This window comes from Pan troglodytes, chromosome 13, assembly GCF_028858775.2.
Source record: "Pan troglodytes isolate AG18354 chromosome 13, NHGRI_mPanTro3-v2.0_pri, whole genome shotgun sequence".
NCBI lineage: Eukaryota > Metazoa > Chordata > Mammalia > Primates > Hominidae > Pan > Pan troglodytes.
Genome location: NC_072411.2, coordinates 12,246,447 through 12,318,535, shown reverse-complemented (window position 1 = coordinate 12,318,535; position 72,089 = coordinate 12,246,447).

Below are 72,089 nucleotides of genomic sequence, written 5' to 3'. Positions count from 1 at the left end.
GCAGTGTAGATATTTCCATGTTTATACAGATTGCGGTGTAGATATTTCCATGTTTATAGAGATGGCGCTGTAGATATTTCCATGTTTATAGAATTAGCAGTGTAGATATTTCCATGTTTATAGAAATGGCGGTGTAGATATTTCCATTTTTATAGAGATAGCAGTGTAGATATTTCCTTGTTTATACAGATTGTGGTGTAGATATTTCCATGTTTATACAGATAGCGGTGTAGATATTTCCATCTTTAGAGAGGGAGCGGTGTAGATGTTTCAATCTCTACAGAGATGGCTTTGTAGATATTTCCATGTTTATAGAGATGGCGGTGTAGTTATCCCCATGTTTACAGAGATGGCGGTGTAGATATTTCCATGTTTGTAGAGATGGCGGTGAAGATATTTCCATGTTTGTAGAGATAGCGGTGTAGAGATTTCAATGTTTATACAGATGGCAGAGTAGATATTTCCATGTTTATACAGGTGGCGGTGTAGATATTTCCATGTTTATACAGATGGCGGTGTAGATATTTCCCTGTTTATGTAGATGGCGGTGCAGATATTTCCATGTTTATAGAGATGGCGGTGTATATATTTCCATGTTTATACAGATGGTGGTGTAGATATTCCCATGTTTATAGAGATAGCGGTGTACATATTTCTAAGTTTATACAGATAGCGGTGTAGATATTTCCATGTTTATGCAGGTAGAGGTGTGGATATTTTCGTGTTTATGCAGATGGTGATTTAGATATTTCCTGGTTTATGCAGATAGCGGTGTAGATATTCCCATTTTTATACAGATAGCGGTGTAGATATTTCTAAGTTTATACACATAGTGGTGTAGATATTTCCATGTTTATGGAGATAGCGGTGTAGATATTTCCATGTTTATAGAGATAGCGGTGTAGATATTTCCATGTTTGTACACATAGTGGTGTAGAATTTTCCATGTTTATAGAGATAGTGGTGTAGATATTACCATGTTTATACAGATTGCAGTGTAGATATTTCAATGTTTATACACATAGAGGTGTAGATATTTCCCTGTTTATACGGATAGCAGTGTAGATAATTCCATGTTTATAGAGATGGCGGTGTAGATATTTCCATGTTTATAGAGATAGCGGTGTAGATATTTTCATGTTCCTGCAGATGGTGGTGTAGATATTTCCATGTTTATAGAGATAGCGATGCAGATATTTCCATGTATATAGAAATAACGCTGTAGATATTTCCATGTTTATAGAGATAGCGGTGTTGATATTTCCTAGTTTACACAGATAGCGGTGTAGATATTTCCATGTTTACAGAGTTAGCGCTGTAGATATTTCCATGTATATAGGCATGGCGGTGTAGATACTTCCTTGTTTATACAGATAGCAGTGTAGATATTTCCATGTTAATAGAGATAGCGGTGTAGATATTTCCATGTTTATACAGATATCATTGTAGATATTCCCATGTTTATACAGATAGCGGTGTAGATATTTCCATGTTCATAGATATATCGGTGTAGATGTTTCCATCTTTATACAGATATCGGTGTTGATATTTCCATCTTTACAGACATAGCGTTGTAGATATTTCCATGTTTATACAGATAGTGATGTAGATATTTCCATGTTTATACAGATAGTGGTGTGGATACTTAAATGTTTATACAAATAGTTGTGTAGATACTTCTATGTTTGTACAGATAGCAGTGTAGACATTTCCATGTTCATAGAAATACCTGTGTAGGTATTTCCCTCTTTCACAGATAGCAGTGTAGATATTTCCTAGTTTATACAGAAAGTGGTGTACATATTTCCATGTTTATAGAGATAGCGGTGTAGATATTTCCCTGTTTATGCTGATAGCGGTGTAGATATTCCCATGTTTATACACATAGCCGTGTCGATATTTCCATGTTTATAGAGATATCGGTGTAGATATTTCAATGTTTATAGAGATAGGGTTTTAGATATTTCCATGTTTACAGATAGCTGTGTAGAGTCTTTCCATGTTTACAGAAATACCATTGTAGATATTTGCATGTTTAGTCAGATAGCAGAGCAGACATTTCCATGTTTATAGAGATAGCGGTGTAGATATTTCCCAGTTTTACAGATAGCAGTGCAGATATTTCCATGTGTATAAAGATAGAGGTGTAGATATTTCCAAGTTTATAGAGATAGTGCTGTAGTTATTTCCATGTTTATACAGATAACTGTGTAGATATTTCCATGTTTATGCAGATAATGTTGTAGATATTTCCATGTTTAAGCAGATAGTATTGTAGATATTTCCCTGTTTCTACGGATAGCGGAGTAGATATTTCAATGTAAATACAGATAGCGGTGAAGATATTTCCATGTTTATAGAGATGGCTGTGTAGATATTTCTATGTTTATAGAGATGGCGTTGTAGATATTACCTTGTTCATACTGATAGCGGTGAACATATTTCCATGTTTATATGGACAGCGGTGTAGATATTTCCATGTTTATAAAGATCACGGTGTGGATATTTCCATGTTTATAGAGATACCAGTGTAGATATTTCCATGTTTATACTGGTAGCGGTGTAGATATTTCCATGTTTATAGAGATGGTGGTGTAGACATTTCCATGTTTATACGGATACCGGTGTAGATATTTCCTTCTTTATAGAGATGGCGGTGTACATATTTCCTTGTTTATACTGATAGTGGTGTAGATATTTCCACATTTACAGATATAACGGTGTAGATATTTCCATGTTTATAGAGACAGCAGTGCAGTTATTTCCATGTTCATAGAGATAGCGGTGTAGATATTTCCATGTTTACAGAGATGGCTGTGTAGATATTTCCATATGTATACAGATAGCGGTGTAGATATTTCCATGTTCCTGCAGATGGTGGTGAAGATATTTCCATGTTTCTAAAGTTAGCCGCGTAGATATTTCCATATTTATACAGATTGTGGTGCAAATATTTCCATCTTTCCACAGATGGCAGTGTAGATATTTTCATGTTTATACACATAGCGGTGTAGATATTTCCATGTTTATGCAGTTCGTGGTGTAGATATTTCCATGTTTATACAGATAGCGGTGTAGATATTTCCATGTTTATACAGATTTCGGTGTAGATATCTCCATGTTTATAGAGATGGCGGAGTACATATTTCCATGTTTATAGAGATGGCGGTGGAGATATTTCCATGTTTATACAGATGGCCGTGTAGATATTTCCATGTTTATAGAGATGGAGGTGTAGATATTTCCATGTTTATACAGATGACTGTGTAGATATTTCCATGTTTACAGATGCCAGTGTAGATATTTTCATGTTTATAAAGATAGTGGTTTATATATTTCCTCATTTATACAGATAGCGGTGTAGATATTTCCATGATTATAGAGATGGCTGTGTAAATATTTCCATGTTTATAGAGATAGCAGTGTATATATTTCCATGTTCATACAGATATCGGTGTAGTCATTTCCATGTTTATACAGATAGCGGTGTTGGTATTTCCATGTTTATACAGATAGCGGTGTAGATATTTCCATGTTTATACAGCTCACGGTGTAGATATTTCCATCTTTATACAGATACCTGTGTAGATATTTCCATGTTTATACAGATAGTGGTGTAGATATTTCCATGTTGATAGACCTCGCGGTGTAGATATTTCCATCTTTACACAGATGGCAGTGTAGATATTTCCAGGTTTATACAGTTAGCGGTGTAGATATTTCCATGTTTATACAGATGGCGGTGTAGATAGTTCCATGTTTATGGAGATGGCGGTGTAGATATTTTCATGTTTATAGAGATGTCGGTATAAATATTTCCATGTTTATAGAGATAGCGGTGTAGATATTTCCATGTTTATACAGATGGCCGTGTAGATATTTCCTTGTTTATACAGATTGCAGTGTAGATATTTCCTTGTTTATACAGATATTGCTGTAGATATTTCCATGCTTATGCAGATGGAGGTGTAGATATTTCCATGTTTATGCAGGTTGCTGTGTAGATATTTCCCTGTTTATACAGATAGTAGTGTAGATATTTCCATGTTTATACAGATGACTTTCTGAATATTTCCATGTTTATACAGACGGCGGTGTAGATATTTCCATGTTTACAAAGATAGCCATGTAGATATATCCATGTTTATACAGATAGCTGTGTAGATATTTCCATGTTCACAGATATAGCGGTGTAGGTATTTCCATAACTGCACAGATTGTGATGTAGATATTTCCATCTTTACACACATAGCGTTGCACATATTTCCATGTTTACACAGATAGCTGTGTAGATATTGCTATGTTTACACAGATAGGGATGTAGATATTTCCATGTTTATACAGATAGCGGTGCAAATATTTCCATGTTTTTACAGAGAGCGGTGTAGATGTTTCCGTGTTTATACAGATATCCGTGTAGATATTTCCATGTTTATACAGATAGTGGTGGCGATATTTCCATGTTTATACAGACAGCGGTATAGATATTTCCAGGTTTATACAGACAGCGGTGTAGATATTTCCATGTTTATACAGATAGCAGAGTAGATATTTCCATGTTTATACAGAGAGTGGTGTAGATATTTCCATGTTTATACAGATGACCGTGAAAGTATTTCCATGTTTATAGAGATGGCGGTGTAGATATTTCCATGTTTATAGAGATAGCCGTGTAGATATTTTCATGTTTATACAGATAGCGGTGTGGACATTTCCATGTTTATAGAGATAGCAGTGTAGATATTTCCATATTTATACAGATAACGTTGTAGATATTTCCGTGGTTATACAGATCGTGGTGTAGATATTTCCATGTTTATAGAGATAGCAGTGTAGACATTTCCATGTTTATACAGATAGCGATGAAGATATTTCCATGTTTACAGAAATAGCGGTGTAGATATTTCCATATTTGCAGAGATTGCAGTGTAGTTATTTCCATCTTTACACATATAGCGGTGTACATATTTCCATGTTTACACAGATAGCTGTGTAGATATTTCCATATTTACACAGACAGTGTTGTAGATTTTTCCATGTTTATAAATATACCGGTGTAGATATTTCCATGTTTATATAGATAGCGGTGAAGATATTTTCATGTTTATACAGATAGCGGTGGAGATATTTCCATGTTTATACAGACAGCGGTCTAGATATTTCAATGTTTATACAGATAGTGGTTTAGATATTTCCATGTTTATACAGATAGTGGTGTAGATATTTCCATGTTTATACATATAGAGGTGTAGATATTTCCATGTTTATGCAGACAGTGGTGGAGGTATTTCCATGTTTATATAGATAGCGGTGTAGATATTTCCATGTATGTAAAGACCGTGGAGTAGTTATTTCCATGTTTATAGAGATAGCAATCTAGATATTTCCAGGTTTATACAGATTGCAGTGTAGATATTTCCATGTTTACAGAGATAGCAGTGTAGATATTTCCATATTTGCACAGATTGCGCTGTAGATATTTCCATATTTACACAGATAGCTGTGTAGATATTTCCATGTTTTCTCAGAGAGTGTTGTAGATATTTCCATGTTTACAGAGATAGCGATGTAGATATTTCCATGCTTATACAGATAGCGATGTGGACATTTGCATGTTTATAGAGATAGCGGCGTAGATATTTCCATATTTATACAGATAGCGGTGTAGATATTTCCATGTTTACACAGACAGCGCTGTAGATATTTCCATGTTTATACAGATAGCGGGGTAGTTATTTCCACGTTTATACAGATGGTGGTGTGTATATTTCCATGTTTATACAGTTGGCGGTGTAGATATTTCCATGTTTATACAGATGGCAGTGTAGATATTTCCATGTTTATACAGATAGTGGTGTTGATATTTCCATGTTTATACTGATGACTGTGTAGGTATTTCCATGTTTATACAGATGCCGGTGTCGATATTTCCATGTTTATAGAGATAACCATGTAGATATTTCCATGTTTATACAGATAGCGGTGTAGACATTTCCATGTTTATAGAGATTGCGGTGTACATATTTCCATATTTATACAGATAACGGTGTAGATATTTCCATATTTATACAGATAGCGGTGAAGATATTTCCATGTTTATACAGATAGCGGTGTAGTTATTTCCATGTTTATACAGATGGTGTTGTATATATTTCCATGTTTATACAGATGGCGGTGTACATGTTTCCATGTATATAGAGATAGTTGTGTAGATATTTCTATGTTTATAGAGATAGCGGTGTAGATATTTCCATGTTTATAGATAGCGGTGTAGATATTTCCATATTTATAGAGATAGCCATATAGATTCTGCCAAGTTTATTCAGATGTCGGTGTAGGTATTTCCATGTTTGTACAGATAGCGGTGTGGCTATTTCCATGTTTATACAGATGGCAGTGTAGATATTTCTATGTTTAGACCGATAACGATGTAGATATTTCAATGTTTATACAGATAGCGGTGTACATATTTCCATATTTATAGAGATAGCCGTGTAGATATTTCCATGTTTATACAGATAGCGTTGTAGATATTTCCATGTTTATACAGATAGTGGTGGAGATATTTCCATGTTTATACAGATAGCGGTGGAGATATTTCCATGTTTATACAGATGACGGTGTATATATTTCCAAGTTCATATAGATGGCGGTGTAGATATTTCCATGTTTATTCAGATAGCGGTGTAGATATTTCCATGTATAAACAGATGGCTGTGTAGATTTTTCCATGTTTATACAGATGATTTTGTAGATATTTCCATGTTTATACAGATAGCGGTGTAGATATTTCCAGGTTTATACATATAGCGGTGTAGTTATTTCCATGTTTATACAGATAGTGGTGTATATATTTCCATGTTTATACAGATGGCGGTGTAGATATTTCCATGTTTATAGAAATAGATGTGTAGATATTTCCATGTTTATAGAGATAGTGGTGTAGATATTTCCATGTTTATAGATAGCGGTGTAGATATTTCCATATTTATACAGCTAGCCGTGTAGGTATCTCCATGTTTATTCAGATGGCGGTGCGGATATTTCCATGTTTATACAGATAGCGGTGTGGCTATTTCCATGTTTATACTGATGGCAGTGTAGATATTTCCATGTTTATGCAGATAGCGATGTAGACATTTCGATGTTTATAGAGATGGCGGTGTAGATATTTCCAAGTTTACACAGATAGTGGTGTAGGTATTTCCATGTTTATAGAAAGCGGTGTAGATATTTCCATGTTTTCACAGATAGCGGTGGATATAATTCCATGCTTTTACAGATACCGGTGTAGACATTTCCATCTTTATAGAGATAGCGGTGTAGATATTTCCATATTTATACAGATAGCGGTGTAGATATTTCCATGTTTATACAGACAGCGCTGTAGATATTTCCATATTTATACTGATAGCGGTGAATTTATTTCCATGTTTATACAGATGTTGGTGTATATATTTCCATGTTTTAACAGATGGCGGTGTAGATATTTCCATGTTTATAGAGATAGCGGTGTAGATATTTCCATGTTTATACAGATAGCTGTGTTGGTATTTCCATGTTTTTAGAGATAACGGTGTAGATATTTCCATATTTATACAGATAGCGGTGTAGATATTTCCATGTTTATTCACATGGCGGTGTAGGTATTTCCATGTTTATACAGATAGCGGTGTGGCTATTTCCATGTTTATACAGATGGCAGTGTAGATATTTCGATGTTTATACAGACAGCGATGTAGATATTTCCATGATTATACAGATAACGGTGTACATATTTCCATGTTTAAAGAGATAGCGGTGTAGATATTTCCATGTTTATACAGATAGCGGTGTGGGTATTTCCATATTTATACAGATGGCGGTGTAAATATTTCCAAGTTCATATATATGGCAGTGTAGATATTTCCATGTTTATACAGATAGCGGTGAAGATATTTGCATGTGTATACAGGTAGCGATGTAGGTATTTCCATGTTTATAGAGATATCGGTGTCGATATTACCAACTTTATACAGATGGCTGTGTAGATATTTCCAAGCGTATACAGATGGCATTGTAGATATTTCCATGTTCAAACAGATGGAGGTGTAGATATTTCCGTGTTTATACAGATGTCTGTGTAGATATTTCCATGTTTTTACAGATGGCGCTGTAGATATTTCCATATTTATACAGATAGCGGTGTGGCTATTTCCATGTTTATACAGACGGCTGTGTAGATATTTCCATGTTTATACAGATAGCGATGGAGATATTTCCATGTTTATACAGATAGCGGTGAAGATATTTCCATGTTTATACAAATAGCGGTGTAGATATTTCCATTTTTGTACAGGTAGCGGTGTAGATATTTCCATGTTTATACAGATTTTGGTGTAGATATTTCCATGTTTATACAGATAGCGGTGTAGATATTTCCATGTCCATACAGATAGCTGTGGAGATGTTTCCATGTTTATACAGATAGCGTTGTAGATATTTCCATGTTTATACAGAAAGCTGTGTAGATATTTCCATGTTTATACAGATAGCAGAGTAGATATTTCCATGCTTATACAGGTAGTGGTGAAGTTGTTTCCACATTTATACAGATAGCGGTGGAGATATTTCCATGTTTAAGCAGATAGCGGTGGAGATATTTCCATGTTTATACAGATGGTGGTGTAGATATTTTCATTTTTATACAGATAGCGGTGTAGATATTTCCATGTTTATTCACATGGCGGTGTAGTTATTTCCATGTTTATACAGATAGCGGTGTAGATATTTCCAGGTTTGTACAGATAGCTGTTTAGATATTTCCACGTTTACAGAGATAGCGGTGAAGATATTTCCATGTTTATACTGATGGCTGTGTAGATATTTCCATGTGTATACAGATGGCAGTGTAGATATTTCCATGTTTATACTGATGGAGGTGTAGATATTTCCATGTTTATACAGATAGCTGTGTAGATATTTCCATATTTATAGATAGCGGTGTAGATATTTCCATATTTATACAGATAGCCGTGTAGATATTTCCATGTTTATTCAGATGGCGGTGTAGATATTTCCATGTTTATACAGATAGCGGTGTGTCTATTTCCATGTTTATGGAGATGGCAGTGTAGATATTTCCATGTTCATACAGATAGCGATGTAGATATATACATGTTTATACAGATAGCGGTGCAGGTATTTCTATGTTTGTACATATTGCGGTGTAGATATTTCCATGTTTATAGAGATAGCTGTGTAGAGGTTTCCATGTTTATACAGATATCGGTGGAGATATTTCCATGTTTATACAGATAGCGGTGGAGATATTTCCATGTTTATAAAGATGGTGGTGTAGGGATTTCCAAGTTCATACAGATGGCGGTGCAGATATTTCCATGTTTATACAGATAGTGGTGTACATATTTCCATGTTTATACAGATAGTGGTGTAGATATTTCCATGTTTATACCGACGACTGTGTAGGTATTTCCATGTTTATACAGATGGCAGTGTAAATATTTCCATGTATATAGAGATAGCCATGTAGATATTTCCATGTTTATACAGATAGCGGTGTAGACGTTTCCATGTTTATAGAGAGTGTGCTGTACATATTTCCATATGTATACAGATACCAGTGTAGATATTTCCAAGTTTATACACATAGCGGTGTAAATATTACCATGTTTATACAGATAGCTGTGTAGACATTTCCATGTTTATAGAGATGGCTCTGTAGATATTTCCATGTTTTTACAGATGGCGGTGTAGATATTTCCATGTTTATAGAGATACCCATGTAGATATTAACATGTTTATACAGATAGCAGTGTACACATTTCCATGTTTATAGGGATAGCGGTGTAGATATTTCCATATTTATAGAGATAGCTTTGTAGATATTTCCATGTTTATACAGGGCACGGTGTAGATATTTCCATGTTTATACAGATAGCGGTGTAGTTGTTTCCATGTTTACACAGATGCTGGTGTGTATATTTCCATGTTTATAGAGATGGCGGTGTAGATATTTCCATGTTTATACAGATGGCGGTGTAGATATTTCCATGCTTATAGAGATAGCTGTGTAGATATTTCCATTTTTACAGAGATAGCGGTGTAGATAATTCCATTTTTATACAGATAGCCGTGTAGATATTTCCATGTTTATTCAGATGGCGGTGTAGCTACTTCCATGTTTACACAGATAGCGATGTAGTTATTTCCATGTTTATTCAGATAGAGGAGTAGTTATTTCCATGTTTATACAGAAAGCAGTGGAGATATTTCCATGTTTATACAGGTAGCGGTGGAGATATTTCCATGTTTATACAGAAAGCGGTGTAGTTATTTCCATGTTAATAGAGATAGCTGTGTAGATATTTTCAGGTTTATACAGATGTCTGTGTAGATATTTCCATGTGTATTCACATGGTAGTGCAGATATTTCCATGTTTATACAGTTGGATGTGTAGATACTTCCATGTTTATACAGATTACTGTGTAGATATTTCCAGGTTTTTACAGATGGCTGTGTAGGTATTTCCATGTTTATACAGATAGCGGTGTGGGTATTTCCATGTTTATACAGATAGCGGTGTAGATATTCCATGTTTATGCAGATAGCGGTGTGGCTATTTCCATGTTTATACAGATAGCGATGTAGATATTTCCAGGTTTATAGACATGGTTGTGTAGATATTTCCATGTTCATACAGATGCCAGTGTTGATATTTCCATATTTATACAGATAGTGGTATAGATATTTCCATGTTTATAGAGATAGCTGTGTAGGCATTTCCATGTTTATAGAGAAAACCGTGCAGATATTTCCATATTTATACAGATACCCATGTAGATATTTCCATGTTTATTCAGATGGCGGTGTAGATATTTCCATGTTTATAGGGATGGTGGTGTAGATATTTCCATATATATGCAGATAGCGGTTTAGGTATTTCCAAGTTTATAGAGATAGCGATGTAGATATTTCCAAGTTTATAGAGATAGCGATGTAGATATTTCCATGTTTATACAGATAGCGGTGTAGGTATTTCTATGTTTGTACAGATAGCTGTGTAGATATTTCCATGTTTACACAGATAACGGTGGAGTTATTTCCATGTTCATAGAGATAGCGGTGTATGTATTTCCACATTTTTACAAATAGCAGTGTAGATATTTCCATGTTTATAGAGATAGCGGTGGAGATATTTCCATGTTTATAGAGATAGCGGTGGAGATATTTCCATGGTTATACAGAGAGCGGTGTAGGTATTTCCATGTTTATACAGATTGCGGTGGAGATATTTCCATATTTATACAGATAGACGTCAAGATAATTCCATGTTTATGGAAATTGCAGTGGAGATATTTCCATGTATGTACAGATAGCGGTGTAGGTATTTCGATGTTTATAGAAATGACTGTGTTGGTATTTCCATGTGTATACAGACGGCAGTGTAGATATTTCCATGTTTATACAGATGGAAGTGTAGATATTTCCATGTTTCTACAGATGACTGTGTAGATATTTCCACGTTTTTACAGATGGCGGAGTAGATATTTCCATGTTTACACAGATAGCGGTGTGGCTATTTCCATGTTTATACAGATAGAGATGTAGATATTTCCACGTTTATACAGATAGCGGTGTAGGTATTTCCAGGTTTATACTGATTGCAGTGGAGATATTTCCATGTTTGTACAGATAGCGGTGTAGATAATTCCATGTTTATAGAGATAACCATGTAGATATTTCCATGTTTATACAGATAGCGTTGTACAAATTTCTATGTTCATAGAGATAGCAGTGTAGGTATTTACATATTTATACAGATGGTGGTGTAGATATTTCCATGTTTATAGAGATACCCATGTATATATTTTCATGTTTATACAGATAGCGGTGTAGACATTTCCATGTTTATACCGACAGCACTGTGGCTATTTCCATGTTTATACGGATGGCAGTGTAGATATTTCCATGTTAATACAGATAGCGATGTAGATATTTCCATGTTAATACAGATAGCGGTGCAGATATTTCCATGTTTATACAGATAGCGTTGTAGTTATTTCCATGTTTATACAGATAATTGTGTAGATATTTGCATCTTTATACAGATAGTGGTGGAGATGTTTCCACATATATACAGATAGAGGTGAAGATATTTCTAGGTTTATAATGATAGCGTTGGAGATATTTCCTTGTTTATAAAGATGGCGGAGTAGATATTTCCAAGTTTATACAGATAGCGGTGTAGCTATTTCCATGTTTATACAGATAGTGGTGTAGATATTTCCATGTTTATACGGATGGCTGTGTAGATATTTCCCTGTGTATACAGATGGCAGTGTAGATATTTCCATGTTTATACAGATGGAGGTATAGATATTTCCATGTTTATACCGAAGGCTGTGTAGATACTTCCATGTGTATACAGATGGCAGTGTAGATATTTCCATGTTTATACAGATAGCGGTGTGGCTATTTCCATGTTTATACAGATAGCGATGTAGATTTTTCCATGTTTATACAGATAGCGGTGTAGATATATCCACGTTTGTACAGATAGCGGTGGAGATATTTCCGTGTTTATACAGATAGCGGTGGAGATATTTCCATGTTTATACAGGTGGTGGTGAAGATATTTCCAAGCTTATGCAGATAGCGGTGTAGATATTTCCATGATTATAGAGATAGCGGGGTAGTTTTTTCCATGTTTATACTGATAGCAGTGTATTTATTTTCATGTTTCTAGAGATAGTGGTGTAGATATTTCCATATTTATAGAGATAGTGGTGTAGATAATTCCATGTTTATTCAGATGGCGGTGTAGATATGTCCATGTTTATACACATAGCGGTATGGCTGTTTCCATGTTTATACAGATGGCAGGATAGATATTTCCATGTTTATAAAGATAGTGGTGTAGATATTTCCATGTTTATAAAGATAGCTGTGTAGGTATTTCCATGTTTATAAAGATTGTGGTGTAGATATGTCCATGTTTATAGCGATAGCGGTGGAGATATTTCCATGTTTATAGGGATAGCAGTCGAGATATTTCCATGTTTATACAGATAACGATGTAGATATTTCCATGTTTATTCAGATAGAGGTGTAGATATTTCCATGTTTATACAGATAGCGGCGTAGATATTTACATGTTTATACAGTTAGCGGTGTAGGTATTTCCATGTTTATACTGATTGCGGTGGAGATATTTCCATGTTTATACAGATAGCGTTGTAGATAATTCCAAGTTTATAGAGATAGCGCTGGAGATATTTCCATGTCTGTTCAGATAGCGATGTAGATATTTCCATGTTCATATTGATAGCGGTGGAGATATTTCCATGTTTATACAGATAGTGGTGGAGTTATTTCCATGTTTATACAGACAGCGTTGTAGATATTTCCATGTTTATAGAGATGGCGGTGAAGATATTTCCATATTTATACAGACAGCCGTGTAGATATTTCGATGTTTATTCAGATGTTGGTGTAGATATTTCCATGTTTATACAGATAGCGATGTGGCTACTTCCATGTTTATACAGATGGCAGTGTAGGTATTTCCATGTTTATACAGATGACTGTGTAGATATTTCCATGTTTTTACATATGGCGGTGTAGATATTTCCATGTTTATAAAGATAGCGGTGTGGCTGTTTCCATGTTTATACAGATAGCGATGTAGATATTTCCATGTTTATTGAAATGGCTGTGTATGTATTTCCATGTTTATGCAGATGGCAGTGTAGATATTTCCATGTTTAGACAGATAGTGGTGTAGGTATTTCCATGTTTATACAGATGACTGTGTAGGTATTTCCTTGTTTATAGAGATGAAGCTGTAGATATTTCCATGTTTATGAAGATAGCCATGTAGATATTTCCATGTTTATACAGATAGCAGTGTAGACATTTCCATGTTTATAGAGATAGCGTTGTAGGTATTTTCATATTTATACAGATAGTCGTGTAGGTATTTCCATGTTTATTTAGATTCCGGTGTAGAGATTTCCATGTTTGTAGAGATAGCGGTGTGGCTGTTTCCATGTTTATACAGATAGCAGTGTAGATATTTCCATGTGAATACAGATAGCGATGTAGATATTTCCATGTTTATACAGATAGCGTTGTAGATATTTCCATGATTATACAGATAGCCGTGTAGATATTTCCATGTTTATACAGATAGCGGTGTGGCTATTTCCATGCTTATACAGATAGCGATGTAGATATTTCCATGTTTATGGAGATGGCTGTGTAGATATTTCCATGTTTGTAAACATGGCGGTGTAGACATTTCCATATATATAGAGACAGCAGTGTAGATATTTCCATATATATACTGATAACGGTGTAGGTATTTCCATGATTATACAGATAGCGGTGTAGATACTTCCATGTTTATACAGATAGCGGTGTAGATATTTCCATGTTCATAGAGATAGCGGTGTTGATTTTTCCATGTTCATATAGATAGCGGTGTTGAGTTTTCCATGTTTATAGAGATAGCGGTGTGGATATTTCCATGTTTATACAGATAGAGGTGTAGATATTTCCATGTTTATAGAGATGGCGGTGTAGATATTTCCATGTTTATACAGATCACGGTGTAGATATTTCCATGTTTATACAGATCGCGGTGAAGATATTTCCATGTTTATACAGATCATGGTGTAGATATTTCCATGTTTGTACAGATCGCGGTGTTGATATTACCAAGTTTATAGGAATAGCGGTGCAAATATTTCCACATTTATGCAGATAGCAGTGTAATTATTAGAATGTTTATACAGATAGCGGTGTAGATATTTCCATGTATAAACAGATGTCTGTGTATATATTTCCATGTTTAAACAGATGGCGGTGAAGATATTTCCTTGTTTATACAAATAGCGGTGTAGTTATTTCCATGTTTATACAGATCACGGTGTAGATATTTCCTTGTTTATACAAATAGCGGTGTAGTTATTTCCATGTTTATACAGATAGAGGTGTAGATATTTCCTTGTTTCTACAAATAGCGGTGTAGATATTTCAATGTTTATACAGATCATGGTGTAGATATTTCCTTGTTTATACAAATAGCGATGTAGATATTTCCATGTATATACAGATAGCGGTGTAGATATTTCCATGTATATACAGTTGGTTGTGTAGATATTTCCATGTTTATACAGATGGCTGTGTAGAAATTTCCATGTTTATACAGATGACTTTGTAGGTATTTCCATGTTTATACAGATGGCGGTGTAGATATTTCCATATTTATAGAGATTGCTGTGTAGATATATCCATGTTTATACAGATAGCGGTGTAGATATTTCCATGTTTATACAGATCACGGTGTAGATATTTCCATGTTTACAGATCGCGGTGTAGATATTTCCATGTTTATACAGATAGCGTTGTAGATATTTCCATGTTTTTACAGATATTGGTGTAGATATTTCCATGTTTACACAGATTGCGGTGTAGATATTTCCATTTTCTACAGATGGCATTGTAGATATTTCCATGTTTATACAGATGGCGGTGTAGTTATTTCCCTGTTTATATAGATGGTTGTGTAGATATTACCATGTTTATACAGATAGCTGTGTAGATATTTCCATGTTTATACAGATCGTGGTGAAGATATTTCCATGTTTATACAGATCGCGGTGTAGATATTTCCATGTTTATACAGATCGCAGTGTAGATATTTCCATGTTTATACAGATAGCGGTGTAGATATTTCCATGTTTATACAGATAGCGCTGTAGATATTTCCATGTTTATACAGATGGCGGTCTAGATATTTCCATGTTTATAGAGATGGCGGTGTAGATATTTCCATGTTCATTGAGATAGCGGTGTAGATATATCCACGTTCATAGAGATAGCAGTGAGGATATTTCCATGTTTATACAGATAGCAGTGTAGATATTTCCATTTTTATAGAGATAGCGGTTTTGATATTTCATATTTATACAGATAGCTGTGTTGATATTTCCATGTTTATAGAGATTGCGGTGTAGATATTTCCATATTTATACAGATAGTGGTGTAGATATTTCCACGTTTATACAGATGGCGGTGTAGATATTTCCATCTTTCTACAAATGGCAGTGCATATATTTCCATGTTTATAGAGATGGCGGTGCAGATATTTCCATGTTTATATAGATGGCAATGTAGATATTTTCTTGTTTATGTAGATGACATTGTAGATATCTCCATGTCTAAAGAAATGGCGGTGTATATATTTCCATGTTGATGGAGATAGCGGTGTAGATATTTCCATGTTTATAGAGATAGCGGTGTAGTTATTTCCATGTTAATAGAGATAGCGGTGTAGATATTTCCATATTTCTACAGATGACTGTGTAGATATTTCCATGTTTGTACAGATGGCAGTGTAGATGTTTCCATGTTTATAGAGATAGCGGTGTAGATATTTTCATGTTTGTTCAGGTTGTGATGGAGATATGTCCATGTTAATACAGATAGGAATGGAGATATTTCCACATTAATACCCATAGTGGTGTAGATATTTCCATGTTTATACAGATAGCGGTGTAGATATTTCCATGTTTATACAGATGGCTGTGTCGATATTTCCATGTTTTTACAGAGTTCTCTGTAGATATTTTCATGTTTATATAGATGACAGTGTAGATATTTCCAGGTTTATACAGATGACTGTGTTGATATTTCCATGTTAATACAGATGGCGGTGTAGATATTTCCATGTTTATAGAGATAGCGATGTAGATATTTCCATGTTTATTGAGATAGCGGTGTAAATATTTCCATTTTTATACAGATAGTGGTGTAGATATTTCCATGTTTTTACAGATAGCGGTGTAGATATTTCCATCTTTATTCAGAGAGTGCTGTACATATTTTCATGTTTATACAGATCACTGTGTAGATATTTCCATGTTTATACAGATAACGTTGTAGATATTTCCATCTTTATACAAACGGTGTTGTAGATATTTCCATGTTCCTACACATGACTGTGTAGTTATTTCCATGTTTATACAGATGGCGGTGTAGATATTTCCATATTTATAGAGATAGCAGTGTAGATATTTCCAGGTTTATACAGATAGCAGTGTAAATATTTCCATGTTTATACAGATCGTGGTGAAGATATTTCCATCTTTATACAGATACCGGTGTAGATATTTCCATATTTATACAGACTGCAGTGTAGGTTTTCCTATGTTTATACAGATAGCGGTGTAGATATTTCCATGTTTGTACAGATGGCCGTATTGATATTTCCATCTGTACACAGATTGCCGTGTAGATATTTCCATCTTTATACAGATGGCGTTGTAGATATTTCCATGGATATGCAGTTGGCGGTGTGGATATTTCCATGTTTATAGAGGTAGCGGTGTAGGTATTTCCATGTTTATAGACATAGCGGTGAGATATTTCCATGTTTATATATATGGCGTTGTAGATATTTCCATGTTTATACCAATAGCGGTGTTGGTATTTCCACGTTTATACAGATAGCGATGTAGATATTTCCATGTTTATACAGCTCACGGTGCAGATATTTATATCTTTATACAGATGGCATTGTAGATATTTCCTTATTCTCACAGATGGTGGTGTAGATGTTTCCATGTTTATACAGATGGCGGAGTAGTTAGTTCCATGTTTATGGAGATGGCAGTGTAGATATTATCATGTTTATAGAGATGGCGGTGTAGATATTTCCATGTTTATAGAGATAGCAGTGTAGATATTTACATGTTTATACAGATGGATGATTAGATATTTCCATGTGTATACAGATGGCATTGTAGATATTTCCATGTTTATACAGATGACTGTAGAGGTATTTCCATGTTTTTACAGATGGCAGTGCAGATATTTCCATGTTAATAGAGATAGAGGTGTAGATATTTTCATGTTTATACAGATTGCGGTAGAGATATGTCCATGTTTATACAGATAGCAATGGAGGTATTTCCATGTTAATACACACAGCGGTGTAGATATTTCCATGTTTATATAGATAGCATTTTAGATATTTACATGTTTATACAGATGGCTGTGTAGATATTTCCATGTGTATACAGAGGTCATTGTAGATATTTCCATGTTTATACAGATTGCGGTGTAGATATTTCCATGTTTATACAGATAGCGGTGTAGATATTTCAATGTTTATACGGATAGCGGTGGAGATATCTCCCTGTTTATACAGATAGCGATGTAGATATTTCCATGTTTATAGGGATAGCGGTGTAGATATTTCCATGTTTATAGAGATAGCAGTGGAGATATTTCCATGTTTATACAGATGGCTGTGTAGATATTTCCATGTTTATAGAGATAGCGGTGTAGATATTTCCATCTTTATACAGATAGTGGTGTAGATATTTCCATGTTTATACAGATGGCGGTGTAGATAGTTCCATGTTTATGGAGATGGCGGTGTAGATATTTTCATTTTTATATAGATGGCAGTGTAGATATTTCCATGTTTGTAGAGATTGTGGTGTTGATATTTCCATGTTTATAGAGATAGCGCTGTAGGTATTTCCTTGTTTATACAGATAGTTGTGTAGATACATCCATGTTTATACAGCTTGCGGTGCAGATATTTATATCTTTATACAGATGGCATTGTAGATATTTTCTTATTCACACAGATGGCGGTGTAGTTGTTTCCATGTTTATACAGATGGCGGAGTAGATAGTTCCATGTTTATGGAGATGGCAGTGTAGATATTTTCATGTTTGTAGAGATGGCGGTGTAGATAAGTCCATGTTTATAGAGATAGCAGTGTAGATATTTACCTGTTTATACAGATGGCTGTGTAGATATTTCCATGTGTATACAGACGGCATTGTAGATATTTTCATGTTTATACAGATGACTGTAGAGGTATTTCCATGTTTATACAGATGGCAGTGCAGATATTTTCATGTTTATAGAGGTGGCGGTGCAGATATTTCCATGTTTATAGAGATAGCGGTGTAGATATTTCCATGTTTGTACATATGGCGGTGTTGATATTTCCATCTATACACAGATGGCCGTGTAGATATTTCCATGTTTATACAGATGGCGGCGTAGATATTTCCATGGATATGCAGATGGCGGTGTAGATATTTCCATGTTTATACAGATATCGGTGTAGATATTTCCATGTTTACACAGATGGTGGTGTAGATATTTCCGTGTTTATCCACATGGCGGAGAAGATACTTCCATCTTTATGGATATGGCAGTGTAGATATTTTCATGTTTATAGAGATGGCGGCGTAGATATTTCCATATTTATAGAGATAGCGGTGTAGATATTTCCATCTTTCTACAGATGGCAGTGTAGATATTTCCATGTTTATATAAATGGCGGTGTAGATATTTCCATGTTTATATAAATGGCGGTGTAGAAATTTCCGTATTTATACAGATGTCTGTGTAGATATTTCCATGTGTATACAGATGTTATTGTAGGTATTTCCATGTTTATACAGATGGTGGTGTGGATATTTCCATGTTTAATCAGATGACTGTGTAGATATTTCCATGTTTTTACAAATGGCATTGTAGATATTTCAATGTTTACAGAGATGGCGCTGTAGATATTTCCATGTTTATACAGATAACGGTGGAGACATTTCCATGTTTATACAGACGGCAGTGGAGATATTTCCATGTTTATACACATTGTGATGTACATATTTCCATGTTTATAGAGACAGCAGTGTAGGTATTTCCATGTTTATACAGATAGCGGTGCAGATATTTCCATGTTTATACACATGCCTAAGCCGATATTTCCATATTTATACAGAGGGCTGTGTAGATATTTCCAGGTTTACACAGATGGCAGTGTAGATTTTTCCATGTTCCTACACATGACTGTGTAGGTATTTCCATGTTTATACAGATGGCTTTGTAGATATTTCCATGTTTATAGAGATAGCGGTGTAGATATTTCCATGTTTATAATGATAACGGTGTAAATATTGCCGTGTTTTTACAGATCGTGGTGTAGATATTTCCATGTTTATACAGATACCGGTGTAGAAATTTCCATGTTTATACAGACCGCAGTGTAGGTATTTCCATGTTTATAAGATAGACTTTTAGATATTTCCATGTTTGTACAGATGGCGGTGTTGCTGTTTCCATGTATACACAGATTGCCGTGTAGGTATTTGCATGTGTATACAGATGGCATTGTAGATATTTCCATGTTTATACAGATGGTGGTGTAGATATTTCCATGTTTATACATATGACTGTATAGGTATATCCATGTTTTTACAGATGGCATTGTAGATATTTCCATGTTTATAGAGATAGCAGTGTAGATATTTCCATGTTTATACAGATGGCGGTGTAGATATTTCCATGTTTATAGAGATAGTGGTGCAGATATTTTCATATTTATACAGATAACGGTGTAGATATTTCTATGTTTATACAGATAGTGGTGTAAATATTTCCATGTTTATACAGATCACGGTGTAGTTATTTCCATGTTTATAGAGATAGCTGTGTAGATATTTCCATGTTTATACAGATAGCGGTTTAGATATTTCCATGTTTATACAGACCGCGGTGTAGATATTTCCATGTTTATATAGATAGCGGTGCAGATATTTCCAGGTTGGTACAGATGGCGGTGTTGATATTTCCATCTATATACAGATGACCGTGTGGATATTTCCATGTTTATACAGATGGCGGTGCAGATATTTCCATGGATATGTAGATGGCGGTGTAGATATTTCCATGTTTATACAGATAGCGGTGTAGTTATTTCCATGTTTATTTAGATAGCGGTGTAGATATTTCCATGTATATACACATGGCTGTGTAGATATTTCCAAGTTTATACAGATGGCGGTGTAGATATTTCCATGTTTATACAGATAACTTTGTAAGTTTTTCCATGTTTATACAGATGGCGATGTAGATATTTCGATGTTTATAGAGATAGCAGTGGAGATATTTCCATGTTTATACAGATAGCGGTGTAGATATTTCCATGTTTATACTGATCATGGTGTAGATATTTCCATGTTTATAGAGATGGCGGTGTAGGTATTTCCATGTTCATATAGATAGCGGTGTTAATTTTTCCATGTTTATAGCGATAGCGGTGTGGATATTTCCATGTTTATACAGATAGGGGTGTTGATATTTCAATTTTTATAGAGATGGCGGTGTAGATATTTCCATGTGTATACACATCACGGTGTAGATATTTCCTTCTTTATACAAATAGCGGTGTAGTTATTTCCATGTTTATAAAGATAGCGGTGTAGATATTTCCATGTATATACAGATGGCTGTGTAGATATTTCCATGTTTATACAGATGGCTGTGTAGATATTTCCATGTTTATACAGATGACTTTGTAGGTATTTCCATGTTTATACAGATGGCGGTGTAGCTATTTCCATGTTTATGGATATAGCTGTGTAGATATTTCCAGGTTTATACAGAAAGCGGTGTAGATATTTCCATGTTTATACAGATCGCGGTGTAGATATTTTCATGTTTATACAGATTGCGGTGTAGATATTTCCATGTTTATAGAGATAGCGGTGTAGATATTTCCATCTTTTTACAGATATCGGTGTAGATATTTCCATGTTTACACGGATTGCGGTGTAGTTATTTCCATCTTTCTACAGATGGCATTGTAGATATTTCCATGTTTATACAGTTGGCGGTGTAGATATTTTCATGTTTATATAGATGGTGGTGTAGATATTACCATGTTTTTATAGATAGCGGTGTAGATATTTCCATGTTTATACAGATCGTGGTGAAGGTACTTCCAGGTTTATACAGATCGCGGTGTAGATATTTCCATGTTTATACAGATCGCGGTGTAGATATTTCCATGTTTATACACATAGCGGTGTACATATTTCCAGGTTTATAGAGAGAGCGGTGTAGGTATTTCCATGTTTATACAGATAGCGGTGCAGATATTTCCATGTTTATACAGATGCCTATGCAGGTATTTCCATATTTATACAGAGGGCTATGTAGACATTTCTATGTTTATACACATGGCAGTGTAGATATTTAAATGTTCCTACACATGACTGTGTAGGGATTTCCATGTTTATACAGATGACTTTGTAGATATTTCCATGTTTATTGAGATGGCAGTGTAGATATTTTCATGTTTATAGAAATGGCGGTGTAGATATTTCCATGTTTATAGAGATAGCAGTGTGGATATTTACATGTTTATACAGATAGCTGTGTAGATATTTCCATGTAAATACAGATGGCATTGTAGATATTTCCATGTTTATACAGATGACTGTATAGGTATTTCCATGTTTTTACAGATGGCAGTGCAGATATTTCCATGTTTATAGAGATAAAGGTGTAGATATTTCCATGTTTGTACAGATGGCGGTGCTGATATTTCCATCTATAAACAGATGGCCGTGTAGATATTTCCATGTTTATACAGATGGTGGCGTAGATATTTCCATGGACATGCGGATATCGGTGTAGATATTTCCATGTTTATACAGATAGCGGTGTAGATATTTCCATGTATACACACTTGGTGGTGTAGATATTTCCGTGTTTATACACATGGCGGAGTAGATACTTCCATCTCAACGGAGATGGCAGTGAAGATATTTTCATGTTTATAGAGATGGCGTTGTAGATATTTCCATATTTATAGAGATAGCGGTGTAGATATTTCCATCTTTCTACAGATCGCAGTGTAGATATTTCCATGTTTATACAGATGGCGGTGTAGATATTTCCATATTTATACAGATGTCTGTGTAGATATTTCCATGTGTATACAGATGATATTGTAGGTATTTCCATGTTTATACAGATGGTGTAGTAGATGTTTCCATGTTTATTCAGATGACTGTGTAGATATTTCCATGCTTTTACAGATGGCAGTGTAGATATTTCAATGTTTGTAGAGATGGCGCTGTAGATATTTACATGTTTATAGAGATAACGGTTTAGATATTTCCATGTTTATACAAATAGCGATGTATATATTTCCATGTTTATACAGATCGTGGTGTAGATATTTCCATGTTTATACAGATAACGTTGTAGATATTTCCATGTTTATACAGACCGCAGAGTTGATATTTCCATGTTTATAGAGATAGCAGTGTAGATATTTCCATGTTTGCACAGATGGCGGTGTTGATGTTGCAATCTATACGCAGATTGCAATTTTGGTATTTCCATGTGTATACAGATGTCATTGTAGATATTTCCAGGTTTATACAGATGGTGGTGTAGATATTTCCATGTTTACACAGATGACTGTATAGGTATTTCCATGTTTATACAGATGGCGGTGTAGATATTTCCATGTTTATAGAGATAGCGGTGTAGATATTTCCATATTTATACAGATAACGGTGTAGAAATTTCCATGTTTATACAGATAGCGGTGTAAATATTTCCATGTTTATACAGATCACGGTGTAGATATTTCCATGTTTATAGAGATAGCGGTGTAGATATTTCCATGTTTATACAGATAACGTTGTAGATATTTCCATGTTTGTTCAGACCGTGGTGTAGATATTTCCATGTTTACACAGATAGCGATGCAGATATTTCCATGTTTGTACAGATGGCGGTGTTGATATTTCCATCTATACACAGATGACCGTGTATATATTTCCATGTTTATACAGATGGCGGCAGAGATATTTCTATGGATATGTAGATGGTGGTGTAGATATTTCCATGTATATACAGATAGCGCTGTACTTATTTCCATGTTTATATAGAGAGCGGTGTAGATATTTCCATGGATGTACACATGGCTCTGTAGATATTTCCATGTGTATACAGATGGCGGTGTAGATATTTCCATGTTTATACAGATTAAATTGTAAGTATTTCCATGTTTATACAGATGGCAGTGTAGATATTTCGATGTTTATAGGGATAGCAGTGGAGACATTTCCATGTTTATACAGATAGCGGTGTAGTTCTTTCCATGTTTATATAGATAGCGGTGTAGATATTTCCAGATATATACACATGGCTATGTAGATATTTCCATGTTTATACAGATGGCGGTGTAGATATTTCCCTGTTTATAGAGATAGCGGTGTAAATATTTCCATGTTTATACAGATAGCGGTATAGATATTTCCATGTTTATACAGATCGCGGTGTAGATATTTCCTTCTTTATACAGATCGCGATGTAGATATTTCCATGTTTATACAGATCGCAGTGTAGGTATTTCCATGGTTATACAGATAGCGGTGTAGATATTTCCATGTTTATACAGATAGCGCTGTAGATATTTCCATGTTTATACAGATGGCGGTGTAGATATTTCCATGTTTATAGAGATGGCGGTGTAGATATTTCCATGTTTATAGAGATAGCGGTGTAGATATATCCATGTTCATACAGATAGCAGTGAGGATATTTCCATGTTTATACAGATAGCAGTGTAGATATTTCCATTTTTATTGAGATCGCGGTTTAGATATTTCATATTTATACAGACAGCGGTGTAGATATTTCCATGTTTATACAGATTGCAGTGTAGATATTTCCATGTTTATTCAGATGACTGTGTAGATATTTCCATGTTTTTGCAGATGGCAGTGTAGATATTTCAATGTTTATAGAGATGGCAGTGTAGATATTTCCATGTTTATACAGATAACGGTGGAGATATTTCCATGTTTATACTGACAGCAGTGGAGATATTTCCATGTTTATACACATAGCGGTGTACATATTTCCATGTTTATAGAGACAGCGGTGTAGGTATTTCCATGTTTATACAGATAGCGGTGCAGATATTTCCATGTTTATACAGATGCCTATGCAGATATTTCCATAGTTATTCAGAGGGCTGTGTAGATATTTCTATGTTTATACAGATGGCAGTGTAGATATTTCCATGTTCCTACACATGACTGTGTAGGTATTTCAATGTTTATACAGATGGCTTTGTAGATATTTCCATGTTTATAGAGATAGCGGTGCAGATATTTCCATGTTTATACAGATCATGGTGTAGATATTTCCATGTTTATACAGATACTGCTGTAGATATTTCCCTGTTTATACAGACCGCAGAGTAGATAATTCCATGTTTATACAGATAGCAGTTTAGATAATTCCATGTTTGTACAGATGGAGGTGTTCATGTTTCCATCTATACACAGATTGCCCTGTAGGTATTTCCATGTGTATATAGATGGCATTGTAGATATTTCCTTGTTTATACACTTGGTGGTGTAGATATTTCCATATTTACACAGATTAGTGTATAGGTATTTCCATGTTTATACAGATAGGGTGTAGATATTTCCATGTTTACAGATCGTGGTGAAGATATTTCCATGTTTATACAGATCGTGGTGTAGATATTTCCATGTTTATACAGATCGCGCTGTAGATATTTCCATGTTAATACAGATAGCGGTGTAGGTATTTCCATGTTTATACAGATAGCGGTGTAGATATTTCCATGATTATAGAGATAGCGGTGTAGGTATTTCCATGTTTATACACATAGCGGTGTAGATATTTCCAAGTTTATATAGATGGCGTTGTAGATATTTCCAATTTTATACCGATAGCGGTGTTGGTATTTCCACGTTTATATAGATAGCGATGTAGATATTTCCATGTTTATACAGCTCACGGTGCAGATATTTATATCTTTATACGGATGGCATTGTAGATATATCCTTATTCACACAGATGGCGGTGAAGATGTTTCCATGTTTATACAGATGGCGGAGTAGTTAGTTCCATGTTTATGGAGATGGCAGTGTAGATATTTTCATGTTTATAGAGATGGCGGTGTAGATATTTCCATGTTTATAGAGATAGCAGTGTAGATATTTACATGTTTATACAGATGGCTGTGTAGATATTTCCATGTGTATACAGATGGCATTGTAGATATTTCCATGTTTATACAGATGACTGTATAGGTATTTCCATGTTTTTACAGATGGCAGTGCAGATATTTCCATGTTTATAGAGATAAAGGTGTAGATATTTCCATGTTTGTACAGATGGCGGTGCTGATATTTCCATCTATAAACAGATGGCCGTGTAGATATTTCCATGTTTATACAGATGGTGGCGTAGATATTTCCATGGACATGCGGATATCGGTGTAGATATTTCCATGTTTATACAGATAGCGGTGTAGATATTTCCATGTATACACAGATGGTGGTGTAGATATTTCCGTGTTTATACACATGGCGGAGTAGATAATTCCATCTCAACGGAGATGGCAGTGAAGATATTTTCATGTTTATGGAGATGGCGGTGTAGATATTTCCATATTTATAGAGATAGCGGTGTAGATATTTCCATCTTTCTACAGATCGCAGTGTAGATATTTCCATGTTTATACAGATGGCGGTGTAGATATTTCCATATTTATACAGATGTCTGTGTAGATATTTCCATGTGTATACAGATGATATTGTAGGTATTTCCATGTTTATACAGATGGTGTAGTAGATGTTTCCATGTTTATTCAGATGACTGTGTAGATATTTCCATGCTTTTACAGATGGCAGTGTAGATATTTCAATGTTTGTAGAGATGGCGCTGTAGATATTTACATGTTTATAGAGATAACGGTTTAGATATTTCCATGTTTATACAAATAGCGATGTATATATTTCCATGTTTATACAGATCGTGGTGTAGATATTTCCATGTTTATACAGATAACGTTGTAGATATTTCCATGTTTATACAGACCGCAGAGTAGATATTTCCATGTTTATAGAGATAGCAGTGTAGATATTTCCATGTTTGCACAGATGGCGGTGTTGATGTTGCAATCTATACGCAGATTGCAATTTTGTTATTTCCATGTGTATACAGATGTCATTGTAGATATTTACAGGTTTATACAGATGGTGGTGTAGATATTAACATGTTTACACAGATGACTGTATAGGTATTTCCATGTTTATACAGATGGCGGTGTAGATATTTCCATGTTTATAGAGATAGCGGTGTAGATATTTCCATATTTATACAGATAACGGTGTAGAAATTTCCATGTTTATACAGATAGCGGTGTAAATATTTCCATGTTTATACAGATCACGGTGTAGATATTTCCATGTTTATACAGATAGCGGTGTAGATATTTCCATGTTTATACAGATAACGTTGTAGATATTTCCATGTTTGTACAGACCGCGGTGTAGATATTTCCATGTTTACACAGATAGCGGTGCAGATATTTCCATGTTTGTACAGATGGCGGTGTTGATATTTCCATCTATACACAGATGACCGTGTATATATTTCCATGTTTATACAGATGGCGGCAGAGATATTTCTATGGATATGTAGATGGTGGTGTAGATATTTCCATGTATATACAGATAGCGCTGTACTTATTTCCATGTTTATATAGAGAGCGGTGTAGATATTTCCATGGATGTACACATGGCTCTGTAGATATTTCCATGTTTATACAGATGGCGGTGTAGATATTTCCATGTTTATACAGATTAAATTGTAAGTATTTCCATGTTTATACAGATGGCAGTGTAGATATTTCGATGTTTATAGGGATAGCAGTGGAGATATTTCCATGTTTATACAGATAGCGGTGTAGTTCTTTCCATGTTTATATAGATAGCGGTGTAGATATTTCCAGATATATACACATGGCTATGTAGATATTTCCATGTTTATACAGATGGCGGTGTAGATATTTCCCTGTTTATAGAGATAGCGGTGTAAATATTTCCATGTTTATACAGATAGCGGTATAGATATTTCCATGTTTATACAGATCGCGGTGTAGATATTTCCTTGTTTATACAGATCGCGATGTAGATATTTCCATGTTTATACAGATCGCAGTGTAGGTATTTCCATGGTTATACAGATAGCGGTGTAGATATTTCCATGTTTATACAGATAGCGCTGTAGATATTTCCATGTTTATACAGATGGCGGTGTAGATATTTCCACGCTTATACAGATGGCGATGTAGATATTTCCATGTTTATAGAGATAGCGGTGTAGATAATTCCAAATTTATACAGATAACGGTTTAGTAAATTCCATGTTTATACAGATAGAGGTGCAGATATTTCCATGTTTGTACAGATGGCGGTGTTGATATTTCCATCTATACACAGATGACCGTGTAGATATTTCCATGTTTATATAGCTGGCGGCGCAGATATTTCCATGGATATGTAGATGGCGGTGTAGATATTTCCATGTTTGTACAGATAGCGGTGTAGTTGTTTCCATGTTAATATAGATAGCGGTGTAGATATTTCCATGTATATACACGTGGCTGTGTAGATATTTCCAAGTTTATACAGATGGCGGTGTAGAGATTTCCATGTTTATACAGATAACTTTGTAAGTATTTCCAAGTTTATACAGATGGCGGTGTAGTTATTTCGATGTTTATACAGATAGCAGTGGAGATATTTCCATGTTTATACAGATAGCGGTGTAGATATTTCCATGTTTATACTGATCGTGGTGTAGATATTTGCATGTTCATAGAGACAGCGGTGTTGATTTTTCCATGTTTATAGAGATAGCGGTGTGGATATTTCCATGTTTATACAGATAGGGGTGTAGATATTTCCGTGTTTGTACAGATGGCGTTGTATGTATTTCCATGTTTATACAGATAACGGTGTAGATATTTCCATGTTTATACAGATAGCGGTGTAGGTATTTCCATGTTTTTACAGATATCGGTGTAGATATTTCCATGTTTACACAGATTGCGGTGTAGATATTTCCATCTTTCTACAGATGGCATTGTAGATATTTCCATGTTTATACAGATGGTTGTGTAGATATTTCCATGTTTATATAGATGGTGGTGTAGATATTACCATGTTTATACAGATAGCGGTGAAGATATTTCCATGTTTATACAGATCGTGGTGAAGATATTTCCATGTTTATACAGATCGCGGTGTAGATATTTACATGTTTATACAGATCGCGGTGTAGATATATCCATGTTTATACAGATAGCGGTGCAGATATTTCCATGTTTATACAGATAGCGGTGTAGATATTTCCATGTTTATAGAGATAGCGGTGTAGGTATTTCCATGTTTATAGACATAGCGGTGTAGATATTTCCATGTTTATATAGATGGCGTTATAGATATTTCCATGTTTATACCGATAGCGGTGTTGGTATTTCCACGTTTATACAGATAGCGATGTAGATATTTCCATGTTTATACAGCTCGCGGTGCAGATATTTATATCTTTATACAGATGGCATTGTAGATATTTCCTTATTCACACAGATGGCGGTGTAGATGTTTCCATGTTTATACAGGTGGCGGAGTAGTTAGTTCCATGTTTATGGAGATGGCTGTGTAGATATTTTCATGTTTATAGAGATGGCGGTGTAGTTATTTCCATGTTTATACTGATAGCAGTGTAGATATTTACATGTTTATACAGATGGCTGTGTAGATATTTCCATGTGTATACAGATGGCATTGTGGATATTTCCATGTTTATACAGATGACTGTATAGGTATTTCCATGTTTTTACAGATGGCAGTGCAGATATTTCCATGTTTATAGAGATAGCGATGTAGATATTTCCATGTATGTACAGATGGCGGTGTTGATATTTCCATCTATACACAGATGGCCGTGTAGATATTTCCATGTTTATACAGATGGCGGTGTAGATATTTCCATGGACATGCAGATGGTGGTGTAGATATTTCCATGTTTATACAGATAGCGGTGTAGATATTTCCATGTTTACACAGATGGTGTTGTATATATTTCCGTGTTTATACACATGGCGGAGTAGATACTTCCATCTTTATGGAGATGGCAGTGTAGATATTTTCATGTTTATAGAGATGGCGGCGTAGATATTTCCATATTTATAGACATAGCGGTGTACATATTTCCATCTTTCTACAGATGGCAGTGTAGATATTTCCATGTTTAAACAGATGGCCGTGTAGATATTTCCATATTTATACAGATGTCTGTGTAGATATTTCCATGTGTATACAGATGGTATTGTAGGTATTTCCATGTATATACAGATGGTGGTGTAGATATTTCCATGTTTCTTCAGATGACTGTGTAAATATTTCCATGTTTTTACAGATGGCAGTGTAGATATTTCAATGTTTATAGAGATGGCGCTGTAGATATTTCCATGTTTAAACAGATAACGGTGGAGATATTTCCATGTTTATACAGGCAGCAGTGGAGATATTTCCATGTTTATACACATAGCGGTGTACATATTTCCACGTTTACAGAGACAGCTGTGTAGGTATTTCCATGTTTATACAGATAGTGGTGCAGATATTTCCATGTTTACACAGATGCCTATGCAGATATTTCCATATTTATACAGAGGGCTCTGTAGATATTTCTATGTTGATACAGATGGCAGTGTAGATATTTCCATGTTCCTACACATGACTGTTTAGGTATTTCCATCTTTATACAGATGGCATTGTAGATATTTCCATGTTTATAGAGATAGCGGTGCAGATATTTCCATGTTTATGCAGATAGCGCTGTATATATTTCCATGTTTATACAGATCGTGGTGTAGATATTTCCATGTTTATACAGATATCGGTGTAGATATTTCCATGTTTATACAGACCGCAGTGTAGATATTTCCATGTTTATAGAGATAGCAGCGTAGATATTTTCATGTTTGTACAGATGGCGGTGTTGATATTTCCACCTATACACAGATTGCCTTGTGGATATTTCCATGTGTATACAGATGGCATTGTAGATATTTCCATGTTTATACAGATGGTGGTGAAGATATTTCCATGTTTACACAGATGACTGTATAGGTATTTCCATGTTTATGCAGATGGCGGTGAAGATATTTCCATGTTTATAGAGATAGCGGTGTAGATATTTCCATGTTTATACAGATACCGGTGCAAATATTTCCATGCTTTATAGATAGCGGTGTAAGTATTTCCATGTTTGCACAGATTGCGGTGCAGATATTTCCATCTTTACAAAAATAGCGGTGTAGATATTTCCATGTTTACACAGATAGCTGTGTAGACATGTCCATGTTTACACAGATAGCGTTGTTGATATTTCCATGTTTATACTGATAGTGGTGTAGATATTTCCATGAATATAAAGATAGCTGTGGAGATGTCACCATGTTTATACATATGGCTGTGTAGATGTTTCCATGTATATACTGATAGCGGTAGGATATTTCCATGTTTATACAGACAGTGGTGTAGATATTACCATGTTTACACAGATAGCGGTTCAGATATTTCCATCTTTGCACAGATTGCGGTGTAGATATTTCCATTTTTACAAAGATAGCGGTTTAGATATTTCCATCTTTGCACAGATTGCGTTGTAGATATTTCCATGTTTACACAGATAGCGTTGTTGATATTTCCATGTTTATACAGACAGCGGTGTAGATATTTCCATGTTTATACAGATAGCGGTGTAGATGTTTTCATGTTTATACAGATAGCGGTGTAGATGTTTTCATGTTTATACAGATAGCGGTGGAGATATTTCCATGTTTATACAGATCGTGGTGTAGATATTTCCATGTTTATGGAGACAGCGGTGTAGACATTTCCATATTTATACAGATAGCGGTGTAGATATTTCCATGTTTATTCAGATAGCGGTGTAGATATTTCCATGTTTATACAGATGGTGTAGATATTTCCATGTTTATACTGTCAATGGTGTAGATATTTTTATGTTTATATAGATAGTGGTGTAGATATTTTCATGTTTATTCAGATAGCGTTGTAGATATCTCCATGTTTACAGAGATGGCGGTGTAGATAATTCCATGTTTCCACACATTGCGGTGTAGATATTTCCATCTTTACACAGATAGCGGTGTACATATTTCCTTGTTTACACAGATAGCTGTTTTTATATTTCCATGTTTACTCAGATAGTGTTGCAGATATTTCCATGTTTGTACAGATAGCGTTGTAGATATTTCCATGTTTATATAGATCGTGGTGTAGGTATTTCCATGTTTATGGAGACAGCGGTGTAGATATTTCCATATTTATACAGATAGCGGTGTAGATATTTCCATGTTTATTTAGATCGTGTTGTAGATATTTCCATATTTATACAAATCGCGATGTAGATATTTCCATGTTTATACATTTAGTGGTGTAGATATTTGCATGTTTATACAGGTAGAGGTGTAGATATTTCCATGTTTATACAGATCGCTTTGTAGATATTTCCATGTTTATGCAGACGGCGGTGTAGATATTTCCGTGTTTATAGAGATGGCAGTGTAGATATTTCTATGTTTATAGAGATAGCGGTGTAGATAATTCCATGTTTACAGAGATGGTGGTGTAGTTATTTCCATGTTTATAAAGATAGTGGAGTAGATATTTATTTGTTTATTCAGATAGCGGTGTAGATATTTCCATGCTTATACAGATAGCGGAGTAGTTATTTGCATGTGTTTTCTGATAGCGGTGCAGATGTTTCCAAGTTTATACTGATGGCAGTGTAGATATTTCCATGAGTATACACATGGCTGTGTAGATATTTCCATGTTTATAGAGATGGTGGTGTAGATATTTCCATGTATATACAGATGACTGTGTAGATATTTCCTTGTTTATACAGATAACGGTGCAGTTATTTCCATGTTTATAGAGATAGCGGTGTAAATATTTCCATGTTTGCACAGATTGCAGTGCACATATTTTCATCTATACACAAATAGCGGTGTAGATATTTCCATGTTTACACAGATAGCTGTGTAGACATGTCCATGTTTACACAGATAGCGTTGTTGATATTTCCATGTTTATACTGATAGTGGTGTAGATATTTCCATGAATATACAGATAGCTGTGGAGATGTCACCATGTTTATACATATGGCTGTGTAGATGTTTCCATGTATATACTGATAGCGGTAGGATATTTCCATGTTTATACAGACAGTGGTGTAGATATTACCATGTTTACACAGATAGCGGTTCAGATATTTCCATCTTTGCACAGATTGCGGTGTAGATATTTCCATTTTTACAAAGATAGCGGTTTAGATATTTCCATCTTTGCACAGATTGCGTTGTAGATATTTCCATGTTTACACAGATAGCGTTGTTGATATTTCCATGTTTATACAGACAGCGGTGTAGATATTTCCATGTTTATACAGATAGCGGTGTAGATGTTTTCATGTTTATACAGATAGCGGTGTAGATGTTTTCATGTTTATACAGATAGCGGTGGAGATATTTCCATGTTTATACAGATCGTGGTGTAGATATTTCCATGTTTATGGAGACAGCGGTGTAGACATTTCCATATTTATACAGATAGCGGTGTAGATATTTCCATGTTTATTCAGATAGCGGTGTAGATATTTCCATGTTTATACAGATGGTGTAGATATTTCCATGTTTATACTGTCAATGGTGTAGATATTTTTATGTTTATATAGATAGTGGTGTAGATATTTTCATGTTTATTCAGATAGCGTTGTAGATATCTCCATGTTTACAGAGATGGCGGTGTAGATAATTCCATGTTTCCACACATTGCGGTGTAGATATTTCCATCTTTACACAGATAGCGGTGTACATATTTCCTTGTTTACACAGATAGCTGTTTTTATATTTCCATGTTTACTCAGATAGTGTTGCAGATATTTCCATGTTTATACAGATAGCGTTGTAGATATTTCCATGTTTATATAGATCGTGGTGTAGGTATTTCCATGTTTATGGAGACAGCGGTGTAGATATTTCCATATTTATACAGATAGCGGTGTAGATATTTCCATGTTTATTTAGATCGTGTTGTAGATATTTCCATATTTATACAAATAGCGATGTAGATATTTCCATGTTTATACATTTAGTGGTGTAGATATTTGCATGTTTATACAGGTAGAGGTGTAGATATTTCCATGTTTATACAGATCGCTTTGTAGATATTTCCATGTTTATGCAGACGGCGGTGTAGATATTTCCGTGTTTATAGAGATGGCAGTGTAGATATTTCTATGTTTATAGAGATAGCGGTGTAGATAATTCCATGTTTACAGAGATGGTGGTGTAGTTATTTCCATGTTTATAAAGATAGTGGAGTAGATATTTATTTGTTTATTCAGATAGCGGTGTAGATATTTCCATGCTTATACAGATAGCGGAGTAGTTATTTGCATGTGTTTTCTGATAGCGGTGCAGATGTTTCCAAGTTTATACTGATGGCAGTGTAGATATTTCCATGAGTATACACATGGCTGTGTAGATATTTCCATGTTTATAGAGATGGTGGTGTAGATATTTCCATGTATATACAGATGACTGTGTAGATATTTCCTTGTTTATACAGATAACGGTGCAGTTATTTCCATGTTTATAGAGATAGCGGTGTAAATATTTCCATGTTTGCACAGATTGCAGTGCACATATTTTCATCTATACACAAATAGCGGTGTAGATATTTCCATGTTTACACAGATAGCTGTGCAGATGTCACCATGTTTATACAGATGATTGTGTAGGTATTTCCATGTTTATACAGATGGAAGTGTAGATATTTGTATGTTTATACAGATGGCGGTGCAGATATTTTCATGTTTATACAGATGGCGGTGTAGATGTTTCCATGTTTATGCAGATGGCGGTGTAGATATTTCCATGTTTATCGAGATGGCGGTGTAGATATTTCTATGTTTGTAGAGATAGCGATATAGATATTTCCATGTGTATAAAGATGGCGGTGTACTTTTTCCATGTTTATAGAAATAGCAGTGCAGATATTTCCTTGTTTATACAGATATCGGTGTAGATATTTCCACGTTTATAGAGATAGTGGTGTTGGTATGTCCATGTTTATACGGATAGCGGTGTAGATATTTCCATGTTTATACAGCTCGCGGTGTAGATATTTCCATCTATATACAGATGGAATTGTAGGTGTTTACATGTTTATGCACATAGCCGTGTAGATATTTCCATGTTTATACAGATGGAGGTGTTGATATTTCCATGTTTATACAGATGACTGTGTAGATATTTCCAAGTTTTCACAGATGGTGGTGTAGATAGTTCCATGTTTATACAGAGAGCAGTGCAGATATTTACATCTTTATAGAGATAGCGGTGTATATATTTCCATTTTGCACAGATTGCGGTGTAGGTATTTCCATCTTTACATAGATTGCGGTGTAGGTATTTCCATGTTTACACAGATAGCTGTCTGGATATTTCCATGTTTACACTGATAGCTTTGTAGATATTTCCATGTTTATAAAGATAGCGGTGTAGATATTTCCATTTTTATAGAGATCGCGGTGCAGATATTTCCATGTTTATACAGATAGCGGTGGAGATATTTCCATGTTTATACAGATAACGGTGGAGATATTTCCATGTTTATACAGATGGCGGTGTAGATATTTCCATGTTTATACACATGGCGGTGTAGATATTTCCATGTTTTCACAGATTGCGGTGTAGACATTTCCATGTTTATACAGATGACTGTGTAGTTATTTCCATGTTTATCCAGAATGCAGTTTAGATATTTCCATATTTATAGACTTAGTCGTGTAGATATTTCCATGTTTATACACATAGCGGTGTTGACATTTCCATGTTTATAGAGATAGCAGTGTAGATATTTCCATATTTATACAGATCGCGGTGTAGATATTTGCATGTTTATACAGATACTGGTGTAGATAATTCCGTGTTTATACAGATAGCGGTGTAGATATTTCCATTTTTATACAGATCATGGTGTAGATGTTTCCATGTTTATACAGATAGCGGTGTAGATATTTCCATGTTTACACAGATAGGTGTGTAGATATTTCCATGTTTATACAGATCGCGGTGTAGACATTTCCATCTATCCACAGATGGCAGGGTAGATATTTCTAAGTTTATACAGATGGCGGCGTAGATATTTCCGTGTTTATACAGATGGCTGTGTAGATATTTCTATGTTTATAGAGATACCGGTGTAGATAATTCCACGTTTATAGAGATTGCGATGTAGGTATTTCAATGTTTATAGACATAATGATGTAGATATTTCCATGTTTATACAGATAGCGGTGTAGATATTTCCATGTTTACAGAGTTAGCGGTGTAGATATTTCAACGTTTATACACATAGCAGTGTAGATATTTCTAGGTTTATACAGATAGTCGTGTGGATATTTCCATGTTTATACCGATGGCGGTGTAGATAGTTCCATGTTTCTGGAGATGGCGGTGTAGATATTTTCATGTTTATAGAGATGGCGGTGTAGATACTTCCATGTTTATGGAGACTGCGTTGTAGATATTTCCATGTTTATAGAGATAGCGTTGTAGGTATTTCCATGTTTATAGAGTTAGGAGAGTAGATATTTCCATGTTTACACAGATGGCTGTGTAGGTATTTCCATGTTTATACAGATAGCGTTGTAGATATTTCCATATTTATACAGATCGTGGTGTAGATGTTTACAAGTTTATACAGATAGCGGTGTAGATATTAACATGTTTATACAGACCGCGGTGTAGATATTTCAATGTTTATACAGATAGCCGTGCAGATATTTCCATGTTTGTGCAGATGGCGGTGTTGATATTTCCATCTATACAGAGATGGCCGCGTAGATATTTCCATGTTTATACATATGGCGTTGTGGATATTTCCATGGATATGCAGATGGCGGTGTAGATATTTCCATGTTTATACACATAGCAGTGTAGTTATTTCCAGGTTTATACAGATCCCAGTGTAGATTTTCCATCTTTCTACAGATGACTGTGTAGATATTTCCATGTTAATACTGATGGCGTAGTAGATATTTCTATGTTTATAGAGATAGCGGTGTAGATATTTCCATGTTTATAGAGATAGCGGTGTAAATATTTCCATATTTATACAGATAGCGGTGTAGTTATTTCCATTTTTACAATATTTCCATGTTTATACATATCATGGTGTAGATATTTCCATGTTTATACAGATAACGTTGTAGATATTTACATGTTTATCTAGATAGCGGTGTAGATATTTCCATGTTTATACAGACCGCGGTGTAGATATTTCCATCTTTCTGCAGTTTTCAGTGTAGATATTTCCATGTTTATACAGATGGCGGTGTAGATATTTCCATGTTTATATAGATGGAGGTGTAGGTATTTCCTTGTTTATGTAGATGGCGGTGTAGATTTTCCCATGTTTATAGAGATGGCTGTGTATATACTTCCACGTTTATAGAGACAGCGGTGTATATATATCCATCTTTATGCAGATGCCGTTGTAGATATTTCCATGTTTATAGAGATAGCGGTGTAGATATTTCCACATTTATAGAGATTGCAGTGTAGATATTTCCATCTTTATACAGATAGCGGTGTTAATATTTCCACGTTTACACACATGCTGGTGTAGATATTTCCGTGTTTATACACATGGCGGAGTAGATACTTCCATCTTTATGGACATGGCAGTGTAGATATTTTCATGTTTATAGAGATGGCGGTGTAGATATTTCCATATTTATAGACATAGCAGAGTAGATATATCCATCTTTCTACAGATGGCATTGTGGATATTTCCATATTTAAACAGATGTCTGTGTAGATACTTCCATGTGTATACAGATGGTATTGTAGGTATTTCCATGTTTATACAGATGGTGGTGTAGATATTTCCATGTTTATTCAGATGACTGTGTAGATATTTCCATGTTTTTACAGATGGCAGTGTAGATATTTCAATGTTTATAGAGATGGCACTGTAGATATTTCCATGTTTATACAGATAACGGTGGAGATATTTCTATGTTTATACAGATGGCGGTGTAGATATTTCCATGTTTATACAGACGGCGGTGGAGATATTTCCATGTTTATACAGATGTTGGTGTAGATATTTTCATGTTCCTAGAGATTTCGGTGTAGATATTTCCATGTTTATACAGATAGCGGTGTAGACATTTCCATATTTATAGAGATAGAGCTGTAGATATTTCCATATATATATAGATAGCGATGAAGATATTTCCATGTTTACACAGATAGCGGTGAAGATATTTCCATGCTTATGCAGATATCGGTGTTGATATTTCCATGTTTATAGAAATCGTGGTGTAGGTATTTCCATGTTTATAGAGATAGCTGTGTAGATATTTCCATGTTTATACAGATAGCGGTGTAGATATTTCCACGTTTATACAGATAGCTATGTTGCTATTTCCATGTTTATACGGATAGCAGTTAATCTATTTCCATGTTTATAGAGATGTCGGTGTAGGTATTTCCATGTTTACAGAGATAGTGGTGTAGATATTTCCACGTTTATACAGATAGCGGTGTTGGTATTTCCATGTTTATACGGATAGCAGTTTATATATTTCCATGTTTATAAAGCTCGCGGTATAGATATTTCCATTCTTTATACAGATGGGTGTATAGACGTTTCCATGTTTATACAGAAAGCCGTGTAGATATTTCCAAGTTTATACAGATGGTGGTGTAGTTAGTTCCATGATTATGTAGATTGCGATGTAGATATTTCCATGTATTTAGAGATGGCGGTGTAGATATTTCCATGTTTATAGAGATTGTGGTGTAGATATTTCCATGATTCTAGAGATAGCTGTGTAGGTATTTCCATGTTTATAGAGATAGCAGTGTAGATATTTCCACGTTTATACAGATGGCTTTGTAGATATTTCCATTTGTATTCAAACGGCAGTGTAGATATTTCCATGTTTATAGAGATGGTGGTGTAGATATTTCCATGTTTATACAGATGACTTTGTATATATTTCCAGGTTTATACAGATGGCGGTGTAGACATTTCCATGTTTATAGAGACAGCGGTGTAGATATTTCCAGGTTTATACAGATAGCGGTGAGGATGTTTGCGTGTTTATACAGATAGCGGTGTTGATATTTTCATGTTTATACAGATAGCGGAGTAGATATTTCCATTTTTATGCACATAGCGGTGGAGATATTTCCATGTTTATACAGATGGCGGTGTAGATATTTCCATGTTTATACAGATAGCAGTGTAGATATTTCCAAGTTTATACAGATAGTGGTGTCGGTATTTCCATGTTCATACAGATATCGGTGTAGACATTTCCATGTTTGTTCAGAAAGCGGTGTAGGTATTTCCATGTTTATAGAGATAGCCGTGTAGATGTTTCCATGTTTATACTGATAGCTGTGTAGATATTTCCATGTGTATAGAGATGGCAGTGTAGATATTTCCATGTTTATACTCACGGAGTTGTAGATATTTCCAAGTTTATACAGAGGACTGTGTAGATATTTCCATGTTTTTACAAATTGCGGTGTAGATATTTCCATGTTTATACCGATGGCGGTGTGGATATTTCCGTGATTATGCAGATGGCGGTATTGATGTTTCCGTGTTTATACAGATAGCAGTGTAGATATTTCCGTGTTTATTTACCTCGCGGAGTAGATATTTACATTTTTACACAGATGGCATTGTAGATATTTCCATGTTTATTCAGATGGCGCTGTAGATATTTCCATATTTATACAGATGGCGGTGTAGATAGTTCCATGATTATGGAGATGGCAGTGTAGAAATTTTCATGTTTATAGAGATGGCGGTGTAGATATTTTCTTGTTTATAGAGATAGTGGTGAAATTATTTCCATGTTCATAGAGATAACGGTGTAGATATTTTCTTGTTTATACAGATGGCAGTGTAGATATTTCCATGTTTATAAAGATAGCGGTGTAGATAGTAGCCTGATTATGGAGATGGCAGTGTAGATATTTTCATGATTATAGAGATGGCATTGTAGATATTTCCATGTTTATAGAGATAGCGGTGTAGGTATTTACATGTTTACAGAGATAGCGGTATAGAAATTTCCATGTTTATACAGATGGTTGTGTAGATATTTCCATGTTCATACAGATAGCGGAGTAGGTATTTCCATGCTTATACAGATATCGGTGTAGATATTTCCATGGTTCCACAGATAACGTTGTAGATATTTCCATGTTTATAGAGATAGCGGTTTATGTATATCCATGTTTACAGAGATAGCGTTGTAGTTATTACTAAATTTATAGAGATAGCGTTTTAGATATTTCCAAGTTTATACAGATAGCATTGTAGACATTTCCATGTTTATAGAAATAGCAGTGTAGATATTTCCATATTTAACGATATAGTGGTGTAGGTATTTCCATGTTTATACATATATCGGTGTAGATATTTCCATGTTTATACTGATGTCCGTGTAGATATTTCCATGTGTGTACAGATGGCAGTGTAGATATTTCCATGTTTATACAGATAACTGAGTAGATATTTCCAGGTTTTTACAGATGGCGGTTTAGATATTTCCATGTTTATACGGATGGCCGTGTGGATATTTCAATGATTATACAGATGGCGGTGTTGATATTTACATGTTTATAAAGATGGCGGTGTAGATATTTCCATGTTTATACATACGGCGATGTAGATATTTAGATGTTTATGCAGATGATGGTGTAGATATTTCCATGTGTATAGAGATAGAGGTGTAGATATTTCCATATTTACACAGAAAGCGGTGTAGATATTTCCAAGTTTATACAGGTGAGTGTGTAGATATTTCCATCTTTTTACAAATGGCGGTGGAGATATTTCCATGTTTATACAGATGGCGGTGTAGATATTTCCAAGTTTATAGAGATATCGGTGTCGACATTTCCATGTTCATATAGATGGCCGTGTAGATATTTCCTTGTTTATGTAGATGGCTGTGTAGGCATTTACATGTTTATGGACATGGCAGAGTATATATTTCCATGTTTGTAGAGATAGCGTTGCTGATATTTCCATGCTTATAGAGATAGCGGTGTAAGTAATTCCCTGTTTATAGAGATAGCGGTGTAGATATTTCCATGTTTACACAGATAGCAGTGTAGATATTTCCATGTTTATAAAGGTAGCAGTGTTGGTATTTCCATGTTTATACAGATAGCGGTGTAGATACTTCCTTGTTTATACAGTTCGCGGTGTAGATATTTACATCTTTATAAAGATGGAAGTGTAGATATTTCCATGTTTATACAGATAGCGGTGTAGATATTTCCGTGTTTATACAGATAGCGGTGTAGATATTTCCATGTATACAGATGGCGTGGTAGGTGTTTGCATATTTATAGAGATAACAGTGTAGATATTCCCATGTTTATACAGATGGCTGTGTACATATTTTCATGTGTATACAGATGGCAGTGTAGATATTTCCTTGTTTTACAAATGGAGGTGTAGATATTTCCATGTTTATACATATGACTTTGTAAATATTTCCATGTTTTTACAGATGGCGGTGGAGATATTTCCATGTTTATACAGATGGCAGCGTAGGTATTTCCATGTTTATACAGATAGTGGTGTGGATATATCCATGTTTTTGCAGATGACTGTGTAGGTATTTCCATGTTGATACAGATGGCGGTGTAGATATTTCCATGTTTATAGAGATAGCCATGTAGATATTTCCATGTTTATACAGCTAGCGGTGTAGACATTTCCATGTTTATAGAAATAGCCGTGTAGTTATTTCCATATTTGTACAGATAGCGGTGTAGATATTTCCATGTTTATACAGAAAGCGGTGTAGATATTTTCACGTTTATAAAGATTGCGGTGTAGGTATTTCCATGTTTATAGAGGGAGCGGTGTAGATATTTCCGTGTTTATACAGATGGCTGTGTAGATATTTCCATGTGTATACAGATGGCAGTGTAGATATTTCCATGTTTATACACATGGTGGTGTAGATATTTCCATGTTTATACAGATAGCGGTAGGACTATTTCCATGTTCATATAGATCGCTTTGTAGATATTTCCATGTTTATAGAAATGGCTGTCTAGATATTTCCATGTTCATAGAGATTGCTGTTTAGATATTTCCATGTTTATACAGATGGTTGTGTAGATACTTCCAAGTTTATACAGATGGCATTGTAGATATTTCCATGTTTATACAGATAGTGGTGTAGATATTTCCACGTTTATACAGATGACTGTGTAGGTATTTCCATGTTTATACAGATGGCGGTGTAGAGATTTCCATGTTTACAGACATAGCCATGTGGATATTTACATGTTTATACAGATAGCGGTGTAGATATTTTGAGGTTTATAGAGATAGCGATGTATATATTTCTATATTTATACAAATAGTAGTGTACATATCTCCATGTTTATACAGGTAACAGTGTAGATATGTCCATGTTTATACAGATAGCGGTGAAGATATTCCCATGTTTACAGAGATAGCGCTGTAGATATTTCCATATTTGCACAGATTGCCGTGTAGATATTTCCATCATTACACAGCTAGCGGCGTACATATTTCCATGTTTACACAGATAGCTGTGTAGATATTTCCATGTTTCTACAGATAGCCGTGTAGATATTTCCATGTTCATACAGATGGCAGTGTAGTTATTTCCATGTTTATACAGATGGCATTGTAGATATTTCCATATTTATACAGATAGCGGTGTAGATATTTCCATGTTTATACAGATAGCGGTGTAGATATTTCCATGTATATACAGATAGCGGTGTAGATATATCCATGTTTCTACAGATAGCCGTGTAGATATTTCCATGTTCATACAGATGGCAGTGTAGATATTTCCATGTTTATACAGATGGCATTGTAGATATTTCCATGTTTATTCAGATAGCGGTGTATATATTTCCATATTTACACAGATAGCGGTGTAGGTATTCCCATGTTTATAGAGATAGCTGTGTAGATATTTCCATGTTTACGCAGATGGCAGTGTAGATATTTCCATGTTTTTACAGATAGCGGTGGAGATATTTAAATTTTAAAAAAGATAGCGGTGGAGAAACTTCCATGTTTATACAGATGGGGGTGTAGATATTTCCAAGTTTATACAGATATCGGTGTAGATATTTCCGTGTTTATACAGGTAGCGGTGTAGATATTTCCATGTATACAGATGGCGTTGTAGGTATTTGCATGTTTATAGTGATAACAGTGTAGATATTTCCATGTTTATACAGATGGCTGTGTTCATATTTTCATGTGTATACAGATGGCAGTGTAGATATTTCCATGTTTTACAAATGGAGGTGTAGATATTTCCATGTTTATACATATGACTGTGTAAATATTTCCATGTTTTTACAGATGGCGGTGGAGATATTTCCATGTTTATACAGTTAGCGGTGTAGATATTTCCATGTTTATAGAGATAGCGTTGGAGATATTTCCATGTTTATACAGATAGCGGTGGGTATATTTCCATGTTTATACACAAGGCGGTGTAGATATTTCCAAGTTTATAAAGATAGCAGTGTAGATATTTCCATGTTTATACAGATAGCGGTGTACATATTTCCATGTTTATACAGATGGCTGTGAAGATATTTCCAGGTGTATAGAGATGGCAGTGTAGATATTTCCATGTTTATACAGATGGAGGTGTAGATATTTCCAAGTTTCTACAGATAGCGGTGTCGCTATTTCTATGTTTTTACAGATAGCAGTATAGCTATTTCCATGTTTATAGAGATAGCTGTGTAGATATTTCCATGTTTATACAGATGGCGGTGTAGATATTTTCATGTTTATACAGATAGCGGTGTCGCTATTTCTATGTTTATACAGATAGCAGTGTAGCTATTTCCATGTTTACAGAGATAGCTGTGTAGATATTTCCATGTTTATGCAGATAGCGGTGAAGATATTTCCATGTTTACACAGATGGCAGTGTAGATATTTCCATGTTTATACAGATAGTGGTGTAGACGTTTCCATGTTTATACAGATGGCTGTGTAGGTATTTCCATGTTTATACAGATGGCGGTGTAGATATTTCCATGTTTATAGAGATAGCCATGTAGATATTTCCATATTTATAAAGATAGCGGTGTAGGCATTTCCATGTTTATAGAGACAGCGTTGTAGGTATTTCAATATTTATAGAGATAGCAGAGCAGGTATTTCCAAGTTTATACAGATAGCGGTGTAAATATTTCCATGTATATGCAGATAGCGGTGTAGACATTTCCATGTTTATAGAGATCTTGGTGTAGATATTTCCATGTTTATACACATAGCGGTGTGGACATTTCCATGTTTATACACATAAAGGGGTAGATATTTCCATGTTTATAGAGATAGCTGTGTAGATATTTCAATGTTTATACAGATGACTGTGTAGGTATTTCCATGTTTATAAAGATGCCGGTGTAGATATTTCCATGTTTACAGACTTTGCCATGTAGATATTTCCATGTTTATACAGATAGCTGTGTAGACATTTCCTTGTTTATAGAGATAGCGGTGTAGATATATCCATATGTATAGAGAGAGCGGTGTAGATATTTCCACGTTAATACAGATTGCGGTGTAGTTATTTCCTTGTTTATATAGATAGCTGTGTAGATATTTCCAAGTTTATAGAGATAGCCATGTAGACATTTCCATGTTTATGCAGATAGCGGTGTAAACATTTCCATGTTTATAGAGATAGCGGTATAGATATTTCCATATTTATTCAGATAGCGGTGTAGATATTTCCATGTTTATACAGATAGCGGTGTAGATATTTCCATGTATATACAGATAGCGGTGTAGATATTTCCATGTTTCTACTGATTGCCGTGTAGATATTTCCATGTTCATACAGATGGCAGTGTAGATATTTCCATGTTTATACAGATGGCATTGTAGATATTACCATATTTATACAGATAGCGGTGCAGTTATTTCCATGTTTATAAAGATGGCGGTGTAGATATTTCCAAGTTTATACAGATAGCAGTGTAGTTTTTCCATGTTTCTACAGATAGCGTTGTAGATATTTCCATGTTTATACAGATATCTGTATAGGTATTTCCATGTTAATAGAGATAGCGGTGTAGATATTTCCATGTTTATACAGATTGCAGTGTAGATATTTCCATGTGTATAGAGATGGCAGTGTAGCTATTTCCAGGTTACTACAGATGGAATTGTAGATATTTCCGTTTTTATACAGATGACTGTGTAGGCATTTTCATGTTTTTACAGATGGCAGTGTAGATATTTCCCTGTTCATACAGATAGCGGTGTGGTTATTTCCATGTTTATACAGATAGCAGTGTTGATATATCCATGTTTATAGAGATGGCAGTGTAGATATTTCCATGTTTATACAGATGACAGTGTAGTTATTTCCATGTTTATACAGATAGCGGTGTAGATATTTCCATGTTTATACAGATGACTGTGTAGGTATTTCCATGTTTATACAGACGGCGTTGTAGATATTTCCATGTTTATAGAGATAGCCATGTAGATATTTCCATGTTTATAGAGATGGCAGTGTACATATTTCTACGTTTATAGAGATAGTAGTGTAGATAATTCCATTTTTATAGAGATGACAGTGTAGGTATTTCCATGTTTATAGAGATAGTGTTGTAGATATTTCCATGTTAATACAGATAGCGGTGTAGATATTTCCATATTTATACACATAGTTGTGTTGCTATTTCCATGTTTATACAGATAGCGGTGTAGGTATTTCCATGTTTATACAGCTCGCGGTGCAGATATTTCCATCTTTATACAGATGGCGGTGTAGATATTTCCTTATTTATAGAGATAGCCTTGTAGATATTTCCATGATTATACAGATAGCGGTGTAGATATTTCCATGTTTATACAGATAGCGGTGCAAATAATTCCATGTTTATAGAGATAGCGTTGTAGATATTTCCATCTTTGCACAGATTGCGGTGTAGATATTTCAATCTTTACAAAGATAGCGGTGTAGATATTGCCATGTTTACACAGATAGCTGTTTAGATATTTCCATGTTTACACAGAGAGCGTTGTAGATATTTCCAGGTTTATACAGATAGTGGTGTAGATATTTCCATGTTTATGCAGATAGCGGTGTAGATGTTTGCATGTCTATACAGATAGCGGTGGAGGTATTTCCATGTTTATAAAGATCGTGGTGTAGATATTTCCTTCTTTATACAGATAGCGGTGTAGATATTTCCATGTTTATACAGATAGTGTTGCAGATATTTCCATGTTTACAGATAGCGTGGTAGATATTTCCATGTTTATAAAGATAGCCGTGTAGATATTTCCATGTTTATACAGATAGCGGTGGAGATATTTCCATGTTTATACAGACAGCGATGTAGATATTTAGATGTTTATACAGAAAGCGGTGGAGATATTTCCATGTTTATATAGATAGCGGTGTAGGTATTTCCATGTATATACAGATGGCGTTGTAGGTATTTCCATGTTTATAGAGATAGCCATGTAGATATTTCCATGTTTATACAGATAGGAGTGTACACATTTCCATGTTTATAGAGATAGCGGTGTAGATATTTCCATATTTATACAGACAGCAGTGTAGATACTACCATGTTTATAGAGATCGTGGTGTAGATATTTCCATATTTATACAGATAGGGGTGTACATATTTCCATGTTTCCACAGATAGCGGTGTAGATATTTCCATGTTAACACAGATAGTGTTGTAGATATTTCCATGTTTATATAGATTGCGGTATAGATATTTCCATGTTTATAAAGATTGCGGTGCAGATATTTCCATGTTTATACAGATAGCGGTGGAGATATTTCCATGTTTCTACAGATAGCGATGTAGATATTTCCATGTTTATACAGATAGCAGTGGAGATATTTCCATGTTTATACAGATGGCGGTGTAGATATGTCCAAGTTTATATAGATAGCGGTGTGGCTATTTCCATGTTCATACAGATAGCAGTGTAGATATTTCCATGTTTATAGGGATGGCTGTGTAGGTATTTCCATGTTTAAACAGATGGCAGCGTAGATATTTCCATGTTTATAGAGATAGTGGTGTAGATATTTCCATTTTTATACAGATGACTTTGTATATATTTCCATGTTTATACAGGTGGTGTTGTAGATATTTCCATGTTTATACAGATAGCCATGAAGTTACTTCCATGTTTATACAGATAACGGTGTAGGAATTTCCATGTTTATAGAGATAATGGTGTAGATATTTCCATGTTTACACACATGGCAGTGTAGATATCTCCATGTGTATACAAATGGCAGTGTAGGTATTTCCATGTTTATACAGATGGAGGTGTAGATATTTCAAAGTTTATACAGATAGCGGTGTAGATATTTCCATGTTTCTACAGATAGCGCTGTAGATATTTCCATGTTTATACAGATAGCAGTGTAGGTATTTCCAAGTTTATAGAGATAGCGCTGTAGATATTTCCATGTTTATACAGATAGCAGTGTAGGTATTTCCATGTTTATAGAGATAGCGGTGTAGGAATTTACATGTTTATACAGATGTCAGTGTAGATATTTCCAAGTGTATAGAGATGGCAGTGTAGATATTTCCATGTTTATAGAGATGGCTGTGTAGATATTTCCAAGTTTATACAGATGGCAGTGTAGCTATTTCCATGTTTACAGAGATAGCGGTGTAGATATTTCCATCTTTGCACAGATTGCGGTGTAGATATTTCTATCTTTACACAGATAGCGGTGTACATATTACCAAGTTTACGCTGATAGCGGTGTAGGTATTTTGATGTTTACACAGATAGTGTTGTAGATATTTACATGTTTATACAGATAGCGGTGTAGATATTTCTATGTTTATAAAGATAGCGGTGTAGATGTTTCCATCTTTATACAGATAGCGGTGTAGATATTTCCATGTTTATACAGATGGCGGTGTAGGTATTTCCATATTTATAGAGATAGCGGTGTAGATATTTCCATGTTTATACAGATGGCAGTGTACATACTTCCATGTGTATAAAGATGGCAGTGTAGATATTTCCATGTTTATACAGATGGAGGTGTAGATATTTCCATGTTTATGCAGATGGCAGTGTAGATATTTCCATGTTTTTACAGATGGCGGTGTAGATATTTCCATGTTTATATTGGGAGCGGTGTGGCTATTTCCATGTCTATACAGATAGCAGTGTAGATATTTCCATGTTTATAGAGATGGCTGTGCAGATATTTCCGTGTTTACAGCGATGGCCGTGTAAATATTCCATGTTTATACAGATAGCGGTGTATATATTTCCATGTTTATGCAGATGACTGTGTAGGTATTTCCATGTTTATACAGATGGCGGTGTAGATATTTCTATGTTTATAGAGATAGCCATGGAGATATTTCCGTGTTTATACAGATAGCGGTGTACATATTTCCATTTTTACACAGATAGCGGTGTATTTATTTCCATGTTAACACAGATAGTTTTGTAGATATTTCCATGTTTTCACAGATAGCGGTGTAGATATTTCCGTGTTTATTCAGATCGTGGTGTAGCTATTTCCATATTTATACAGATGGCAGTGTAGATATTTTCATGTTTATACAGATGGATGTGTAGTTATTTCCATGTTTATACAGATGACAATGTAGATATTTCCATGTTTTTTCAGATGGCGGTGTAGATATTTCCATGTTTATACAGATGGCAGGGTTGATATTTCCATGTTTGTGCAGATAATGGTGTAGATATTTCCATGTTTATACAGATAGCGGTGTAAAATATTTCCATGTTTATTCAGATAGCAGTGTAGATACTTCCATTTTTATACTGGTAGTGGTGTAATTTCCATGTTTATACAGATAGCGGTGTAGATATTTCCTTGTTTTTTCAGATGGCGGTGTAGATATTTCCATGTATATGCAGATAGCGGTGTGGCTACTTCCATGTTTATCTAGATAGTGGTGTAGATATTTCCATGTTTATACAGATGACTGCGTAGGTATTTTCATGTTTTTAGCGATGGTGGTGAAGATATTTCCACTTTTATAGAGATAGCCAAGTAGATATTTCCATGTTTATACAGATAGCGGTGTAGACATTTCCATGTTCATAGAGATAGCGGTGTAGATATTTCCATATTTATACAGATAGCTGTGTTTATATTTCCATGTTTACAGGTAGAGGTGTAGATATTTCCATGTTTATGCAGATCTCGGTGAAGATATTTCCATCTTTCTACAGATGGCAGTGTAGAAGTTTCTATGTTTATAGAGATGGCGGTGTAGATAATTCCATATTTATACAGACGGCGGTGTAGTTTTTTCCATGTTTATGCTGATGGCGTTGTAGATATTTCCATGTTTATAGAGATGGCAGTGTAGATATTTCTAAGTTTGTAGAGATAGCAGTGTAGATATTTACGTGTTTATACAGATGGCAGTGTAGATATTTCCATGTTTATAGAGATGGTGTTGTGGATATTTCCATGTATATACAGATGACTGTGTAGATATTTCCATGTTTATACAGATGGCGGTGTAGATATTTCCATATTTATAGAGATAGACTTGTCAATATTTCCATGTTTATACAGATAGCATTGTAGATATTTCCATGTTTATAGAGATAGCGGTGCAATTAATTCCATGTTTATAGAGATAGCATTGTAGATATTTACATCTCTGCACAGATTTCAGTGTAGATATTTCCATCATTCCACAGAAAGCGATGTAGATATTTCCATGTTTACACAGATAGCTGTTTAGATATTTCCATGTTTACACAGATAGCATTGTAGATATTTCCAGCTTTATACAGATAGCGGTGTAGATATTTCCATGTTTATACAGATAGCGGTGCAGGTAAATCCATGTTTATAAAGATAGCATTGTAGATATTTCCATGTTTGAACAGATTGCAGTGTAGATATTTCCATTTTCCACAGAGAGCGGAGTAGATATTTCCATGTTTACACAGATAGCTGTTTAGATATTTTCATGTTTACACAGATGGCATTGTAGATATTTCCAGCTTTATACAGATAGCGGTGTAGATATTTCCATGATTATACAGATAGCGGTGCAGGTAAATCCATGTTTATAGAGATAGCATTGTAGATATTTCAATGTTTGCACAGATTGCAGTGTAGATATTTCCATTTTCCACAGAGAGCGGAGTAGATATTTCCATGTTTACACAGATAGCTGTTTAGATATTTCCATGTTTACACAGATAGCATTGTAGATATTTCCAGATTTATACAGATAGCGGTGTAGATATTTCCATGTTTATACAGATAGCGGTGTAGATGTTTCCATGTCTATACAGATAGCGGTGGAGGTATTTCCATGTTTATACAGATCGTGTTGTATTTATTTCCATGTTTAAGCAGATAGAAGTGTGGATATTTCCGTGTTTATACAGATAGTGTTGAAGATTTTCCATGTTTATATAGATAGCGGTGTAGATAATTCCATGTTTATAAAGATAGCGGTGTAGATATTTCCATGTTTATACCGATAGCGGTGGAGATATTTCCATTTTTATATAGATGGCGTTGTAGATATTTCCAAGTTTACACAGATAGCCATGTAGATACTTCCATGTTTATACAGATAGTAGTGTAGGAATTTCCATGTTTATAGAGATAACGGTGTAGATATTTCCATGTTTATACACATGGCAGTGTAGATATTTCCATGTGTATACAGATGGCAGTGTAGGTACTTCCATGTTTATAAAGATGGAGGTGTAGGTACTTCCATGTTTCTACAGATAGCGGTGTAGATATTTCCATGTTTCTACAGATAGCGGTGTAGATATTTCCATGTTTATACAGATAGCTGTGTTGGTATTTCCATGTTAATAGCGATAGCGGTGTAGATATTTCCATGTTTATACAGATGGCAGTGTAGATATTTCCATGTGTATAGAGATGGCAGTGTAGATATTTCCAGGTTTCTACAGATGGAGTTGTAGATATTTCCATGTTTATACAGATGACAGTGTAGTTATTTTCATGTTTTTACAGATGGCGGTGTAGATATTTACATGTTTATACAGATAGCGTTGTAGATATTTCCATGTTTATACAGATCGTGGTGTCGATATTTCCATGTTTATACAAATAGCGGTGTAGATATTTCCATATTTATAGAGATGGCTTTGTAGATATTTCCATGTTTATACAGATGGCGGTTTAGATATTTCCATGTTAATAAAGATAGCTGTGTAGACATTTCCATGTTCATAGAGATAGCGGTGTAGATATTTCCATATTTATACAGATAGCTGTGTAGATATTTAAATGTTTATACAGATAGAGGTGTAGATATTTCCATGTTTATGCAGATGTCGGTGTAGACATTTCCATCTTTCTACAGATGGTCGTGTAGGTATTTCAATGTTTATGGAGATGGCAGTGTTGATAATTCCATGTTTATACAGAAGGCGGTGAAGTTATTTACATGTTTATGCTGATGGCGGTGTAGATATTTAAATGTTCATAGAGATGGCGGTGTAGATATTTCAAGGTTTGTAGAGATAGCATTGTAGATAATTCCGTGCTTATAGAGATGGCGGTGTAGGTATTTCCATGTTTATAGAGATAGTGGTGTATATATTTCCATGTTTATACAGATAGAGCTGTAGATACTTCCATGTTTATACAGATAGTGCTCTTGGTATTTCCATATTTCTACAGATAGTTGTGTAGACATTTCCATGTTTACACAGATAGCGTTGTAGATATTTCCATGTTTATATTGATAGCGGTGTAGATATTTCCATGACTATACAGATAGCTGTGTAGATGTCACCATGTTTATACAGATGATTGTGTAGGTATTTCCTTGTTTATACAGATAGCGGTGTAGATATTTCCATGTTTTTACAGATGGCTGCGTAGACATTTCCATGTATATACAGATAGCATTGTGGATATTTCCATGTTTATACAGACAGTGGTTTAGATATTACCATGTTTAAACAGATAGCGGTTTAGATATTTCCATCTTTGCACAGATTGTGGTGTACATATTTACATCTTTACAAAGATAGCGGTGTAGATATTTCCAAGTTTATACAGATAGTGTTGTAGATATTTCCATGTTTATACAGACAGCGGTGTAGATATTTCCATGTTTATACAGATAGCGGTGTAGATGTTTCCATGTTTATACAGATAGCGGTGGAGATATTTCCATGTTTATACAGATCGTGGTGTAGATATTTCCATGTTTATGGAGATAGCGGTGTAGATATTTCCATATTTATACAGATAGCGGTGTAGATATTTCCCTGTTTATTCAGATGGCGTTGTAGATATTTCCATGTTTATACAGATGGTGTAGATATTTCCATGTTTACAATGATAGTGTTGTAGATATTTTCATGTTTATACAGAGAGCGGTGTAGATATTTCCATGTTTATAGAGATAGCGGTGTAGATATTTCCATGTTTATACAGATACCGGTGCAGATATTTCCATGTTTATAGAGATAGCGGTGTAAATATTTCCATGTTTGCGCAGATTGCGGTGCAGATATTTCCATCTTTACAAAAATAGCGGTGTAGATATTTCCATGTTTTCAAAGATAGCTGTGTAGACATTTCCATGTTTACACAGAGAGCATTGTAGATATTTCCATATTTATACTGATAGCGGTGTAGATATTTCCATGACTATACAGATAGCTGTGTAGATGTCACCATGTTTATACAGATGATTGTGTAGGTATTTCCATGTTTATGCAGATTGCGGTGTAGATATTTCCATGTTTTTACAGATGGCGGCATAGATATTTCCATGTATATACAGATAGCGGTGTGGATATTTCCATGTTTATACAGACAGTGGTGTAGATATTACCATGTTTACACGGATAGCGGTTTAGATATTTCCATCTTTGCACAGATTGCGGTGTATATATTTCCATCTTTACAAAGATAGCGGTGTAGATATTTCCTTGTTTACACAGATTGCGGTGTAGCTGTTTCCATGTTTACACAGATAGTGGTGTAGATGTTTCCATGTTTATACAGATAACTGTGTAGGTATTTCCATGTTTGTACACATGGCAGTGTAGATATTTCTATGTTTATACAGAGGGTGGTGCAGTTATTTTCATGTTTATACAGATGGCGGTGTAGATATTTCCATTTTTATACAGATCGTGGTGTACATATTTCCATGTTTATACAGATAGTGGTGTAGATATTTCCATGTTTACACAGATAGCTGTGTAGATATTTCCATGTTTACACTGACAGTGTTGTAGATTTTTCCATGTTTCTACAGACAGCGGTGTAGATATTTCCATGTTTATACAGATAGCGGTGTAGATGTTTCCATGTTTATACAGATAGCTTTGGAGATATTTCCATGTTTATACAGATCGTGGTGTAGATATTTCCATGTTTAAGGAGATAGCGGTGTAGATATTTCCATATTTATACAGATAGCGGTGTAGATATTTCCATGTTCATTCAGAAGGCGGTGTAGTTATTTCCATGTTTATACAGATGGTGGTGTAGATATTTCCATGTTTATACTGACAGTGGTGTAGATATTTCTATGTTTATACAGATAGTGGTGTAGATATTTCCATGTTTATACAGATAGCGCCGTACATATGTCCATGTTTACAGAGATGGTGGTGTAGATAGTTCCATATTTTCACAGATTGCGGTGTAGACATTTCCATCTTTACACAGATAGCGGTGTACATATTTCCACGTTTACACAGATAGCTGTGTAGATATTTCCATGTTTACACAGATAGTGTTGTAGATATTTCCATGATTATACAGATAGCGTTGTACATATTTCCATGTTTATGCAGATAGCGGTGCAGATCTTTCCATGTTTATACAGATGGAGATGGAGATATTTCCCTCTTTATACACATGGCAGTGTAGATATTTCCAAGTTTATACACATAGCGGTGTAGATATTTCCATGTTTATACAGATAGTGGTGTAGTTATATGCACGTTTATACAGGTAGAGGTGTAGATATTTCCATGTTTATACAGATGGACGTGTAGATAATTCCATGTTTATGCTGACGGCGGTGTAGATATTTCCATGTTTATAGAGATGGCGGTGTAGATATTTCTATGTTTATAGAGATAGCGGTGTAGATAATTCCATTTTTATAGAGATGGTGGTGTAGGTATTTCCATGTTTATAAAGATAGTGGCGTAGATATTTCTAAGTTTATTCAGATAGCCGTGTAGATATTTCCATGCTTATACAGATAGTGGTGTTGATATTTCCATGTTTATAAACATAGCGGTGTAGATATTTCCATGTTTATTCAGCTTGCGGTGCAGGTATTTCCATGTTTATACAGATGGCAGTGTAGGTATTTCCATGTTTATGCAGATAGCAGTGTAGATATTTCCATGTTTATACATGTAGAGGTGTAGATATTTCCATGTTTATGCAGATCTCGTTGAAGATATTTCCATCTTTCTACAGATGGCAGTGTAGATATTTCTATCTTTATAGAGATGGCTGTGTAGATAATTCCATATTTATACAGACGGCGGTGTAGTTATTTCCATGTTTATGCTGATGGCGGTGTAGATATTTTCATGTTTATAGAGATGGCAGTGTACATATTTCTAAGTTTATAGAGATAGCGGTGTAGATAATTCCATGTTTATCGAGATGGCGGTGAAGGTATTTCCATGTTTATAGAGATAGTGGTGTAGATATTTCCATGTTTATACAGATAGCGGTGTAGTTATTTCCATTTTTATACAGATAGTGGTGTTGCTATTTCCATGTTTATACAGATAGCGGTGTAGGTATTTCCATCTTTATACAGCTCGCCGTGTAGATATTTCCATGTTTATACAGATGTCAGTGTAGGTATTTCCATGTTTATGCAGATAGCGGTGTAGATATTTCCATGCTTAAACAGATAGCAGTGTAGATCTTTCCATGTTTATAGAGATAGCGGTGTAGGTATTTCCATGTGTATTCAGATGGCGGTGCAGATGTTTCCAAGTTTATACTGATGGCTGTGCAGATATTTCCATGTGTATACACATGGTAGTGTAGATGTTTCCATGTTTATAGAGATGGTGGTGTAGATATTTCCATTTATGTACAGATGACGGTGTAGATATTTCCATGTTTATACAGATGGCGGTGTAGGTATTTCCATGTTTACAGAGATAGCAGTGTAGATATTTCCATGTTTATAGAGATAGCGGTGCAGTTATTTCCATGTTTATAGAGATAGCGGTGTAAATATTTCCATGTTTGCACAGATTGCGGTGCATATATTTCTGTCTTTACACAAATAGCGGTGTAGATATTTCCATGTTTACACAGATAGCTGTGTAGACATTTCCATGTTTACACAGATAGCGTTGTAGGTATTTCCATGTTTATACTGATAGCGGTGTAGATATTTCCATGACTATACAGATAGCTGTGTAGATGTTACCATGTTTATACAGATGACTCTGTAGGTATTTCCATGTTTATACAGACTGCGGTGTAGATATTTCCATGTTTTTACAGATGGCGGTGTAGATATTTCCATGTATATACCGATAGCGGTGTGGATATTTCCATGTTTTTACAGTCAGCGGTGTAGATATTACCATGTTTACACAGATAGAGGTTTAGATATTTCCATCTTTGCACAGATTGCGGTGTAGATATTTCCATCTTTACAAAGATAGCGGTGTAGATATTTCCATGTTTACACAGATAGCAGTGTAGATATTTCCATGTTTACACAGATAGTGGTGTAGATATTTCCATGTTTATACAGATAGCGGTGTAGTTATTTCCATGTTTACACAGATAGCAGTGTAGATATTTCCATGTTTACACAGATAGTGGTGTAGATATTTCCATGTTTATACAGATAACTGTGTAGGTATTTCCATGTTTACACAGATGGCAGTGTAGACATTTCTATGTTTATACAGATGGCGGTGTAGATATTTCCATGTTTATACAGAAGCCGGTGAAGATATTTCCATGTTTATGCAGATGGCGGTGTAGATATTTCCATGTTTGTGGAGATGGCGGTGTAGATATTTCTATGTTTATAGAGATAGCTGTGTAGATATTTCCATGTGTATAAAGATGGTGGTGTAGGTATTTCCATGTTTATAGAAATAGCGGTGCAGATATTTTCATGTCTATAAAGATAGTGGTGTAGATATTACCACGTTTATAGGGATAGTGGTGTTGGTATGTCCATGTTTATACGGATAGCGGTGTAGATATTTCCATGTTTATACAGCTCGCGTTGTAGATATTTCCATCTTTATACAGATCGCAGTGTAAGTATTTACATGTTTATGCAGATAGCCTTGTAAATATTTCCATGTTTATACAGATAGCGGTGTAAGTATTTCCATGTTTATAGAGATAGCTGTGTAGATATTTCCATGTTTATACAGATGACTGTTTAGATATTTCCATGTGTATACAGATGGCAGTGTAGACATTTCCATGTTTATACAGATGGAGGTGAAGATATTTCCATGTTTATACAGATGACTTTGTAGATATTTCCATGTTTTCAAAGATGGCGGTGTAGATATTTCCATGTTTATACAGATAGCAATGTGGCTATTTCAATATTTATAGAGATAGCGGTGTAGACACTTCCATATTTATAGAGATAGCGGTGCATATATTCCCATGTTTATACTGATAGCAGAGCAGATATTTCCATCTTTATAGAGATAGCCATGTAGATATTTCCATTTTTGCACAGATTGCGGTGTAGGTATTTCCATCTTTACACAGATAGCGTTGTAGATATTTCCATGTTTACACAGATAGCTGTCTAGATACTTCCATGTTTACACTGATAGTGTTGTAGATATTTTCATGTTTATACAGATAGCGGTGTAGATATTTCCCTGTTTATAGAGATAGTGGTGTAGATATTTCCGTGTTTATACAGATACCGGTGCAGATATTTCCATGTTTATAGAGATAGCGGTGTAAATATTTCCATGTTTGCACAGATTGCGGTGCAGATATTTCCATCTTTACAAAAATAGCGGTGTAGATATTTCCACGTTTTCACAGATAGCTGTGTAGACATTTCCATGTTTACACAGATATCGCTGTAGATATTTCCATGTTTATACTGATAGCGGTGTAGATATTTCCATGACTATACAGATAGCTGTGTAGATGTCACCATGTTTATACAGATGATTGTGTAGGTATTTCCATGTTTATACAGGTTGCGGTGTAGATATTTCCATGTTTTTACAGATGGCAGCGTAGATATTTCCATGTATATACAGATAGCGTTGTGGATATTTCCATGTTTATACAGTCAGTGGTATAGATATTACCATGTTTACACAGATAGCGGTTTAGATATTTCCATCTTTGCACAGATGGCGGTGTAGATATTTCCATGTTTACTGAGATTGCGTTGTAGATATTTCTATGTTTATAGAGATAGTGGTGTAGATAATTCCATGTTTATAGAGATGGCGGTGTAGGTATTTCCAAGTTTATAGAGATTGTGGGGTAGATATTTCCATGTTTACAGTCAGTGCTGTAGATATTTCCATGTTTATGCAGTTAGTGGTGTTGGTATTTCCATGGTTATACACATAGCTGTGTAGATATCTCCATGTTTATACAGCTCGCGGTGTAGATATTTCTATCTTTATATAGATGGCAGTGTAGTAATTTCCATGTTTATGCAGATAGTGGTGTAGATATTTCCATTTTTATACAGATACCGGTGTAGTTATTTCCATGTTTATAGAGATAGGGGTGTAGGTATTTCCATGTGTATACAGATAGCGGTGCAGATGTTTCCAAGTTTATACTGATGTCTGTGTAGATATTTCCACGTGTATACACATGGTCGTGTAGATATTTCCATGTATATAGGGATGGTGTTCTAGATATTTCCATGCATATACAGATGACTGTGTAGATATTTCCATGTTTCTACAGATGGAGGTGTAGATATTTCCATGATTATAGAGACAGCAGTGTAGATATTTCCATGTTTATAGAGATAGCGGTGACGATATTTCCTTGTTTATAGAGATAGCGTTGTATATATTTCCATCTTTGCACAGATTGTGGAGCAGATATTTCCATCTATACACAGATAGCGGTGTACATATTTCCATGTTTACACAGATAGCGTTGTAGACATTTCCATGTTTAAACAGATAGCGGTGTAGATAATTCCATGTTTATAGATATATCTGTGTAGATGTTTCAATGTTTATACAGATAGCGGTGGAGTTATTTCCTTGTTTATACAGATAGCGGTGTAGATATTTCCATGCTTATAGAGATACCGGTGTAGATATTTCCATGTTTATAGTGTTAGCGGTGTAGATATTTCCATGTTTATTCAGATGGTGGTGTAGATATTTCCATGTTTTTACAGATGGCGGTGTAGATATTTCCATGTTTATACAGATAGCAGTGTAGATATTTCCATGTTTATACAGAGAGTCGTGTAGATATTACCATGTTTACACAGATAGCGGTGTAGATATTTAAATCTTTGCACAGATTGCGGTGTAGATATTTCCTAATTTACAAAGATAGCGGTGTAGATATTTCCATCTTTGCACAGATTGCAGTGTAGATATTTCCATCTTTACACAGATAGCAGTGTAGATATTTCAATGTTTACACAGATAGCGGAGTAGATGTTTCCATATTTACATAGATAGCGTTGTAGATATTTGCATGTTTATACAGATAGCGGTGTATATATTTCCATGTTTATTCAGATAGCAGTGTAGATGTTTCCATGTTTATACAGAAAGCGGTGGAGATATTTCCATGTTTATACAGATCGTGGTGTAGATATTTCCATGTTTATACAGATAGCAGTGGAGATAATTCCATGTTTATACAGATAACGGTGGAGATATTACCATGTTTATACTGATGGCGGTATAGGTATTTCCATGTTTTCAAAGATGGCGCTGTAGATATTTCCATGTTTATACAGATGAATGTGCTGTTATTTCCATGTTTATACAGAAGGCGGTTTAGGTATTTCCATATTTATAGAGTTATCCTTGTAGTTATATCCATGTTTACTGACAGTGGTGTAGACATTTCCATGTTTATACAGATAGCGGTGTAGATATTTCCATATTTATACAGATCTCGGTGTAGATATTTGCATGTTTATACAGTTAGCTGTGTGGATATTTCCATGTTTATACAGATAGCGGTGTAGATATTTCCATTTTTATGCAGATCGTGGTGTAGGTGTTTCCATGTTTACACATATAGCAGTGTAGATATTTCCATGTTTATACAAGTAGCGGTGAAGATATTTCCAAGTTTATACAGATCGCGGGGTAGACATTTCCATCTTTCCACAGATGGCATTGTAGATATTTCTATGTTTATACAGACGGCGGCATAGATGTTTCCATGTTTATACACATGGTGGTGTAGATATTTCCATGTTTATGCAGATGGCGGTATAGATATTTCCATGTTTATAGAAATGGCGGTGTAGATATTTATATGTTTGTAGAGATAGTGGTGTAGATTTTCCATGTTTATACAGATGGCGGTGTAGGTATTTCTATGTTTATAGAGATAGTGGTGTAGATAATTCCATGTTTATAGAGATGGCAGTGCAGGTATTTCCATGTTTATAGAGATAGTGGTTTAGATATTTCCATGTTTATACAGATAGCAGTATTCATATTTCCATGTTGATACAGATAGCAGTGTTGGTGTTCCGTGTTTATACAGATAGCGGTGTAGATATTTCCATTTTTATACTGCTCGCAGTGTAGATATTTCTATCTTTATACAAATAGCAGTGAAGATATGTCCATGTTTATGCAGATAGCCGTTTAGATATTTCCTTTTTACACAGATGGTGGTGTAGATATTTCCATGTTTACAGAGATAGCTGTGTAATTATTTCCATCTGTATAGAGATAGTGGTGTAGTTATTTCCATGTTTATACAGATGGCTGTGTAGATATTTCCATGTTTATACAGACGGCGGCAGAGATATTTGCATGTTTATAGAGATAGCGGTGTATATATTTCCATATTTATGGAGATATCAGTGTAGATATTTCCATGTTTATTCAGAGGGCGGTATAGATATTTCCATGTTTATACAGACAGCGGTGTATTTATTTCCATGTTTATACAGAGAGACTTGTAGATAGTTCCATGTTTATGAAGATGGCGGTGTAGATATTTTCATGTTTATAGAGATGGCGGTGTAGATATTTCCATGTTTATAGAGATTGTGGTGAAGATATTTCCATGTTTATAGAGATTGCAGTATAGGTATTTCCATGTGTATACAGATAGCGGTGCAGATGTTTCCATGTTTATACTGATGGCTCTGTAGTCATTTCCATGTGTATACAGACCGCAGTGTAGATATTTCCATGTTTATAGAGATGGTGGTGTACATATTTCCATGTATATACAGATGAATGTGTAGATATTTCCATGTTTACAGATGGCAGTGTAGATATTTCCATATTTATAGAGATGGTGGTGTAGATATTTCCATGTATATACAGATAGCGGTGGTGGTATTTCCATGTTGATACAGAGAGCGAAGTAGATATTTCCATGTTTATACAGATTGCTTTGTAGGTATTTCCATGTTTATAGAGGTAGCGGTGTAGATATTTCCATGTTTATACAGATGGCTGTGTAGATATTTCCATGTGTATACACATGGCAGGGTAGATATTTCAATGTTTATAGAGATGGTGGTGTAGATATTTCCATGTTTATACACATGACTTTGTAGATATTTGTATGTTTATACAGATGGCAGTGTAGATATTTCCATGTTTATAGAGATGACGGTGAAGAATTTCCATGTTAATACCGATAGCAGTGTAGATATTTCCATGTTTATGGAGATAGCGGTGTAGATATTTCCATATTTACACAGATAGCGGTTTAGATATTTCCATGTTTATAAAAATCCCGGTGTAGATATTTCCATGATTATATAGATGTCAGTGTAGGTATTTCCATGTTTATACAGATAGCAGCGTAGATATTTCCATGTTTATACAGATAGCGGTGTAGATATTTCCAAGTTTAGAGAGTTAGCGGTGCAGATATTTCCATCTTTGCACAGATTGTGGTGTTGATATTTCCATCTTTACACAGATATCGGTGTAGATATTTCCAAGTATACACAGATAGCTGTGTAGTTATTTCCATGTTTACACAGATAGTGTTGTAGATATTTCCATGTTTATAGAGATAGTGGTGTAGATATTTCCATATTTATTCAGATAGCGGTGTAGATATTTCCATGTTTATACAGATAGCGGTGTAGATATTTCCATGTTTACAGAGTTAGCGGTGTAGATATTTCCATCTTTGAACACATTGCGGTGTATATCTTTCCATCTTTACACAGATTGCGGTGTAGATATTTCCAAGTTTACACAGATAGCTGTGTAGATATTTCCAGGTTTATAGAGATAGTGGTGTAGATATTACCATATTTATGGAGATGGCAGTGTAGATATATCCATGTTTATACAGATAGCGGTGTAGATATTTCCATGTTTATAGAGATAGCGATGTTTACATTTCCATGTTTATACAGATAGCGGTGTAGATATTTCCATCTTTATACAGATAGCAGAGTAGATATTTCCAAGTTTACACAGATAGGGATGTAGATATTTCCATGTTTACACAGATAGTGTTGCAGATATTTCCATGTTTATACAGATAGCGGTGTAGATATTTCCATGTTTACAGAGTTAGCGGTGTAGATATTTCCATCTTTGAACACATTGCGGTGTATATCTTTCCATCTTTACACAGATTGCGGTGTAGATATTTCCAAGTTTACACAGATAGCTGTGTAGATATTTCCATGTTTACACAGATAGCGTTGTAGATATTTCCACGTTTATACACATAACAGTGTAGATATTTCCAGGTTTATAGAGATAGTGGTGTAGATATTACCATATTTATGGAGATGGCAGTGTAGATATATCCATGTTTATACAGATAGCGGTGTAGATATTTCCATGTTTATAGAGATAGCGATGTTTACATTTCCATGTTTATACAGATAGCGGTGTAGATATTTCCATCTTTATACAGATAGCAGAGTAGATATTTCCAAGTTTACACAGATAGGGATGTAGATATTTCCATGTTTACACAGATAGTGTTGCAGATATTTCCATGTTTATACAGATAGCCGTGTAGATATTTCCATGTTTATACAGATGGCGGTGTAGATATTTCCATGTTTATGCATATGGCGGTGTAGCTATTTCCTATTTTATAGAGATGGCGGTGTAGATATTTCCAAGTTTATAGAGATAGCGGCGTAGGTATTTCCATCTTTATAGTGATAGTGGTGTAGTTATTTCCAGGTTTATACAGATAGCGGTGTAGATATTTTCATGTTTATATGGATAACAGTGTTGATATTTCCATGTTTATTGGGATAGCGGTGTAGATAATTCCATGTTTATACAGATAGCGGTGTAAGTATTTCCATGTTTATACAGATAGCGATGGAGATACTTAAATGTTTATACAGATGTCTGTGTAGATATTTCCATGTTTATACAGATGGTAGTGTAGATATTTCCATGTTTATACAGATGGAGATATAGATATTTCCATGTTTATACAGATGACTGTGTGGGTGTTTCCATGTTTATACAGATGTCGGTGTAGATATTTTCATGTTTATAGGGATGCTGGTGCAGATATTTACATGTTTATACAGATAGCGGTGTAGAAATTTCCATGTTTATAGAGATAGCGGTGTAGATATTTCCATGTTTACAGAGATTGCGGTGTAGATATTTCCATCTTTGCACAGATTGCGGTGCAGATATTTCCATCTTTACACAGATAGCGGTGTACATATTTCCATGTATACGCAGATAGCTGTTTAGGTATTTAGATGTTTACACATATAGTGTTGTAGATATTTCCATGTTTATACAGATAGCGGTGGTGATATTTCAATGTTTATAGAGATGGTGGTGTAGATATTTTCAAGTATATGCAGATAGCGGTGTAGATATTTCCATGTTTATAGAGATAGTGGTGTAGATATTTCCATGTTTATACAGGTAGCAGTGTAGATATTTCCGTGTTTACAGAGATAGCGGTGTAGATACTTCCATATTTATAGAGATAGCGGTGTAGATATTTGTATGTTTATTCAGATGGCGGTGTAGATATTTCCATGTTTATACAGATAACGGAGGAGATATTTCCATGTTTATACAGATAGCGGTGTAGATATTTCCATGTTTATAGAGATAGTGGTGTAGATATTTCCATGTTTATACAGGTAGCAGTGTAGTTATTTCCGTGTTTACAGAGATAGCTGTGTAGATACTTCCATATTTATAGAGATAGCGGTGTAGATATTTCCATGTCTATGCAGATAGCGTTGTAGATATTTCCGTGTTTATGCAGATAGCGGTGTAGATATTTCCATGTTTATACAGATGACTGTGTACATATTTCCATGTTTATAGAGATGGCGGTGAAGATATTTCCATGTTTATACAGATGGCAGTGTAGATATTTCCACTTTTATACAGATAGTGGTGTAGATATTTCCAAGTTTATACAGATGACTGTGTAGGTATTTCCATGTATATACAGATGGCAGTGTAGATATTTCCATGTTTATAGAGATAGCGGTGTAGATATTTCCACGTTTATACTGATCGCGGTGTAGATATTTCCATGTTTATAGAGATAGCGGTGTGGATATTTCCATGTTTATACAGAAAGGGGTGTAGATATTTCCATGTTTAAACAGATGGCTGTGTAGATATTTCCTTGTTTATACAAATAGCGTTGTAGTTATTTCCATGTTTATACAGATCACGGTGTAGATATTTCCTTGTTTATACACATAGTGGTGTAGTTATTTCAATGTTTATACAGATAGCGGTGTAGATATTTCCTTGTTTATACAAATAGCGGTGTAGATATTTCCATGTTTATAAAGATCGTTTTGAAGATATTTGCTTGTTTATACAGATCGCCGTGTAGATATTTCCATGTTTATACAGATCGCAGTGTAGATATTTCCATGTTTATACAGATAGCGGAGTGGATATTTCCATGTTTATACAGATAGCGGTGAAGATATTTCCATGTTTATACAGATGGCAGTGTAGATATTTCCATGTTCATTGAGATAGAGGTGTAGATATATCCATGTTCATAGAGATAGCAGTGAGGATATTTCCATGTTTATACAGATAGCAGTGTAGATATTTCCATTTTTATAGAGATAGCGGTTTTGATATTTCATATTTATACAGATAGCTGTGTAGATATTTCCATGTTTATACAGATTGTGGTGTAGATATTTCCATGTTTATACAGATAGCGGAGTAGATATTTCCACGTTTATACAGATGGCGGTGTGGATATTTCCATCTTTCTACAAATGGCAGTGTAGATATTTCCATGTTTATAGAGATGGTGGTGTAGATATTTCCACGTTTATATAGATGGCAATGTAGATATTTTCTTGTTTATGTAGATGGCGTTGTAGATATCTCCATGTTTAAAGAGATGGCGGTGTATATACCTCCATGCTGATGGAGATAGCGGTGTAGGTATTTCCATGTTTATAGAGATAGCGGTGTAGTTATTTCCATGTTGATACAGATAACGGTGTAGATATTTCCATATTTCTACAGATGACTGTGTAGATATTTCCATGTTTGTACAGATGGCAGTGTAGATATTTCCATTTTTATAGAGATAGCGGTGTAGATATTTTCATATTTATTCAGATTGCGGTGGAGATATGTCCATGTTTATACAGATAGCAATGGAGATATTTCCACGTTCATACAGATAGCGGTGTAGATATTTCCATGTTTATACAGATAGCGGTGTAGATATTTCCATGTTTATACAGATGGCTGTGTCGATATTTCCATGTTTATACAGAGTTCTCTGTAGATATTTCCATGTTAATATAGATGACACTGTAGATATTTCCAGGTTTATACAGATGACAGTGTAGATATTTCCATGTTAATACAGATGGCGGTGAAGATATTTCCATATTCATACAGATGACTGTGTAGAAATTTCCATGTTAATACAGATGGCGGTGTAGATATTTCCATGTTTATAGAGATAGCGGTGTACATATTTCCATGTTTATTGAGATAGCGGTGTAAATATTTCCATATTTATACAGATAGTGGTGTAGATATTTCCATGTTTTTATAGATAGCGGTGTAGATATTTCCATCTTTATTCAGAGAGTGCTGTACATATTTCCATCTGTATACAGATCACTGTGTAGATATTTCCATGCTTATACAGATAACGTTGTAGATATTTCCATCTTTATAAAAACAGTGGTGTAGATACTTCCATGTTCCTACACATGACTGTGTAGTTATTTCCATGTTTATACAGATGGTGGTGTAAATATTTCCATATTTATAGGGAGAGCAGTGTAGATATTTCCAGGTTTATACAGATAGCGGTGTAAATATTTCCATGTTTATACAGATCGTGGTGTAGATATTTCCATGTTAATGCAGATGGCGGTGTAGATATTTCCATGTTTATATAGATGGTGGTGTAGATATTACCATGATTATACAGATAGCGGAGTAGATATTTCCATGTTTATACAGATCGCGGTGTAGATATTTCCATGTTTATAGAGATAGCGATGTAGCTATTTCCATATTTATACAGATAACGGTGTAGACATTTCCATATTTATGCAGGTAGCGGTGCAGATATTTTCATGGTTATACTGATTGCGGTGTAGATATTTCCATGTTTATAGAGATAGCTGTGTAGATATTTCCATGTTTATACAGATGGCTGTGTAGATATTTCCATGTGTATACAGATGGCGGTGTAGATATTTCCATGTTTATACATATAGCGGTGTAGATATTAAAATGTTTACAGATATAGCGGTAAAGATATTTCCAACTTTGCACAGATTGCGGTGTAGACATTGCAAACTTTACACAAATAGCGGTGTAGATGTTTCCAAGTTTACACAGATAACTGTGTTGATATTTCCATGTGTACAGAGATAGCATTGTAGATATTTCCATGTTTATACAGATAGCGGTGTAGATATTTACATGTTGATACAGATAGCGGTGTAGATATTTTCAGGGTTATACAGATAGCGGTGAAGGTATTTCCACGTTTATACTGATAGCGATGTAGATATTTCCACGTTTATACAGATAGCGTTGTAGGTATTTCCACAATTATAAAGATATCGGTTTAGATATTTCAACGTTTATACAGATAGCGGTGTAGATATTTTCACGTTTTACAGATAGCTGTGTAGATATTTCCATGTGTATTGTGCAAGTGGTGTAGGTATTTCCATGTTTATAGAGATAGCGGTGTAGACATTTCCATATTTATACAGGTAGCGGTGTAGCTATTTCCATGTTTATACAGATGGTGGTGTAAATATTTCCATGTTTCTAAAGATGGCGGTGTAGATATTTCCTTGTTTATACAGATAGCATTGTAGATATTTCCATGTTTATGCAGATAGCAGTTTAGATATTTCCATGTTTACAGAGATAGCGGTGTAGATATTTCCATCTTTGCACAGATTGCCGTGTAGATATTTCCTTTTTTAAACAGATAGCTGTGTAGAAATTTCCAAGTTTACACAGCTGGCTCTGTAGATATTTCCATGTTTACACAGAGAGCGTTGTAGATATTTACATGTTTATTCAGATAGCGGTGTAGATATTTCCATGTTTATAGAGATAGCGGTGTAGATATTTCCATGTTTATAGAGATAGCGATGTAGATATTTCCATGTTTATAGAGATAGTGGTGGAGATATTTCCATGTTTATAGAGATAGCGGTGTAGATATTTCCACGTTTTTACAGATGGCTGTGTAGATATTTCCATGTGTATACATATAGCGGTGTAGATATTTCCATGTTTACAGATATAGCGGTAAAAATATTTCCATCATTGCACAGATTGTTGTGTAGACATGGCAAACTTTACACAGATAGCGGTGTAGATATTTCCAAGTTTACACACTTACCTCTATCGATATTTCCATGTTTACAGACATAGCATTGTAGATATTTCTATGTTTATACAGATAGTGGTGAAGGTATTTCCACGTTTATACAGATAGCGATGTAGATATTTCCATGATTATACAGATAGCGTTGTAGCTATTTCCATATTTATACAGATAGCGGTTTAGATTTTTCCACGTTTTACAGATAGCTGTGTAGATATTTCCCTGTTTACACAGAAAGCGTTGTAAATATTTCCATGTTTACACAGATAGCGTTGTAGATATTTCCATGCTTACACAGATTGTGGTGTAGATATTTCCATGTTTACACAGATAGCGGTGTAGATATTTCCATGTTTATACAGATAGCGGTGTAGATATTTCCATGTTTATAGAGACTGCGGTGTAGATATTTCCATCTTTGCACAGATTGCTGTGTAGATATTTCCATTTTTACACAGATAGCTGTGTAGATATTTCCAAGTTTACACAGATAGCGGTGTAGATATTTCCATGTTTATAGAGATAGCAGTGTAGATATTTCCATGTCTATACAGATGGCTCGGTAGATATTTCCATGTGTATACAGATGACTTTGTAGCTATTTCCATGTTTATACAGATGGCGGTGTAGATGTTTCCATGTTTATAGAGATAGCTGTGTAGATATTTCCATGTTTATTCACATAAAGGTGTAGATATTTCCATGTTTATACAGATCGCGGTGTAGATATTTCCTTGTTTATACAGATCGCGATGTAGATATTTCCATGTTTATACAGATAGCTGTGTAGATATTTCCATGTTTTTACAGATATCGGTGTAGATATTTCCATGTTTACACAGATTGCGGTGTAGATATTTTCATCTTTCTACAGATGGCATTGTAGATATTTCCATGTTTATACAGATGTCTGTGAAGATATTTCCATGTGTATACAGATGGTATTGTAGGTATTTCCATGTTTATACAGATGGTGGTGTAGATATTTCCATGTTTATTTAGATGACCGTGTAGATATTTCCTTGTTTTTACAGAGGGAAGTGTAGATATTTCAATGTTTGTAGAGATGGCGCTGTAGATATTTCCATGTTTATACAGATCGCGGTGTAGATATTTCCATGTTTATACAGATAGCGGTGTAGATATTTCCATGTTTTTACAGATATCTGTGTAGACATTTCCATGTTTACACAGATTGCAGTGTAGATATTTCCATCTTTCTACAGATGGGATTGTAGATATTTCCGTGTTTATACAGATGACGGTGTAGGTATTTCCATGTTTATATAGATGGTGGTGTAGGTTTTACCATCTTTATACAGATAGCGGTGTAGATATTTCCATGTTTATACAGATCGTGTTGAAGGTATTTCCATGTTTATACAGATCACGGTGTAGATATTTCGATGTTTATACAGATCGCGGTGTAGATATTTCCATGTTTATAGAGATAGCGGTGTAGGTATTTCCATGTTTATTAACAAAGCGGTGTAGATATTTCCATGTTTATACAGATAGCGGTGTAGATATTTCCATGTTTATAGAGACAGCAGTGTAGATATTTACATGTTTATGCAGATGGCTGTGTAGATATTTCCATGTTTATAGCGACAGCGTTGTAGGTATTTCCATGTTTATACAGATAGCGGTGCTGATATTTCCATGTTTATACAGTTGCCTATGCAGATATTTCCATATTTATACAGAGGGCTGTGTAGATATTTCCATATTTATACAGATGGCAGTGTAGATATTTCCATGTTCCTACACATGCCTGTGTAGGTATTTCCATGTTTATACAGATGGCTTTGTAGATATTTCCATGTTTATAGAGATAGCGGTGTAGATATTTCCATGTTTATAGAGATAGCGGTGTAGATATTTCCATGTTTATACAGACTGCGGAGTAGATATTTCCATGTTCATACAGAGAGCTGTGCAGATATTTACATGTTTGTACAGATGGCGGTGTTGATATTTCCATCTATACACTGATGACCGTGTATATATTTCAAAGTTTATACAGATGGCGGCACAGATATTTCTATGGATATGTAGATGGCGGTGTAGATATTTCCATGTTTCTACAGATAGCGGTGTAGTTATTTCCATGTTTATATAGATAGCGTTGCAGATATTTTCATGTATATACACATGGCTGTGTAGATATTTCCTTGTTTGTACAGATGGCGGTGTAGATATTTCCATGTTTATACAGATAACTTTGTAAGTATTTCCATGTTTATACAGTTGGCGGTGTAGATATTTCGATGTTTATAGAGATAGCAGTGGAGATATTTACATGTTTATACAGATAGCGGTGTACATATTTCCATGTTTATAGAGATGGCGGTGTAGATATTTCCATGTTCATAGAGATAGCGGTGTTGATTTTTCGATGTTTATAGAGATAGCTGTGTGGATATTTCCATGTTTATACAGATGGCGGTGTAGATATTTCCATGTTTATATAGATGGCGGTGTAGATATTACCATGTTTATACAGATAGCGGTGTAGATATTTCCATGTTTATACAGACAGCAGTGGAGATATTTCCATCTTTATACACATAGCGGTGTACAAATTTCCATGTTTATAGAGACAGCGGTGTAGGTATTTCCATGTTTATACAGATAGCGGTGCAGATATTTCCATGTTTATACAGATGCCTATGCAGATATTTCCATATTTATACAGAGGGCTGTGTAGATATTTCCATGTTTATACAGATGGCAGTGTAGATATTTCCATGTTCCTACACATGACAGTGTAGGTATTTCCATGTTTATACAGATGGCTTTGCAGATACTTCCATGTTTATAGAGATAGCGGTGCAGATATTTCAATGTTTATACAGATAGCGGTGTAAATATTTCCATGTTTATACAGATCGTGGTGTAGATGTTTCCATGTTTATACAGACCGCAGTGTAGGTATTTCCATGTTTATAGAGATAGCGGTGTAGATATTTGCATGTTTGTACAGATGGCAGTTTTGGTGTTTACATCTGTACACAGATTGCCGTGTAGGTATTTCCATGTGTATACAGATTGCATTGTAGATATTTCCACGTTTATACAGATGGTGGTGTAGATATTTCCATGTTTATACAGATGACTGTATAGGTATTTCCATGTTTTTACAGATGGCATTTTAGATATTTCCATGTTTATAGAGATAGCAGTGTAGATATTTCCATGTTTATACAGATGGCGGTGTAGATATTTCCATGTTTATAGAGATAGCGGTGTAGATATTTCCATATTTATACAGATAACGGTGTAGATAATTCCATGTTTATACAGATAGCCCTGTAAGTATTTCCATATTTATACAGCTCACGGTGTAGATATTTCCATGTTTATAGAGATAGCTGCGTAGATATTTTCATATATATACAAATGGCTGTGTAGATATTTCCATGTTTATACAGATGGCTTAGTAGATATTTCCATGTCTATACAGATGACTTTGTAGGTACTTCCATGTTTGTACAGATGGCGGTGTAGATATTTCCACGTTTATAGAGATAGCTGTGTAGATATTTCCATTTTTATACAGATAGCGGGGTAGAAATTTCCATGTTTATACAGATCGCGGTGAAGATATTTCCATGTTTATACAGATAGCGGTGTAGGTATTTCCATGTTTTTACAGCTATCGGTGTAGATATTTCCATGTTTACAGAGATCGCGGTGTTGATATTTCCATGTTTATGCATATAGCGATGTTTATATTTCCATGTTTATAGAGATAGCGGTGTAGGTATTTCCATGTTTATAGACATAGCGGTGTAGATATTTCCATGTTTATATAGATGGCGTTGTAGATATTTCCATGTTTATACCGATAGCGGTGTTGGTATTTCCACGTTTATACAGATAGCGATGTAGATATTTCCATGTTTATACTACTCGCGGTGCAGATATTTATATCTTTATACAGATGGCATTGTAGATATTTCCTTATTCACACAGATGTCGGTGTAGATGTTTCCATGTTTATACAGATGGCGGTGTAGTTAGTTCCATGTTTATGGAGATGGCAGTGTAGATATTTTCATGTTTACAGAGATGGCGGTGTAGATATTTCCATGTTTATAGAGATAGCAGTGTGGACATTTACATGTTTATTCAGATGGCTGTGTGGATATTTCCATGTGTATACAGACGGCATTGTAGATATTTCCATGTTTATACAGATGACTGTATAGGTATTTCCATGTTTTTACAGATGGCAGTGCGGATATTTCCAAGTTTATAGAGATAGCGGTGTAGATATTTCCATGTTTGTACAGATTGCGGTGTAGATATTTCCATCTTTCTACAGATGGCATTGTAGATATTTCGATGTTTATACAGATGGCGGTGTAGATATTTCCATGTTTTTCTAGATGGTTGTGTAGATAATACCATGTTTATACAGATAGCTGTGTAGATATTTCCATGTTCATACAGATCGTGCGGAAGATATTTCCATGTTTATACAGACCGCTGTGTAGATATTTCCATGTTTATACAGATCGCGTTGTAGATATTTCCATGTTTATACCGAGTGCGGTGCACATATTTCCATGTTTATACAGATAGCGCTGTAGATATTTCCATGAATATACAGATGGCTGTGTAGATATTTCCATGTTTATACAGATGACTTTGTAGGTATTTCCATGTTTATACAGATGGCGGTGTAGATATTTCCATGTTTATACAGATAGCGGTGTAGTTATTTCGATGTTTATATAGATAGCGGTGTAGATATTTCCATGTATATACACATGGCTGTGTAGATATTTCCATGTTTATACAGATGGCGGTGTAGGTATTTCCATGTTTATGCAGATAACTTTGAAGTATTAACATGTTTATACAGATGGCGGTGTAGATATTTCGATGTTTATAGAGATAGCAGTGGAGATATTTCCATGTTTATATAGATAGCGGTGTAGATATTTCCATGTTTATACTGATCGTGGCGTAGATATTCCCATGTTATAGAGATTGCGGGGTAGATATTTCCATGTTCATAGAGATAACGTTGTTGATTATTCCATGTTTTTAGAGATATCGGTGTGGATAATTCCATGTTTATACAGATATGGGTGTAGATATTTCCATGTTTATAGAGATGGCGGTGCAGATATT